Source organism: Vulpes lagopus, chromosome 8, assembly GCF_018345385.1.
Source record: "Vulpes lagopus strain Blue_001 chromosome 8, ASM1834538v1, whole genome shotgun sequence".
In the NCBI taxonomy this organism is placed as follows: Eukaryota; Metazoa; Chordata; class Mammalia; order Carnivora; family Canidae; genus Vulpes; species Vulpes lagopus.
This window is the reverse complement of record NC_054831.1, coordinates 124,862,294-124,932,971: the sequence shown is the minus strand read 5'-3', so window position 1 is coordinate 124,932,971 and position 70,678 is coordinate 124,862,294. Positions and strand designations below refer to the sequence as shown.

The 70,678-nt window shown below is 46.6% G+C and overlaps 2 protein-coding genes and 1 long non-coding RNA gene across 3 annotated transcripts; all 3 read left to right on the top strand.

Moving 5' to 3' along the window:
• The first annotated feature begins 33,413 nt into the window (after nt 1–33,413).
• LOC121497483 (elongation factor 1-alpha 1-like) lies at nt 33,414–42,622 on the top strand. The gene is made up of 7 exons (XM_041767156.1): nt 33,414–33,557; nt 35,943–36,122; nt 36,218–36,514; nt 39,368–39,518; nt 39,605–39,861; nt 40,794–41,028; nt 42,501–42,622. The coding sequence occupies exons 1-7, from the start codon at nt 33,414–33,416 to the stop codon at nt 42,620–42,622; spliced, it is 1,386 nt and encodes a 461-aa protein (XP_041623090.1).
• A 2,293-nt stretch (nt 42,623–44,915) lies between these two features.
• Nucleotides 44,916–49,527, top strand: RPL11 (ribosomal protein L11). The gene is made up of 6 exons (XM_041768140.1): nt 44,916–45,098; nt 45,842–45,992; nt 47,129–47,235; nt 47,723–47,854; nt 48,910–49,020; nt 49,453–49,527. Exons 1-6 carry the CDS (start codon nt 45,093–45,095, stop codon nt 49,480–49,482), a joined length of 537 nt encoding a protein of 178 aa, XP_041624074.1. The 5' UTR covers nt 44,916–45,092; the 3' UTR covers nt 49,483–49,527.
• Nucleotides 49,528–54,933: 5,406 nt separating this feature from the next.
• Nucleotides 54,934–55,917, top strand: LOC121496479. Its single transcript, XR_005989249.1, has 2 exons — nt 54,934–55,410; nt 55,843–55,917. It is a non-coding gene; the product is annotated as an uncharacterized LOC121496479 (long non-coding RNA).
• The last annotated feature ends 14,761 nt before the right edge of the window (nt 55,918–70,678 follow it).

Here is a 70,678-nt window from a genome sequence, read left to right as displayed (position 1 = left end):
GCCAAAGGCAGCTGCTCAACCACTGAGCCCCGCAGGTGTCCCTGAGCCTGACCTTTAATCTCCCCCTAAGCTTTAGACTGCACAGCAAGCCCGTGGCACAGCCCAGGTGGCCAGCTCCAGGACACGCATGTGCCATAAAAACACTATTAATGATAGGCGGGACAAAACGTGGCTACCAAATGCCACCCAGGGTGCCAGCAAACAAGAGGCGAGGTTTCCACTGTGCTTGCTGTGTGCCTCATCTAATTTAACCCTCCACCAACCCGATGAGGCAGGCAACATTATCAACAGGCCCATTTTACAGACCAGGAAATCGAGGCTCGGAGAAGACCCGGGGCTTGCCTGAGGGCACAGCATTAAGCAGCAGCAGAACAAGACTCGCACCAGGCAGCCTGACTTCAAGGACTCTTCGTTGAGCCACTATAAGAACTGTTACCGCCCTGGTCACTGGGGATCGGCGCCTCCAGCCGCAGGTCCTCTTATCCCTTATCTGACAGCAACTAGGGGTGTGGACGAGACACCCCAGTTTTGGAGTTGTTGTTTCCTGGCTGTGAACCCCTGAGGCAGACTTGTGACATCTCTAGCCTCAGTTCTCTCTTCTGTAAGATAGGATTGGATCCTTTATAGGGTGTTAGAGTCTGGACGGATTATTACTTTACATGTCTTGTAATGCACTATCAGTGAACCATGTATTATCGCTGGATGTTTCTAGACATTATGGCTGCCCTGGATCATACCTCCCAGGGTTGTTCAGAGGACCAGAGGTGAAGACAGATGAAATGCCTGGTCCATACTAAATGATCAGCACCGGCAGAGATCGCCGGCATGGAGGCAGAGGAGAGGAGATTTTGGAATAAAGAAAGAGCACAGGACCAGGTGTCAGGCAACGTGCATTCTTGATGGATCTCTACCACCAGCTGGTTGTGTGGCCTTGGACAAGTCACTTCCCTCTTTCTGGGCTCAGTTTCTCTGTTTGCAAGTTACATGCAGTGTCCCCCTAGTGCATGAATGACATTGTCTCTAAGGGCTTTAAGAGATTGGATTTCTGTGTAAGAGCACAGGACTCCCTTCTGGGGCCCCCTGAGGGCTGCTCCTGTGGAGGCTCCCCACTTCCCTGGGGGTGGGGGGGGTTCTTCATGGCTATCCTTGAGACAGAGAGGACAGCTGGCAATGAACTCTCACATCTCATCTGCTCCAACAGAACCACGGTGTTGTGGCTCAGCGTGGGGGCCCTGCAGCCAGATGGCCTTGATCTAATAATCTGCTTCCTCATCTGTGAAACCAGGATGAAGATAACAGCCTTTCTTGTCCCCATTTTACAGATAAGGAGAGTTAGGTTCCAGGAGGCACCAGACTTGCTGGAGGTCACGGGTCCCATCTTTGGAATCCTGGAGTCCTCACCCCATCCCAAATGGCCGGATCACACTTTCCCTCTGCCTGCCATCCTCTCTTCTCTCCTTCACCTGCTAAACTCCGCCAGGGGGAGATCAGGCCCCTGGGCCAGCCCCGGTGTCCCCACTGACAAGCATGGTGACTCTGAGCAAGCCACCTACCCTCTCTGGGCCCCCATTCCCTCATCCATGTAAGGGGGACAAGAGTCCCTACCTCATATGCGTGGCACACCCAGCACCTGACCCACTGTGGGCACACATGAAAGGTCAGCTGTTTTTGTCTTCACCCAGCTCAAATTCTGACTTCTTAGGGGGCTGCCTGGGTGCCCCCAGAGGACCGAGTTTCTCTGGGCTCCACAGCCCAGTCAGTCCCTATGGCACTTATCACTTTAGGTCATCACTATCAGCCATCGCATCTCTATCCTGCACTACCTCAGGGTCTTGTGTTCTAGCCTTCTTGACGTTTGCCATGTCTGGCACAGGGATTGTTATACAGCAGGTGCTCAATTAAGGACTGTTGAATGAGTGAATGATACCCCAGTGGTGCTGAATTTATTGGCTGTATTTTCCGTCCTATCAGGACAGCAGGAATCAGTGTGCTATTACTTCTACTATTTCTTCCACCAGCACTACACATCGCTCGCATTTATTGAGCACTTACTACATGCCAGGCCCTGAGATAAGCATTTTCCAGAGCCATCTGACTCATACCTCGCAGTCACCCTCTGGGGTAGGTGTTCTGTTGGAATCATCATTTCACAGCTAAGGAAACAGGTTCTGCTGGAGGAGGAGGGAGCACCTATATTGGCTGAACTAGGGCCCACAGCCCTTCCACCCTGGTGAGGGTGGGTGGGTGGAGCCCAGAACAGTAGGAGCCTGTCACCCCTTCCAGAATTTGCCTCTGCCTGTTCCCTCTTTTTTTTTTTAATTTGTTTTTTATTTTTATTTTATGATAGTCACACAGAGAGAGAGAGACACAGGCAGAGGGAGAAGCAGGCTCCATGCACCGGAAGCCCCACGTGGGATTCGATCCCGGGTCTCTAGGATCGCGCCCTGGGCCAAAGGCAGGCGCCAAACCACTGCGCCACCCAGGGATCCCTGCCTGTTCCCTCCTTGCAGGACTTCTCTCCTCCCTGGAGCTCTCTCACACTCCTTGGTCCCCTTCTCAAGTTCTGTCCAACTCTTAGATGTTGGTGTCCTCAGAGTTCTGCCCTCAAGCCTTGGACTGAACCTTGGTACAGCTAGTAGGGTCCGTTGGCCTTTCCTTCGGAAGTGTGAGCTGACAAAATGTGAACATGTGGGCATCTTTCCTGGGACTGGAGGAGTCCTGCCTGCCATGGGAGAGAAGGAGGCCCGTTCATTTTTTTTTTTTAAGATTTTATTTATTTATTCATGAGAGACACTGGTAGAGATCCCAGAGAAAGAGAGAGACAGAGACAGAGGGAGAAGCAGGCTCCATGTAGGAAGTCCAATGTGGGACTTGATCCCGGGTCTCCAGGATCACACCCCAGGCTGACGGCGGCGCTAAACCGCTAAACTACTAGGGCTGCCCAGGAGGCCCTTTCTTTCTTTAAGAAAAGACAGGCAGAAACCAGCAGAATTGACTGAGGGGCTGGTGGGGAGACAACACAGACATTATTAGGAACCCTGGATCCAGCAGTGCCTGAAGCTGACACACTCAGAAAACTCCAAGGTAAAGGAGCCATTACATTCTCAATGTGTCCATTAGCTTTTAAATCCCACCCCCTCTCCCCCCCTGACCTTCACCTGGTTTGAATTATTTGGATCACTTAAAACCAAAGTTTCCTAATCCGATATTCTCTTCTCTCTCTGTCTGTCTCTGTCTCTAGTTTCCCGTGAATGATGCTGGATCTCATCTACTCCCCCATCTGGGGGGCGGGGGGCTGGCACAGAAGGCTCTTGAACAAATGGATGTCTGACAGGTACCCAGAAGGTGACCTTCCCCAACTCCTTTCCTGGGTTCCAGACAGCAAATCCAGTTGTCCCTTACCTTCTCTCCCTCAAACTGTTCTGCCATAAATACTGCTGTTCTGTTGTAGAAAGTTCCCTCCTGTCTGTCCCCTTCTCCTGCCCCTTGCCATTATCTTGGTTCACGCCACCTTCAACTCACTGCAACAACTTCAATCTGTCTTCTCTTTCCTCTTCCTCTCATCCACTCTCCATACCTATTACCATAGCGATCTCTCTAGAACCCACACCTGACCGCATGGCTCTCCTGCTCCGAACCCTGCAAGGCTCCCAGTTAACTTCAGGACAAAGTCAAGCTCCCTATGGTGGCACTGGAAGCCCGGCCTAATTATCTTCATCCCGCACCCCTCTCTTCTTCCCACCCTGCATTTCAGACATATTTCATGCCCTTCCCCTGAACCCACTACATACTTTCTTTTCCCAGACTTTTCTCCCTGAATGGTCTCTGCTTGGAACGTGCCACCCCTTCTCCCCACGTGAACCACAACCATTCCTCAGAGTCTTCTCAAGACTGACTCCTCTGAGAAGTCCTCCTCCCTGTGTCCCCTACCCCACTCCCCCCACCCTCAGAGCTCCCAGGACACCTTTGCCTCTTGGCTAACTGGACCATGGACCGCCTGAGGGTAGGATCTCCCTCTGCACCCTTGTGCCCATGAGGCAGGATGGGGTGTGCTCTGCCAGAGAAGGTGAATTTCCAAGTGGCCCTTCTCATGGGGATCCTTGGAAACTTACTGGTTAAATCTAGTTTGCTTCTTGATTAATCCTCCACCCTTCAGGACAAAGAGGCCCCTGGGGAAAAAAATATCATAATTTCAGTTCTTTGCATATGGACAGCACTTTAGAGCTTACAAAGTGTTTCTGGGTTTCTCATTCGATCTTTCCATCTCTACGGATTGTCAGGGAAGGTGTTCTCAACCCCATTTCACAAGTGGAACTTGCTTCAGTTAAAGATGGAACCAGTCTTGGGGGAGCCCCTGACTCTCAGACTATCAGACTTTTTTTTTTTTCTTAAGATTTTATTTATTTATTCTTGAGAGAGAGAGAGAGAGACAGAGACAGAGACAGAGAGAGGCAGAGACACAGGCAGAGGGAGAAGCAGGCTCCATGCAGGGAGCCCGACCTGGGACTGGATCCCAGGACTCCAGGATCACGCCCTGGGCTGAAGGCGGCGCTAAACCGCTGAGCCACCCGGGCTGCCCCCATCAGACTTTTCTGATCCAAGCCCTCCCCAACCTCCCCATTTCCCAGATGGGGGCCGGGAAGCACAGAAGGCCAGCAGCATCCCTGGATAAGAGGAGAGAAGGCGGCTTCGGGATGGGATGGGGCCAAGAGCAACGTTAATGACCCCAAGGACAGCTACCGCCCTGATGGTGCACGAGCATTCTAGGGCACTTCGCTACCACTACCGGCTCACCAGGAAGGGTCAATCATTCTCACTTTTCAAATGAGGAAACTGAGGCACAGAGCCTGTGAGAGACTCTCGCCTCTCTTAGGGTCTTCCCGATGCCTGGGTACTGATTGGTCCCGCGCCTACTTTCCCATCTCTTTCCAGGTCTCCGCGGTCCAGCGCCGGGAGGGCACCCGGCCTTCCCCCTCCCCCGACTCCCCCAGCAAGGGGAGCGGGGGACGCAGCGCGGGGCGGCGGGGCCGCAGTGCCGGTGCGCGCCACCTCCCCGCCACCTCCCCGGTCCCCCGCGGAGCGCGACAGGTGCGCGTCGGGGCCGCGGCGGCTGTGCCCGCGTGGGCGCGGGCGAGGGACCCGGGCGGGCGGCGCCCCACGCCCCTCCTCCCTCCCTCCCTCCCGCCCTTTCTCCCGTGGCTGGTGGCAGGTGAGTGGGTGTCGAGGAACCGCCAGGCAGCGGAGAAAACAGGACGCCGCAGAAATCAGATTACTCACCTGCAGCTGCGACTACCCAGCGCTAATAAAAGCTGAGCTTCCTGTTGTTTCTTTATTACCACCCTCTGCCTCCCCCAGCCCGGGCCCAGCTCCCAGCTGCAGCCAGGGCCCTAACTGATGGCCAGAAACCAGCGCCGTCAGGGGCCGGGACCACTCTGCTGCCCGAAATTCCACCACGTGTGCAGCGTGCCCCCAAAGTGGCCCTCCATCACCTGCAGGAGAATCACCTGGGGTGCTGGTTAACCAAGCAGGTCCCCAGACACTGCTTTGCACCTGCTGAATCAGAATCTCTACAATTAGGGCCCAGGAGCCTGCGAATTCATAGCGATCTCTGGTGATTTGTATGCAGGCTAAAGTTTGAGAACCACAGAGTCCAAATGTTGTGGGTTCACCTGTCCTGTTTTGTTTTGTTTTGTTTTCTGGACTGACACCTGCAAGTTAGGGATGGATCCATCTCCGATATTTATCCAAGTAAGTCCCTGACCTCAGGGCCTCTGTTTGCTCATCTGTTAAGTAGGTATGAAAATACAGACTTCTTGGACTGAAACAGTCTCAAATGAGATCATATGCTTAGCAGGAGTTCAGATGGTTGTTCTGGAAGTTTACAGTCCCACCAGGAATAAAAACTGAGCTAGTATGCGAGGACCTAGGGGGTCCGGGCAGGGTGAACGGGAGCTATAGAGGAGGAGACCTTGGAAGGGCCATAATTCACTAGAGAGTGCATTGGGAAAGGAAAGCCCTTCACCGTGGAGATTCTCCAAAGTTCAGTCCTACCATGCTGGGAAAATGTTCCTGCCCAGGGCACTGACCAACCCCGATGGCTAGATTTGGTGGCTTTTTTGGTGCCTCTCTGTGACCTCTGACTTTGGGGTGGGCCACACCCTTCTCCAAGCTCTCACCTCCCTCAGCTTCAGGAAGATCCCACGTTCCTATTGTCCTCCCACCTCACCATCAGCTCTTTTGCAGTCTCCCCAGCTCCTCTTCCTGCCCCTGGGATCATGGGCACCTTGCACTACCAGAAGGGTTCTCCCTCTGTACCTTTCCTGGACAACTTCACCCACTCCCAGTTCCCTTCTCCAAGCTGAGCTCTGCCTGAACTCCTAAGATGTAAATGCAGCACCTCCTAGCATCTCTGCTTAGTGACCCCCACGCACCCCAAAGCAACTCAACCAACTCTGAATTCATGATCTTGCTCTCCCCTCTAACCTGCTTCTCCTTCTGGGTTCCCTCAGGGTATCACACCTGGATATTGTCCCAGATGATTTCTCTCCTTTGCCCCCACATGTGGTCTTCCAGTCCAATCAGTTTTACCTTCCCAATTGTTCTAGAATCTGTCCTATCCACTCCTCCTGACCCTGTGTCCAGACCTGCTAGTCCAGGATTCCATCATCTCTCACCTAAATTATTTTAACAGCCTCTTAAACAGGCTTCCTGGCTCTGTCTTGCCCCTCACTTTAGCCAGATGGAATTTTCTGGGACACAAATCCTGCCTCTGCCTTGTTTTAAACCTTCAGTGACCCCTCAGAGCCACTAGTATTCAATCTAAATTTCCTCCTCCCATTCAATGCTCACCTAGGCAGAGCGACACGCTCCTCTCCACTGGATCTCCTCAGCACTTCATACAAACAGCGACATTTACTGAGCTCTTTGCTAAGTGTTCAGTACCATGGTGAACCAGTTATCTCTTTTTTTTTATATTTTATTTGTTTATTCATGAGAGACACAGAGAGGGAGAGAGGCAGAGACACAGAGAAGCAGGCTCCATGCAAGGAGTCCGATGTGGGACTCGATCCCGGGACTCCAGGATCACGCCCTGAGCCAAAGGCAAGCGCTCAACCACTGAGCCACCCAGGCATCCCAAACCAGTTATCTTTAAAGCTTTGTCTCAGCCTCATAGCATTTCCAGGAGTGTTATTCCCAATTTACAGATGAGAAAACCGAGGAAGAGAGAGGTTGGCTATCTTGCCCCAGGTCACACAACTAGTCAGTAGCAGGGCTGGGACTCATACCCAGGTCTCTCTGGCTCCAAAGAGCTGCTCTTCACTGCTCTGTTTTGAGCCACCTCCTCCCAATTGGATCATGTTCTTTCCTTTTCTATCTTCCCTTGTGTCTAAGAGGGAGCCTGGCATATGGCGGATGATTGTTGAATGAATGAACAACTCTCCACACTCCCATTTGGTCCTTATAACAACCCTGGGAACTACAGACGTTCTCAATTTTTTTTTTTACGTTCTCAATTTTTGTTTATACAATTTTTGATGAATACCTGATTTATGAATACCAGCATCTGGGGACCCACTGCTCCAATTTATGAACTAGAACTTCATCAGCACCATTGAGACCCCCTGTGTGCCTCCCGTTCTGTTCCCTGCCTCCCTCCAGGGCACAACACAGTACAGAATTTTGTGGTCACCGTCCACTTACTTTGAAAAAAAAAAGGGGGGGGGGTTGCCATATAGGGATGGATCCTATATAACATATTGTTCAGTTTTCTTTTTTACCTTTATATAAATGGTACAATGGGGGATCCCTGGGTGGCTCAGCGGTTTAGCGCCTGCCTTCGGCCCAGGACGTGATCCTGGGGTCCTGGGATCGAGTCCTGCATCGGGCTCCCTGCATGGAGCCTGCTTCTTCCTCTGCCTGTGTCTCTGCCTCTCTCTGTCTCTCATGAATAAATAAATAAAATCTTTAGGAAAAAAATGGTACAGTGCACAGACATTTCTCTTTGGCTTGATTTTTTCACGTGTTGCTATGTTTCTAAATATGTGACTGATTTTGGCTGGTATTCATTCATTTTCTCTGCTGTCTAGTACCCTACTGTCTACATAGACCTCAGCTACTTCATCCACTCTCTAGTCAATGGGCATGTCGGATGTTTCTTGCTGCCACGATGTTTCTTATACGTGTCTCTTGGTGCAAAACCACGTGAGTTTCTCTAAGCTACATGTCTAAGATTTAATTTGTGGGTCATCAAGTATGCACATGGTTAGCTCTCCACCTGCTGCCCTGCTTTCCTAAGTGCTGGAACCAACAAACAATTTTCACTTTGTTTACTGCAGCAAAGGAGAGTTCCAGTTGCTCTATGTCCTCACCAATATTTAGTATTATCAGACTCCTTCATTGTTCCTAATAGTCAGTCTTCATTTCCATTTCCCTAATCAGATGAAGCATTTTTTTATTTGTTTATTTTGCATTCTGGCTTCTTTTCCAGTAAATTGATTGTTCAAGCCTTTTGCCCACTTTTCTACTAGGTTGTTAGGTTTTTCTTATTACTTTGAGGTGTTCTCAGGGAGGTTTTGTATTTGTTTCTTTAAAAAGAAAAGATTTTATTTATTCATTTGAGTATGGGGAAGGGCAGTGGGAGAGGGAGAAGCAGGCTCCCAGCTGAGCAGGGAGCCCCACACGGGGCTTGATCTTAAGACTCTGGGATCATGGACTGAGCCCAAGGCAAATGCTTATTCAACTGAGCCACCCAGGTGCCCATCTTTTCTTTTTTTAGAGTAACCTCTATGCCCAATGGAGAGCTCAAGCTTACAACCCTGAGATCAAGAATTGCATGCTATACCAACTAAGCCAGCCAGGCACCCATGTTTTTGTTTCTTAATAGAGTTAGGATCTGTGACTGAAGTTCGCAAGGGACAGAGCTGGGTCCCAAACCCACATCTCCCTGATTCCAGGGGATTTTGTACCAATCCCTTTGCCTCTAATTCATTCATTCATTCCTGAAATGTCTACTGATGAACTTCTCAGTTCATACTGGAGAGGGATCGGGCTGGGCTCCCCGCATGGAGCCTGCTTCTCCCTCTGCCTGTATCTCTGCCTCTCTCTCTCTGTGTCTCATGAATAAATAAATAAAATCTTTTAAAAAAGAAAAAGAAAAAAAGAAAGGGGATGCCTGGGTGGCTCAGCGGTTGAGCATCTGCCTTTGGCTCATGGTATGACTCTGGAGTCCCAGGATCGAGTCCCACATCAGGCTTCCTGCATGGAGCCTGCTTCTCCCTCTGCCTATGTCTCTGCCTCTCTGTGTGTGTCTCTCGTGAATAAATAAATAACATCTTTTAAAAATAATAATAATATTGGAGAGGGAGCAGAGAGTTGTGGTTAAGAGCATAGACTCTGGAGCCCTCCTGCCTGGATTTTAATCTTTTCCTTGCCACTCACTAGCTGTGACCTTGGTTAAATTTCTTTTTATTATTTTTTTTATTTTTAAAGATTTTATTTATTTATTCATGAGAGACAGAGAGAGAGAGAGGCACAGGCAGAGGGAAAAGCAGGCTCCATGCAGGGAGCCCGATGTGGGACTTGATCCCGGGACTCCAGGACCACACCCTGGGCCAAAGGCAGGCACCAAACTGCTGAGCCATCCAGGGATCCCTTGGTTAAATTTCTAGCCAGTATGTTCCTTAGAACAGATCCAGCACAGCCCGAATAAATAACTAGCACATGCCAAGCACTATGCCAGCAGGGTACTTCTTCTGGGGACATGGAGATGAAAAGACAGGCAAGGATACCGCCTTCGTGGAACTCACTGCTTTGCAAAAGGAAAGTGACACAAAATAAATAATGTGATGTGTCTTGTGATAAGGGCAAGGAAGAAAACCACAAGGTGACAAGAGTGACCAGGCACTGACTCAGCTGGGGGGGCATTCAGGTAAAGCCCCCTGTAGGAGGTGACACTTAGGAGGAGTCAGAGAAGATGAGAAAGAGGTCATGCAGGGAAAGCCCCCTGTAGGAGGCGACACTTAGGAGGAGGCATGGAGGGTAAGAAAGAGTCACTCAGGCAAGGAGCAGAGAGGAGAGTAGTCCAGCAAGCGGAAGGGCACATGCAAATGCCCTGAGGCAGGAAACACTTGGCATCCTCAAGAGACTGCAAGGAGAGCAGCATGGCCAGACCCAAGTAAGCAGGGAGCTGAGGGGCAGGAGGGAAAGGTGGGGAGGCCACCTGAGGCGGGGAAGAGTCTGGATTTTACTCTAAGTTTAGTAGGAGGTTTTGAACAGTAAAGTGTTGTGATACAGATTTATATTTTTAAAAAATCACTCCAACTGCTGCATGAAGATCAACTATCTATGAATTCATCTAAAGACTTCTTATAGCCACTAGTATTTTTAGCCAGTACCCTCTCTGTGCAAAACAAAACTTCCTCTTATTGATCTTAAATTTACTGCTCTCAGGTTTCAAGGGGAGCCCCCTTCTGCCTTGTATTATAGGGTTACCAGCTCCTGGCACGTCTCTGCCCAAGATTTTTTATAGAGGAGGGGTGAGAGGATGGTCCCCTGGGTTGCACCTTACCTGTGCTGTGATGTTTGCCCACCTGTACAACAAGAGCGGCCGCCTCAGAAAGGCTGTAAGGAGGAAGTGAGAGGCAGCCCAGCAGCAGCTGCGAAGATGAAGATGATGATGGGGGCGAGGAGGATTCTGCTGCGTGATCTTGGGCGAGTCACTGAACCTCTCTACCTTGAGCTGGGAAATAAAACAACAACGTTGTAAAATGAACTTGAAAATAAGAGTGTTGCACCAGATGATCTGTGGAGACCTGCCAGCTTTGAGGTCGGAGAATTCTGTGATTTAGATTCTCTCTTTCTCCACTCAGCCTTGGTTACGGTCTTCCCTGCAATTTTGTTGTTCCCTACTGACGTGTGATGAGAGATGGAGTAGTATGGGAGTCAGAAAAGGGCCTGGAGCCACGGAAGGTCCAGATATGACGTTTATGGTGGAGTCTCATCACCACGTGTTTAACTTACATTTCAACACACACATAGAAGGAAAGAAGAGAGAGCACCATATGCACAAATCACTGCTGGGGAGTTACACTCTCCTCTCTCTTTCCCTGTAAGCACTCACACCTTGATGGGACATGACCTCAAAGGGATCTGCCCCCCAAGGGTCCCAGGTCCCCCACACCCAGCAAAATGTGTGCTCTCACCATGCCCAGTGTGATCCTGGAGTTCAAAGGTGTTTTGTATTTAGGTGTGGCTCTAAATACAAGCCAACCTTATCATCTGGTGGTCAGCAGAAGCCACAGCTATCTTTTGACAGCACCGGAGAAAGAACCTACACCATCCACTGTCCGCTGATGGATGACCCTGCTTCCGGTTTCACTGGGAAAACAGAAGCAATTAGAAGGAAACTTCCCCAGGCTCCCACCTCACCCCTCTGTTCACCTGCTAGTGTCTGTGCTGGTTCTCTGCTTCTCCCTGTTGCGAGATGCCCTTGTGTGTACTTCTAAGTCCACACCCTCCATGTGGGCACTGTACTGCATCCTCTCCTGCCTCCGGGGCACATTCAGCAATTCCTCCTGGGTCTCCTGCAGCAACAGGTTTCCTCCTCTTCTACTGGCTCTTTCCCATCAGCACACAATCATGCTGTCATTCTCCCAGTCTTAACACGCTTGCTCGCGTGCACACAGGCTCTTTTGCCTCCCTCTACAGTAAAAGTTCTCCAAGAGTTTTCCGATTGACAGTCTTTTTCTTTTTTTAAGATTTTATTTATTTGAGAGAGAGAGAGAGAGCCTGAGTTGAGGGGGAGGGCAAAGTGAGAACAAGAACCATACTCCCTGTTGAGCAGGAATCCCCATGCAGGGCTCCATCCCAGGACCCTGAGATCATGACCTGAGCTGAAAGCAGACACTTGACTGAGCCACCCAGGTGACCCCCTGATTAACAGTCTCAATTGCTTTTTTCTCTTTCTTCTTCCAGTGTATTCTAGTCCAGCTTTCATCCCCTCTGATCCACCGAAAGCACTATCGTCAAGGTCATTGATGACCTCACACTGCCTAATGCAATGGTCCATGCCTGGTCCTCATCATCAGCATCTGACCAGGTGACTGAGCCCTCCTACTTGAACACATCTTCCCCAAATCTTCCTGGATCTTATTCTTTTGGTTCCCCCCACACCTCATGAGGCCCCTTCACAGTCTCCTCCTCCCTCATCTTCCCAACGCCCACATGCTGGAGTTCCCTGGACGTGGGCCCTTGGACCTCTCCACTTCCCCAGCTCACTCCGGCATGCTCCCCTCTGGTCCCGAGGCTTGGTATACATCCTACATGCTGATGACTGTAGGTGTGTTGCTCCAGCCCAGACCTTTCTACTCAACTCTAGAATCATATATACCTGCTCAGCTCTTCAACAAGAAACCCAAACTCAATATAGCCATATTATGGAAACGACAATGGTTTTCCCATCTCAGCAAATGGCAACTCCATCCTTCCCATTCCTTGGGGAGGATCATCTCTGACTCCTCTCTCTCTCTTTTTTTTTTTTTTATTTAATTTTTTTTAAATTAACCATTCTTTTTTTTAAGATTTCATTTATTTATTCATGAGACACACACACACACAGAGAGAGAGAGAGAGAGAGAGAGAGAGAGAGAGAATAGCAGAGAGGCAGAGGGAGAAGCAGGCTCCAAGCAAGGAACCCGATGTGGGACTCGATCCTGGGTCTCCAGGATCACACCCCAGGCTGCAGGCGGCGCTAAACTGCTGCACCACTGGGGCTGCCCCTGACTCCTCTCTCTTATGCTCACACCTGACCCAGCACAAATACCTCCAGCCCCATCTTCAAAAGATGTCCAGAATCTGACCCTCACCACCTCCATGCTACTCCTCACATTGAAGCACCATCTTTTCTTGCCTGGATCTGTGTAAAAGCCTCCTGCTGGGGCTCCCTTCCTCTGTCCTTTTGCTCCTCACTCCACGTTCTAGTTAGTCTTCATACAGTAGCCAGCAGGATATTTTAAAAGCATGAGTCAAATCACTACCACCCTCTTTTCAAATGGCTCCCTTGTCAATTGAAGAGCATCTTAGCACCTTTCCATGACCTAGAAGGTCCTAACTGAGCTTGTGTATGCGCCCCCTTATCTTGTCTCCATTTGCTTTCCCCTCTCTCACTTCAGCTACTCTGGCATCCCTGCTGATCTTGGAGCAGCCAAGCACAATCACACCTCAGGGCATTTGCACTTGCTGTCCGCCTGCTTAAAGGAGACTGACTCTTCTACATCCATCTGTAGGTGCACTTCTGTTCATCACTAAGGAGGCTTTCCCTGGCCACCCCACATAAAAAAGCATCCCACCTGCCCTCCCTCAGCACTGCCACTCTCTAGCCCCTCTCCTGCTTTACTTTCCTTCATGGCACTCATCAAACAGACATTCTGAGCATTTTGTTTATTTGTTTAGTGTGTGTCTCCCTATTAGAATGTCAGCTCCACAAAAGCAGGGACTTTGTTTCATCCAGAACAGTTCCTTGTTCCTACTAGGTGCTGAGTAAATATACACTAAATGCATGTAAGTGTTGGGATACCTGGATGGTTCAGTGTTGAGTGTCTGCCTTTGGCTCAGATTGTGGTCCTGTGGTCCTGGAATCGAGTCTTGCATCAGGCTCCCCATGGGCAGGCTACTTCTCTCTCTGCCTCTGTATGTGTGTGTGTGTATCATGAATAAATAAGCAAAATCTTTTTAAAAATGCATGTAAATGTTTGAAAACTGAGAAGTTATTTATTGGTATCCATGGTGGCATCTTCCCTAAAGGATTTTCAAGCATTTGCATATTCAACAAACATTTTATGGAGTGTTTTATTTATGTGGTGGCTTTAAAACCTCCCTGCTCTGGTAAGATGAATTTCCACTGTTTTCTCTGTGCCATGGCCCTGCCCAGGCCCACTTGTGAGATGGAGCAATCACACATTCAACATTTATTTGTTGAGCAGCTATTTCAGGCCAACTATCGGGGTGGGGTCTAAAATTCAAAAAGGAGCAATCAAAATAAGATCGTCTCTGGAGAGAGACAGAGATGAAAATAAATGACTTAAATACAGAATTGCCCTAAGAGTAAAAGTATTGGTGAGGATGTGGTAACTGGGAGAGTCTCGTGCATTATCACCGGAAGGGGTAAATTGGCACAACTTTTGTGAACTGCTTGTCCTTTTGCTCCTGAATCTCCAGTCTAGGAATTTACCCTCAGGGGATTACCACCCAAAGGCACAAAGACACAGGGATCTTCATTGGCCCTTTTGTTTTTTCATTGTAGTGAAAAATTAGAAACACCAATCAATCCCCAGCCATATGAGGTTGGTTAGGAAAAGTATGATAAATCCATACAGCTGATACTACAGGGCCATTAAACATGATTCTGCAAAGATATTTAGTGAAACTTGAAAAGATATTTGTGGGGGAAAAAAAAGATATTTGTAATATATCACTATTGCAAGTAAAAAACTTTAAGAACCAGATTGCAGAACAGCATGTAAAGTGTGATGTCATTCTTATATAGACATAGACATATTTGTATCTGTTTAGATCCAGAAAGTTGTTCAGAAATAGGGCCCCCACATGTTTAAAATGCTGAATCGAGGTGATGGGTGTTTGGATGTTTACTATGCTACTCTTTCAACTTTTCTGTATGTTTCAAAAAAAAAAAAATCTTACAACATCAAGTTGAAAGAAAATGTGGTTATTTTTGAGTAGAGTAATTTGGGGAGGGTTTTTTTTTTCTTCTTTGTACTTTTTGTATTTAATTTAATTTTCTATAATGAGCCTCTACCACTTTTTTAAAAAAAAAGATTGTATTTATTTATTCATAAGAGACAAAGAGAGAAAGGCAGAGACACAGACAGAGGGAGAAACAAGCTCCTAACATGGAGCCGGATGCGGGACTCTATCCCCAGACCTGGGATCAGGCCCTGAGCCGAAGGCAGTGGCTCAACCACTGAGCCACCCAGGAGTCCCCCCCCACCACTTTTTTAAAAAAGTGGCTCCATGCCTAGCATGGAGCTCAGTGTGGGGCTTGAACTCATGACCCTGAGATCAAGACCTGAGCCGAGATCAAGAGTCAGATGCTTAACTGACTGAGCCACCCAGGTGCCCCAACTACCACTTTTACAAAAATAATGAAGTGGTTTCAAAAAAAAATGGAGCTCTTGCCACACAAAATATTTAAATCAGTTTTGTTTTGTCTCGTTTTGTTTTAGTAATCTCTACCCGCAGCATGGGGCTTGAACTTACAACCCTGATGTCAGGAGTTGCACACTCTTCAAACTGAGCTAACCAGGCACCCCTCAATTTTTTTTTCTTTAAAGAATTGTTGGGCAGCCCTGGTGGCCCAAAGGTTTAGCGCCACCTTTGGCCCAGGGCGTGATCCTGGAGACCCTGGATTGAGTCCCACGTCGGGCTCCCTGCATGGAGCCTGCTTCTCTCTTTGTGTCTCTGCCTCTCTCTCTCTCTCTGTCTCTCATGAATAGGTAAATAAAATCTTTAAAAAAAAAAAAAAAAAAAAAAGAATTGTTGCCCTGATTTTTAAAAAGGGCAGGGGGAGACAATGCATATATCTGCAGAAAATTGGGTAAATTAATTGTAGTAGTCATACATATACTGTGCTACTGTTTATTTTTTATTATTTTTTTAAGATTTTATCTATTTATTCATGAGAGATACACAGAGACAGAGAGAGGCAGAGACACAGGCAGAGAGAGAAGCAGGCTTCATGCAGGGAGCCCGATGCGGGACTCGATCCCAGGACTCCAGGATCAGGCCCTGGGCCGAAGGCAGGCGTTAAACCGATGAGCCACCCAGGGATCCCTGTGCTGTTTAAAAAGTTATTTGTAGTATGTTGATAATTTTTTTTTTTAAAGGCCATAAAACAGTTTGAGCTGTGTTAACCCATTTTTGGAAAAAGAAAAACAAAACAAAACAATATATAATGGCCGCCCTGGAAAAAACTGGAAATATCCATGCCAAAATGTCAGCAGCAGTGGTTTTCTCTGGGAAATGGCATTGCAGGTGTTTTCCCTTTTCCTTTTGCTTATTTGTATGTCATAAATCAGTTTTGTCCAATAGAATGCCTGCAGTGACGGAAATGTTCTGTATCTGTACTGTCCAGCACGGCAGCCCCTAACCACGTGTGGCTACTGAGCACTTTCAAAATGGCCAGTGAGACTGAGGAATGGAATTTTACATTTTACTTCATTTTATTTAATATAAACTTGAGTGGCCGCGTGTACAAAGTGGCTACTCACTGCATTGGGCAGCGCGGTCCTGAATTGTTTACAGAGAACACACACTGGCTTTGCAAAGAAGGAGGGGGAAGAGCTTTTCTTTTTTTTCTTGTTTGTTTATTTGTTCTGCTACTTGCAAAAGCTCTTTGGAGATCTCAGTGAGAGGCAGTGAGTGTCAGGGCTTTGCAAACTGTGAAGTGCGGTGCTCAGGAGGTGCTGCCGCCTGTGACTCCTCTTCCTCTTATTCAGGCCCTTTTTCTGCCATTCCCTCTTTGGGCTCTGAGATCGAGCCCTGACTAGCGACAGCATCTCTGCTGGGGGCCTCTGGAGGCAGGGAGGGTGTCCTGGGGCCTGGCCCCTGCTGCTAAGGAAACATCCATTCTCTCATTCATTCATTCAGCAGTTATCACGAGCCCTCCCACCTCCTGGCCATGTACTACATGAGGGCAGGGGCACTGGGTCACCACCGTGTGTGTCTGCCCACGTGGAGACCAGCAGGGACAGGCTGGGGAGTTATAGAGTGGAAAGTCACAGGGGTAGGACCTGGAGGCTGAGTTTGAGCCCCAGCTCGGCCTCCTCTGGGCACACCACTTAATTTCCCTAAACCTCCACTTTCTCATCTGTAAATACCAGAAAAGAGTGACACTGCCCCGGGGAAGCACAGGGTTGACCAGGGCTGGGAAAGCCCATGACAAAGGCCTGCAGAGATATTCAAGGTCAGAGGACGTGCTCCCCTAGGGGAATAATTGGGTAGTGACAGCTGACAGCCAGGCCGATGCCGACCATAGATACTATTAGTCATATTTCATCACAATGTATCATGGATTCTTTAAGCATAATTAAGATATTAATTGTAGGAAGAGCAGCAGAAGATGTAATCATCCACCTATGGGATGTTTGCTGGTGACCTGTGATGTCCCAGGCCAAGGGTGAATAGGGGTCCTGTATGGAAATACAGACCTGGATTAGGGTCCTCCCCTTGGGATCCTGACAAGGGAGCAGAGGGGACACATAAGGAAACAGGCAAACTCCATGCAGCAGTCCCATTGGTATACGCCGGGTCCCTAGGGCCAGATGGAATAAGCCTCTGCTCTCAGGAAGCTTCCAAAGGAAGCGGGGAGGCAGATGTTCATCAAATAGCTGCTCAAGTATATAATTACAAACTGTGATAAGGGTTAAGAGGAGGAAGTAGAGGACTGTGAAGACATGTCATGGGATTTAATGGTAGTGGGAGGGTCAGAGATGATGTCTCTGAGGACAGCAGGATCTGAGGGGCTTAATAAGGGGTGATGGGGGAGGGGGGGAAAAGTGCTCCTGGGGCCAGTGTGGCTGGAACCCAGGCAGCAGAAGGGATGGGGTCTGCTAGGTGGCTGGGGCAGGGGCACAGCCCACTGGGTCTGCCGGGCCCTGCTGGGGAGCCAATGAAACGGTAGCAGGGAAGGGGCGGGGAGGACAGTTGTTCATTCTGGGATGAGGGCTGCAGGGGCAAGGTGGAAGCAGGGTGGGCACAATGTGGCTGATGTAAGGGGTGGCAGAGGGGTGCAGAGGTGGGGAGAGACTTGGGAGCTGTTTGGAGACTTGGCATTGGCTCCGCCCTGGGGGGGGGGTGGCAAGAGGGGTCCTAGAGTGAGAAGTTCTGTGAAGGAGGAAGGTCTGATTAAAGCTGACTTGAGGGCCTTTGGGGCAAGCCTCCCAGGTGGAGCCCATCTCCCCGGGGCTGTGGAGAGGGTTGCAGCGCTCCCGGTGGAGGCAAAGGGGAAAGACAGTCTCCGAGGTCAGGTCCACTAAGTCCCCTGGGCTTTGAGGAGCCCGAAGAGAAAGAAAACAGGTTTGTCGAGTCCTGGCCGTGTGCCAGGCCCTATTCCAAGTGCTCTACCTTCATGGCCTGGTTTAGTCCCCACAACAATCCTAGGACATCGATGCTGTTACAACTCCCATTTTACAGAGGAGGAAACTGAGACTCAAAGAGGCATTGATGCTGGGATGTGAAGTCCAGCCAGGCTGACCCCAGTCTTGCCTTTTCACCAGGGTGTCATACTGCTCTCGTGGTTTGTGGTGACTAGAGCCTGGAAGAGTTGGAGAGATGGGGGAGGGATGAGACTGAGGCTGAGACACGGAAGGGCTGCACGTGTCCAGTTAGGGGGTCTGGACTTGGCTGTGACAGATGGGTAGCACGTCCTTAGGGTGGGAGGCGATTAGGTCAGACTTTTGGAAAAGTCACTCTGAGACCTGATAATGGGAGCGGATGGGGGGGGTGGAATTCCAGGGAGAGAGAGACTGAGGCAGGGCCCGCGGGCACCCAGGGAAGAGGCCACTGCCCCAATGGGGACTGGTCTGTGCTGGAGCAACAGGGCTCCAGGCAGCAGGGGTGGATTCCAGACAGTTCCAAGATAGGAACTGGCCCGCAGGATGTCAGGGGTGAGCCATCAAACTTGGGTAACAGGAGGCTGCTGTTTATTTTATTCATGCATAGACCAAACTCTTATTGGGCACCTACTAAGTGCCAGGTTCCATGAAAAGTGCTGAGAACACAGAGAGAAAAGATGAAACTGGTAGGAAGCCAAGAAGGGAGGTGAGAAGAGAAGGGGAGACAGGGAGACAATGATGAGTTTGGTTGGGGACCTATTGAATCAGAGGAGGGGTGGACAGCTATGTGGCAATGTCCAAGGGACACTGGATCAAGGGTCTGGGACTCAGGAGGGAGGCGCCTTTGAGATCTAGGGTTTAGAAAATCAAGCCTTGAGCACAGCTTGGTAACTTTATTGAACATCCCTGAATTGCACACTTAAAATGAGTAAATTTTTATGATATGAATTATATCTCAATGAGGTTCTAACATGCAATTAGGGAAAAAAAACCCTAACAAGTCTCAAAAAGTCATGAAAAGGGGGAGAGGGTGAACATTCCAGAGGGAAGGCAGAGGGCAGGGGTGAAGACCTGGTGACAGGATGGGAGGAGGTGGGGGGTGGGGGGTTGTGAGGGCCGGCTGATAGCCAGGCTATTGAGCGCTGGCCCCCTGCAGGTGCTTTGGAAGCCTTTGCTTCCTAGATTGAATCGATCCTCCTGACAAACCCAGAAACGAGATGCCATCCTCATTTTACAGTTGGGGAAACTGAGGCTCAGAGAGGTTAAGCAAATTATTCTCAGTCACATTGCCTTTATTAAAGGAGTAGAATCAGTTCGGCCCAGGTCTGTTAGTTTCGAAGTCTGGGCTTTTAATTAACACTCTGAACCAAGTTTTGCCATATGTAGTAAATGTTCAAAAGTCCCCATCCAGGAAGAGGCGGGCAGTGGGGCTGGAACCAGGGAGCCCCCTGCAGGGGGACCTGGGGCCAAGACACCGGCGCTACCATGGCGCCATCTGCTGGCCCAGATGTGGAGCTTTGCCGGCGACGAGCAGGTGCTTGGTCCCCAATCCGCACAATTTTCTTGATCTTCCCCTCCTAACATTGCTTTCTCCCACCAGCCCTGAGAGGCTAAAGGCAGGGATTATGGTCTGGCCTCAATTTACCAATGAGGAGACCAAGGCTTAGAGAGGAGAAGATGACTAGAGGACTAGAGGAGGACCCAGGATTCAAGTCCACGTCCATGAGATCCTCTCGACATCCTGTCTGCCCCCAGTGTGGACTTGAGGCCCACAGTGTTCCCCGAGTGTATCCAGGGGCATCTAGGTCAAGCCTCTCCCTTTCTGCTTCACTGGTGGGAAAAACAGATTCAGGGAGTGACCTACCAAGGGGTGTCTTTGTGCGGGCTTGGGGGAGAGGTTGACTTGCAGGGGTTACTTTAGGATCTGCAGGGGGGTAAGCTGGTTCTCAGGCTGGGCGGAAGCCCCATCCCCTCTCTACCGGGGAACCTAAGCCAGGCAGCGTCACTCTTTGGAGAAATGACTGCCCCTTCTCCTTCTCTAACCCCTCTGGTTTTCTGAGTCTCAGGTTCAGGGAGGAGGGAAGGGAGAGAGAGAGGAAAAAAAAAAAAAAAGAGGAGGCCCAGATTCAAGGGAAGACAATGAGCTGAGAGAAGCAGCAGCAGGACCCTTGCTGAACGGAGAGGGTGGGGCCAGAGTGAGGCCCAGATGGATGATGAGGACAGCCAGGATCCGCCGCCTGCTGAGCTGCCACTACTGAGGAACAGGCACTGAGGCTGGTACTTTAGGGGGATATGCTCTGTGACCCTCTCAATGACCCCACAGACAAGGATTATTACCCTCATTTACAGTTGAGGAGCAACATTGGGGAGTTTGAATACTGTGCTCAAGGTCACACACAAGTGGACATGAAGCTGGCATCTAAACCCAGGAAGCAAGCCTCCCAGGAGAAAGGGAATGACAGAAAGCAGAGAGAAAGGGGCAACAGGTTGTTGGAACAGAGGTCAGGCTGGGTGTGGGGATGGAGCAAAGGGGTCCTGCTGCTGGGGGGTCTTGTCATCGAGTGAATGAATACATATGTGTCACAGGGAGGGAGCATGTCTGAAGGTCTCTTGTCATGTCTTGGTAACAGCCACACTGTGAGTTGTTGGACTGTGGCTGAGCAAGCCGGGGTTGGTGAGGGGCCTGTTTCTTGTCCCCCACATTTCTGGGCTGACTCCTAGTCATCCTTCCCGACACAGCTGAGAAGTGCCCTCCCTCGGGAAGCTGATCCTGGAGAGGCTGGGTAAGGCCTCTCCGTCCTCCAGCTGCTCTGGCTCAGCCAGGAACCAGGTGAGTCTGGTTCTCTGACCCCTTCTCTGGGTTCTCCTGGCAGGTGGGCACTGAGGCCAGGCCCAGGGGACAGGAAGGAAGGAAGGAGGGCAAGGCTGGCAAAGACAGACAATGTGTCCCCCACCTTTCCTAACCACCATCTCGGGTAGCTGGACTCCTTTTTTCCCATGCCCTCCTTCTCTAGGAACCAAGGGGACTAAGTGAACCATCCCAGGACAGCCAGGCCAGGCCACCCCACAGGGCACCTGGACAGGTACTGCCGCTGGACCCCCCCTCCAACACTGTCACCCTCAGCATCCCTGGGAACAGGGGCAACAGAAATAGGAAACTCCCCTGCAGCCCCTCCACCCTCACTTTAAGGCCTCATCCAGAAGCTGGGCTTGGAAATAGTGACGTGGGGGAAGAGGGTGTGGGAGGGCGTTAGACGGACCCTGCATGTGAGCCTCAGCCTCCTCACAGGGAAAGGGGGTAATAATAGTACCGATTCCAGAGTTTGCCGTGAAGATTACATAAAGTTCTGGAGCATAGTTAGGTGTCCAGTACTTGCTAGATGCCACCACTACTGATATCAAATAGTGAAGAGTCATCCTTCCTAATCCATCCCTCACTAATGTTAATACCTCACCTGTACTGAGCACTTACTACCTGCCGATTCCATTCTTAACGCTTTACCTGTACCAAGTCATTTCATCCTGACTATGTTGTTGTGCTTGTTTTATAACAAAGATAGGGGGTCCCAGGCACGGCAGGGTGCGGAGCTGTGATTTGAGCCAGGCAGTCTGGCTCCAGAGTGGGTGTCCCTAGCCCCTTTGCCATATACTTGTATGTTGGGCTGTTAACAGTTTTCATGTGACTCCGTCATTGTGAATGATCATCGTTTTTTACCTCGTTGCTGTTTGTTTGGTTCAGCATTTTCTAATCACTCACTGGTGCCGGGCCCTGTCCTGGGATAGAAAAGGAGGTAACGGAGAGCTCCCTGTCTGGTTGGGGATAGACACTTTAAGAAAACCCACACTAGCAAGGGATAGGTTCCACAGCAGTGCTCCTACAAGGCATAGAGGAGGGAAAGACAAACCTTAGAACAGAGGACCAAAAGCAGAATAATTGGCTGAAAGAGAATGAATGTACGCTGAGCAGGGTCTTGAAGGATGAATAGGAGTTTAATAGGCAAAGAGGGAGAAAGAACATTCCAGAGAGAAGGAACAGCAGGGGCAAAGGGGGCATGAAACACTACAGTGGGTTCAGGGAAACAATCATTTGATAAAACTGGAGAATAAAGAGGAGGAGGTGGTATGGGTGTTTCTAGGAATCAGAATTTTTTCACTGTATAGCAGTGTTTTTTGTTTTTGTTTCTCTGGTGACTTTTTTTTTGCACATTTCTGTATTTCTCAAAGTCTTGTCTTATTTCTTTAATCATAAAAATGTATATAAATATGATTTTTTACTTTAAAAATTATGTTTTTATTGAAGTATAGTCGATGTACAATGTGACATTGGTTTCAAGTGTACAACACAGTGGTTCCACAAGTCTATACCTTAGGCTGTGCTCACCACCAATGTAGCTACCATCTGTCACCATACAACATTATTACGATACCATCCTTCACATCCCCTGTGTTGTACCTTTCATCCCCGTGACTTATTCATTCTACAGGCCAATGTTTTAAAAGCTGGCTGTGTGGACTTCGGTAAGTTCCTTAACTTCTCTGAGCCTCTACTTTCTTTTCTGTAAATTGGAGTATAATATAAACTACTTCAAAGGACTCTCGTGAGGGTTGGGCAGCCCCGGTGGCATAGCGGTTTGGCACCGCCTGCAGCCTGGGGTGTGATCCTGGAGACCCGGGATCGAGTCCCACGTCGGGCTCCCTGCATGGAGCCTGCTTCTCCCTCTGCCTGTGTCTCTGTCTCTCTCTCCCTCTCTCTCTCTCTCTGTGTCTATGAATAAATAAATAAAATCTTAAAAAAAAAAAGGACTCTAGTGAGGGTTAAATGAAATAATATCTGTTAAGTGCCTGAAACCGAGTATTTACTAAATGCTAGCTGTGGTTACTGTTATTGTGAACAATTATTATGAATATGGTTACTTTAAAAAATATGCAGTTACTTAGAAGAAAAAAAAGAAAAGGAACAAGCGAATTCCCTCTTTTCAGATGGGCTCCCAGAAGTGGACAAGGAATTTAATAGACCAGACAACACGTGCTGAATTAATGAGGTTGAATTATTTTTTTAAAGACTTTATTTATTTATTCATAGAGACACAGAGAGAGAGAGAGAGAGAGGGAGAGAGAGAGGCAGAGAGAGAAGCAGGCACCATGCAAAGAGCCTGACATGGGACTCGATCCTGGGTCTCCAGGATCACGCCCTGGGCTGCAGGCAGCGCTAAACCGCTGCGCCACCGGGGCTGCGTGAGGTTGAATTATTTACGCAGAATCTCCCTCCCTCAAACCTACAGGCAAAGTTCACAGGTTTATATTAACCCCCAGGAGCATCCAGACGCAGGAAACATGGGAAGAAATCCAGTGTCTCCAATAATCCTGGGGTTTTGTTTCAAAGTGTTTCAAAGCACTTACTATAATCTACGGTTATATATCTGTGAGACTTTTTAACTTTTTCTTAAAATATAACACACACTTAATCCTAAGTGTCCAGCTCAGTTCATTGTGACAAAGTGAACGTGCATGCATATCCTGATCAAGAAGCGAACGTGACCAGTCCCCATAAGCCCCCTTTTATGCCCCCCCACTGACCTCCAGAGGTAGCTGCAATTTGAGAATTCTTTAATTATCAACATAGAGGGATCCCTGGGTGGCGCAGCGGTTTGGCGCCTGCCTTTGGCCCGGGGCGCGATCCTGGAGACCCGGGATCGAATCCCACATCAGGCTCCCGGTGCATGGAGCCTGCTTCTCCCTCTGCCTATGTCTCTGCCTCTCTCTCTCTGTATGACTATCATAAATAAATAATTAAAAAAAATTAAAAAAAAAATCAACATAGATAGCATCTGTATCCCTCTCTGTATTATTTTCCTTGGGCTGCTGTAACAAATTGCTACAAGTGTGGTGATTTAACAGAAATGGGACATCTGGGTGGCTCCCTGGTTGAGTGTCCACCTTCGGCTCAGGGTGTGATCCCGGGGTTCTGGGATCGAGTCCGCATCAGGCTTCCTGCAGGGAGCCTGCTTCTCCCTCTGCCTGTGTCTCTGCATCTCTCATGAATAAATAAATAAAATCTTTAAAAAAAAAAAACCAGAAATTTATATTCTCACAGTTCTGGAAGCCAGAAGTCTGAAATCAAAATGCTGGCCAGGTTGGTTCCTTCTGAGGGCTCAGGGGAAGAATCCATTCCATGACTTTCTCCTAGCTTCTGGTGACTACTGGCAAACTCGGTGTTCTTGGAGTGTGACAGCCCTCCAGTCTCTGCTTCTGTCTCCACAAGACTTTTGCCTCAGTGTCCCTCTGTATCCTGTCTCTCATCAGGACGTTGTCATTGGATTTAGGGTCCACCGTCATCCAGTATGATTTCATCTCCATCCTTAATTACACCTGCAAAGACTCAAATAAGGTCATGTTCTGAGTGGATATGAATTTGGGGGGATACTATTCAACCCATCACATCCTACAAGCCTGTAAGCCCTAGAGGGGCAAGTGGTGTCACTCATCTTTGGATCACGAGAACTGAGCCCTGGGCCTCAGCATACATGAGCTGCTCACAGAACTTTGGCTGAATAGATAAATAGTTGTCTGGCTGGCTCGCAGTCGGGGTCAATGAATGACTGATGAGTGAATGAAATTCAGGCATGGGTTGAGGGTGAATGCAGAGGATAGAATGGTAACAGGTGCTGTCCCTTGAGCACCTGCCTTCTGTGTGTGGTTCCATTTAATCCCACGTTATGGATAAGTGGGGGGACTGAGTGCCCCGATTTACTTGGGGCGATTCAGTTTGTGCCCATCATCCCAGAATAATGAGTATGTATTTTGTGCCCATTCTCCCCTTTTGTCCTCAGAAGTGTCAATAACGTGTGTGGTCACTCCACAGATAAGGCAGCTGAGGCCTTAAAATATATTCACCACCTGATTTGCACCCACCTGAGGTTCTAAAGCCCCTGTCCTCAACGGCTAGTGTGATGGTTGTAAATTAGGAGGCAGGGATAAATAAGCAGGTGCCATCCAACTGTCTCAAGAGAGAGGGTAGAGGGTGGGCATCCTCCTGGGTCTGCCAGAGACCAGCTCCCTCCCCGCTCTGGTCCAGCGATCTGTGGAGGATGAGAGGTGGCTCATAGGAAAGGAGAGTCTGGAGGATCCCAGTTTGGAGGATAACAGAGGTGGAGGATGAAAAGAGGGGCCCCCTCCTGGCCAGGCAACCCCTTAGGAGAAAGGTCTCAAGGGAGAAAGCTCCCCCCCGCCCCAGGGGACATAGTCCCCTTTCCCCGCTGCCCAAGAAAAAGACACCTGTAGGAAAGACTGGAAAGTTTTTGAACATGGGTGTGACAAGGAGCTTACTCTGAACTCTGCATCTTCCTCCTCAAACCTCTTCCTTCTCCAGAGTCCCCATCTTGGTCCATGAACTCCCAACCACACAGACTAGCTACATAATTCACAGGGCCCAGTGGAAAATGAAAATGCAGGGCTGCCTTCTTAAAAAGTTATCAAAAGCTTCAGGACAGTGACAGCAGAGCATTAAATAGGCACAGGCCCCTTCTGCATGTGGGATGGTGCAGAGCCCCTGAAGCTGGCTCTGAAACCACCCATTTACCGACACTGGAAACCTGACTGCCATCTTTTGCCTCTCTCTCCCCCACCCCATATACTGAATCCTCTGGGTTCAAATTCATTAAATGGTGGCCCCTTCTCCACCCCAAATGCCATGCCTCTAATCTAGGCAGCATTTCTCACCCCTAGACAATTGCAGCCATTCAAACAGTTTCCAGGCTTGCCTGTTTTGGCCCATCCTCCCCTAAGCAGCCAGAGAGAGAGCGCTCCCTACAGGCCAGTCGACCCTAGCACCTCCCAGCTATCTTCCAGTGGCACCTGCAGTGGATGGAATCCTGTTTCCCCACATTCAGGTGGTAAAGCCCTAAGACCCAATGTGACTGCATTTGGAAATAGGTTCAAGAGGTAATTGAGATTAAATGAAGTCACAGGGTGGAGCCTTGTTCTGATTGGACTGGCATCCTTATAAGAAGAGATCACAGGGCAGCCCAGGTGGCTCAGTGGTTTAGCACCGCCTTCAGCCCAGGACCTAATCCTGGAGACCTGGGATGGAGTCCCACATCAGGCTCCCTGCATGGAGCCTGCTTCTCCTTCTGCCTGTGTCTCTGCCTCTCTCTCTCTCTCTCTCTCTCTTTCTCCTCTCATGAATGAATAAATAAATAAAATCTTTTTTAAAAAAAGAAGAGACCACAATGAGCTTGCCCCCACCCTCTGCCCAGCACAAGCACAGAGGAAACAATGTCTTGTGAGGACCCAGGAAAACAGGTGGCTGTCTGCAAGCCAGGAAGAGACCATCGCCAGAAACTGAATCTGTTGCCACCTTGATCTTGGACTCCCGGCCTCCAGAACTATAAGGAAATTAATTTCTGTTCTTTAAGCTATGGAGCCTGTGGTATTTTGTTATAGCAGCCCAAGACAACTAATACAGTTCCCCACTGCCTAAGCTCTGTTCATGGTCTTTGTGGCCCTGTGTGGTTGGGACCTACCTCTCCAGCTATTGCCAGAACATCTTTCCACAAGCTCTCTCTCTCGTGGCTCTTCCACATGCTCTTCTTCTGCATGGGACTGTCCTCTCCACCTCCTCAGCTGGCCAATTCCTGTTGGACTTTTAGTCTCCAGGTTGGAAATGAAGCATCCTTGACACACTGAACCCACGCACAGTCAAGGTAGGGCCCCTGTTCCCTGTCCCCTCAGCCCCTCCATGCTCGCTCCCTTGTCAGTTCCACTTGTCACTCATATCACTGAATATTTTGGGCTTCTCTTGCCTGTTATCCAGGAGCTCCTTGAGGACAGGGACCTTCTTCCCCAGCATCTGCTGCTCCCATGGCTTCTTATCCCTGGCAGCCCTTCCAAGAAGCTTGAGGCCAAAGAACATGGCCAAAGGAGTAGGGCTAAGTGTAAGGAGAGAGTTTGGTTAACTTTGCATTCATCCTCTTCCTAGGGAGAATTTCAACTGAGTCTTTTTGGAATGAGTCATTCATTTACTCAGTCAGCAAACACCCATTGCTCTCCCAGTTAGGGTGGGGCCCTAGGCCAGGTGCTGGATGCTTCAGAGAAGGTGCCTGCATCCCCACCAAGAGACACACAGACACCAAGCATCACACTGTACTGAAGAGGGTTTCCCTGGCAAGTCGTGGGAAAGAGAGGACTCAGATAGACAAACCTAGATTTGCATCCAGGCTTTGCTCATTATTTGGTGACCCTGGGCAATCCACATGCCCTACTTTTCTAGTCTTGAAAATGACCCTGACATCCATCTGTTTGAATTATCAGTTCTCAAACTTTTTGAAAACCCTGTACATTTGTAAGTATTATCGAAGACCCTACAGATCTTTTGTTTATGTGGGTTCTTTCTTTTTTTTGGGGGGGGGGGAGTATTTCTTTCAGTATTTGCCATATTGGAAATTAAAACTAAGAAATGCTTAAACCCTGAGAACACACATACATTCCATTTCCCATCAGAGTAATGATGCCCCAGGACCTGTGCTCAACCAGAAGACTGAGAAATAAAACTCCAGCCCCAGCTCCAACTTCATGAGGAAGCAGAAACAACCTTTAAAAAAAAAAAAGGTTTGGGGGGCACCTGGGTCCCTCAGTCCTTTGAGCATCCAACTCTTAATTTCAGCTCAGGTTATCATCTCAGGGTCCTGAGATGGAGCCCTGAGTCAGGCTCTGAGCTCAGCATGGAGTCTTCTTGTCCCTCTCCCTCTGTTATTCCTCCTACTTGTGCTCGCTCTGTCTCATTCATAAATAAATAAATAAATGAATGAACGAATGAATGAATGAATGTTTTAGGGGCACCTGGCTGACTCATTTGGTAGACCCTGCAGTGCTTTTTAAAAGAATTTTATTTTCCTTAAATTCAATTAATCAGCATATAGTGTATTATTAGTTCCAGAGGTAGAGTTCAATGATTCATCAGTTGTACATAACAATACAACACAGGCCTTCCTCGATGCCCATCACCCAGTTACCCCATTCCACCACCCTACCTCCTCCAGCAACCCTTGAGCCTGCAATTCTTAACCTCGGGGTCATGACTCAAGCCCCACAGTGGCCACAGAGATTACTTAAAAAAAAATTTTTTTTTTTTAGTTTTTAAAACCAGAATTACAGATACACGATATGGTGGTACAAATGGTAAACTGTGGTAATATTTCTCCCTCAGTTGATAAATAGCAGCTGTCCTAAACCCTGTGAGTGTCCCCAGCATCCTGGCAGCCTCAGCCCATCCCAGAGACACTCCCACTGTTATAAACAATTCTAGAAAGAATGCCCCCATAATTGTACCTCCTTTTTTTAAAAGATTTTATTTATTTATTCATGAGAGACACAGAGAGAGAGGCAGAGACACAGGCCGGGAGGGGGGGGCGGAAAGTAGGCTCCCTGCAAGGAGCCCGCTGCAGGACTCAATCCCAGATCCCCGGATCATGCCCCCCCCCAAAGGCAGACGCTCAACCGCTGAGCCACCCAGGTGTCCCTGTACCTTCTTTTGATAAATATCTACAATTGAATTGAGTAAAAAGAATGCATATTTTAAGGCTCTAGATTCAGATTTCCAAAATGCCCTATAGAAAGTATATATAGACTGACACTCCCATCAACAAAGTATGAAAGTGCCCATTTTGCCCATTTTCCCACATCTTCTCCAACAATATTGTTTAGGATTTTTTTTTCTTGAAAACCTGAAAGGTAAACAATGGTATGTTGCTTCAATTTGCTTTTCTTTCATTCCTCCAAATGTTGAATATTCTTTCTTGGTTTGTTGGCTATTTGCCTATTTGTGTGTTTGTAGGGCCTCTTTTTACTGATTTGTAACAGATCCTCGTATATGCAGGTGATGGAACTGCAAAGTAAACTCTGGATTCCAGAACGGATATGGGGACTGCTTTTCCCTCTCCTACCCCCTCTAACATTTTCCATGGAATTAAGAGAGGAATCATTTTTACTCAGTCTGGGAACCTTTGTAGTAAGAGAAATCTTAAGAAGATGGAAAACAAGAGATACTGAGATTACAAGTGCTTTTTATTTTAGAGGACTTTCCTCACCAATCTACCCTTCCCCACTTTGAACTGTAGAAAGGTTGCTGTGTTCTTTGTAGCCAGAAAAACTGAGTCATACTTCATGTGATCTTTCTGACTTGCTTTACTTTCTGAGCCAAGTGGGTCCCCACCCAGGAAACCTACTCACTCACACCCTGTGCTTATGCAGATAAGCCCTTATTGTCATCTCTCTGAGCCCTGATGCAGTGTCTGCCATTCACCAGCTGTGTGTCCTTGCATGAGCCCCCTAACCTCTCTGGCCCTCCATTCCCTCTGAAATGAGGAAAGCATTACCTCTCAAGGGTTTTTGTGAAGATTAGATAAAGTAATGTATATAAGGCGCCGGACACAATATAGGTGCTCAAGAAACATCGTCAGACTAACAACTGAAGATTGTTTTCCTTTCAGTTTGTTCTTGGTGTGTGTGTGGGAGGGTGTTCTTGTTTAGCTTTCTCTTTCTTTCAGCTGAAAACTCACTCAACTTTTCAGAACGATAATGAGCCAAACCCCTTTGCCTTAACCGACATGGGTTAGGAGTCTTTGGTGACAAGCAATAGAAATTAACTGGAGCTTGGGGTGCCAGGGTGGCTCAGTTTTAAGTGTCTGCCTTCGGCTTAGATCATATTCCCAGAGTCCTGGGGATCAAGCCCCAAGTCGTGGGCTCGCTGCTCAGTGGAGAGTCTGCTTATCCCTCTCCCTCTGCTTGCTGTTCCTCCTGCTTGTGTGTGCGCTCTGTCTCTCAAATAAATAAATAAAAATCCTTAAGAAAAAAAAAAAAGAAATTAACTGGAGGCTAATAGAAAAGAAGGAATTGGGAAGAATTTATTACACTTAGGGGTGTCTCAAAGATTCCAAGAGCTTGACATGGGGATTCTACTGTTTTTCCCTGAAGGTCTGCTGTTTCCCTCTCCCTATCTTCCTCTAGACTAGTTTCTCCACCACAGTAGCTACCACTAACTGCTTCTCCCAATTATAGTCTCTACCATGTGGAGAGATTAAATGACCCTAAATCCCCAAACCAGGATCTAGTTAGAGAGATTTTGATTGGCCCAGATTTGGCCACATCCAATCAGATGCTGTCCCTTAAGAAATACACAGTAAGTAACTGCCAGGGGGCCCATGAGCTCACCAAAGCTCCTCCTTTATAATAGAGCCAGCTGAAACCTTTGAATTCTTAGAGGGATTAAAGGAGAGGTGATCAGAAATTGAATCCAGAGCTCCCAGAACTGGCCCCAGAAGGTCAGATCTTAAAAGACTTTCATGTATTACCTCTTTTAACCTCTGCCCATATTTTATAGAAAAAGAATAAGGTCTAGAGGTATGTGTTTGTCTGATGCAGTCCAGCCAATCCATGACAGATCTAGAAGCAGAGTTCCTGGCACCATGGCTCAATCTCAAGGTTTCAGAAGACAAGACTTGATTTCTCCAATAGCAGTGCTGTCTGATAGAACTTTCTGTGATGATAGAAATGTTTCATGTCCATGCTGTTCAAAATGGTGGCTCTTGAGCACTTGACATGTGGCCATTGTAGTTAAGGAACTGAATTTTAAATTTTAATTAATCCAAATTTAAGTCACCACATGTGGGTAGTGACTACCATGTTGGACAGGACAGTCCTACAGTTTGAAGACTGATCTCTTGGGAAAGGAGTTGTCAAATCCCCACTAGCTGAAGAATCAAAAGATAAAAAGAAAATTGATTCAAGAAGATATGTAGAGAAAACTAATACTTTGTGAAAGTACTTACTGATTATGGAAATATAAAACAATATTGCTTTAAGCTCTCTTTTTGCCTATCAAATTGGTGAAAATAACAAATGTAAATTATACCATTTAATTTCCCAGCAACCTTGTGAAATAATAATTTTGAGTGTTCTCAGAATGCCTGGGCCATTTGTGTCTCCACCAGTTATGACCTGTGTGTTCTTAGATTAAACAACTTTGCTTTCATTTCCGTATAAATTATTAGTATTACTACCTACCTCAGAGGGTGTTTTCTTGGGGCAAATGGAAAATTGCCTATAAAGGGCTCAGCACAGTACCTGGCACCTGATGGGGGCTATTATGTGAGCTGGGATTATTATCTCCATTTTACATGAGGCCCAGAGAGGGCAACCAACTTGCTCCAAATTGCCCACCTGTTAAGGGTTGAGGCCAGGATTCACACTCAGGTGTCTCTGGCTCCAAAGCCTTCTTCTAAGCTGTCTCTTTCCATGGCTCAGGATCTCCTGGTACCTCCCCCCTCCCTCCAGTCCCTACTCACCCCCTCCATAGACCCCCACCTCTAGAACCCTGAGGACTCTTTGGGGTCTCTAGACTCTGGATTGTCCCTCAGACCCTGGCTCCTAGTGCACCTCCGTGCATTGGGAACCTCCTAGACTATACACTGGTGGGGATCTGCTAATGGACCTGCTGGTGTCCCTGCAGTCCTGCTGCTGCCTGTGGGGAGGAAGCTCACCTCTGTCTTGCAAGAAGAGAGGAAGAGCTAGGCTGGTGAAAATGAAGAGAAGGTAGAGGAGGAAGGGGGAGGAAGCCACGAAGTGGCAAAGCTGAGACTTGCCTGGTCTTTGGAACCCAAAACCAGTTTCCTTTCCAATGATCCACAGATACTCAGAAGCAGGAACTGAGAGTCCAGGGAGGAATGGTAAACACAAGGATCCCAAGGGCCTCACTTTACCTCTTATGAACTTGTGGGACTTATAGCTAAGAAACTGTTAACACACCAAGATGCCAAATAATTAGTGAAAAACAAAACTTAGATGAAGGGGAAATTAACTACATGATTCAACTCACAAATCATTTCTCTACCACCACCTGTATCCGAAGAGGAGGGGCCAGAGTTGGTCAGTGTGACCGGCACAGCGCTGTAACCACAGCCCTCCAGCCCTCCAGCTCCCAACTAACTGCCCCGGTTCTAGCAACAGGTTAACCTGTGGTTTGTACTTAGAGCGCCCCCATGTGTTCCCACTTTGTCATAAGTTCTTTAAAAGACCAATTATCAGCATCATCAAGATTTATGAGTGAGGAGGCTTATCCTTGAATCACCTCAACATCAAGAAATAGCTGGACTCCCAGGACTACTGAGTCCCAGGACTACAGCATAGCCAGGGCTGTAATCCGAGTAGGTAAGCCTTCTCAGAAGCCTGTTCTCTCAGCCACCTTTCCCTGCATCTAACTGGTCTCCAGGCACAGAACCTGGTCCTTACAAACTGTTGTGTAGATGGTTTCGGAACTCTTGGAGGCTCCCGGAACTGTATTAGCCTCAGACTACAGTCCAGTAGCTTGGTCCTCAATTCTTGGGCCAGCCCTTCTGTGTGGGAGACTGTCCCTCCTCGCCCCTCACCCCCCTCATATTCTTCCCAGGTCCTACCCTAAACATTCCTTCAGCAAGCCAGTGCTGGAGGCTGGGACCCCAGAAACATGCAAGGTTGGACTCCTATCCCTGCCTGCCTTCCTTCGGGCATGAATTTGCAGCGCTGGAGTCTGGCTGAGACTCTGGGGCCACACTTGAGTTCTGCTACTTTCTTCCCAGTGGCCCAGCCCCTGAGCACAGCTCCTTCATCTCTCAGGTAGAGTTAGCGGCTGCATAAAGGTGACAGTTCATATGGAGGTCAGGGCCTGAAGGCTTAGGAGTCATTCTGCACTCACTTCCCAAACTCAGGGTTTGCCACAGGCCGTATGCAAGCAGCTGGAGATGGGGATAAATCCATGCAGTTTGTGAGGCTGAGAAAGGACCAGGAAGCACTTGTGTAAAAAGCTCAAAGGAGCCTCCTTTTGGTGGGCAACAGCCTCATCCTCCTCCCAACCTGGAGAGGGAGAGACCACCCCCTGTCAGAAGGGTGCTGTGTATTTCCCATGTATCCCAGGGCCAGTGGGCCAGTAGGAACAAGGGATTTGAAGGATGGGCTGGAGATGTTTGTAAAAGGGGGTGGGTGGGGCCCACTGCCCAGTTGGTCTGCTCTAGGCGGGAGGGGCTTCTCCTGGCTTTGGAGGTAGGCACTTCCTCCTTAGGCTGGGGAAAAGACCAGAGCATCCTCAGGTGTGAGGTGTTGGAGAGGCCCCCTCTCTGCCCTCCTGGCCAACTGTTTTCCTCTTGCCTCACCCTCTGGTGGTTGAGCTGGCCCAGTCCCAAGGAAGATGAATTAGGGACAGGAGGTGGTCAATTCATGCTCTGAGCATACCTGTCTTTTCCCTGAGCAGCTCCTAGCATGGGCAAGGAGAAGATCCACATCAACATTGTGGTTATTGGCCATGTGGATTCCGGCAAGTCCACAACAACAGGGCATCTCATCTACAAATGTGGAGGCATTGACAAGAGGACCATCGACCGGTTTGAGAAGGAGGCCTCAGAGGTGAGACAGCTCTATCTGAGCCCCACCCCCAGCCCTCCTTCCTAGCCTTGGTTTCCCTGGGAGGGATGCCTCATTGTGGGGGAGGAGACTGCTCATCTCTGCTGAGCACCTGCTGGGCTGGTAGGTGTTTTCCCTCTCACTCATGTCAGGCAGGTGGTGTGGCTGCCATTTTCCAGGTGAGACAGATGAGGTTAGCGGTGTTAAACAGCTTGCCTGAGGATGGTGCCAAGGTTTAAATCCCAGGGTGATGCAGATGCCACGCTGTATCTCAGGAGCTAAAGCTGGCATTTAAAAGAGGGGAAAGGATTTTTCATGCATCTACCATGGATCTTAGGGTAGCCCCCATGGATACATAGTAGGTACAAGCAACTCCTGGTCACACACTCTCCTATCACACCATAAGTTCAGTAATAGCATGGGTGCTGTAGGAGCCTAGGTCATGGACAATGAACATGTCCTGAGAGGCCTTGAAGGATTCCAAGAAGGGACTTCCTTTGAGCCTTAAGGAAGTGGGACAGGTGCCCATGAGCCACAAGGAAACTGGAACAGCATCTGAGATGCAGAGTTGTTGCCTGGTAGGACAGGGGACAGTGGCCTCGAGTGCCCTGCTAAACAGCCCGACCACTTTCTCTGCAGCAGCTAAAGGATTTCAGGCATGGGAGTGATGGGAATCAGGCAAGATTTTTTTTTTTTTAAGATTTATTCACTCATGAGAGACACAGAGAGAGGCAGAGATATGGTCAGAGGGAAAAGCAGGCTCCATGCAGGGAGCCTGATGTGGGACTCGATCCCAGGATCTCAGGATCACACCCTGAGCCAAAGGCAAACACCCAACCACTGAGCCCCCCAGGGGTCCCAGGCAAGATCTTTTTAGGAAGGCACATTGATTGCAGCATGGAGAGAACAGGCCAAAGGGCCCAACTCTAGGAGCTAGGAAGCCAGCTGGGAGGTTGTTGCTGTTGACCATGGGAGCAAGGATGGTGGCCTGGGCTCAGGCAGCAGCAGTGGGCATGGAGAGTAATGAATGGAATCCAGGGACGTGGATGTGGGGAACCCTTTGCATTCTTTTTTTTTTCCCTTTGCATTCTTAAAGGCACCCCAAAGAGTTAGTTTATGTAAATTAAATCTATATATTTATGATATTTGAAATGAAAACTGAGGTTTAAAAATGCCTAAATCACTTAAAAATAATAGTAATACACTCCATGTATTAACATAAGTATCACTTTGTGTATGAAAAATAATTATTTTCTAAAACAAAACCTTGGGAGGATGATGTTGTTTTATTTTTTTGTTGATAGGTTTAATGTCTGGTTTAATAGAAGACAGTTGGATTCTCATCTGCCTCTGTAATCAACCCGTTGTGATTTCACTGGTCATGTAGCCTCAGGAAAAGACCACTGCACAATGACGAGACAGAAAGAGAAGAGGCAAATAATATCTTTGCATTATAAAAATAGTTTTGATAAAAAAAATAGTTTTGATCATGCAAACTCTAAAATGTATCAGGGTCCCTGGACCATTCTTTGATAGCTGCTTATCTAGTGAATATTCTAAATTATAATGGACTTCATAAAATAGAAGTTCCTACAGTAGCAAAAGTTAGGACACCTAGTTTATATCTTAATAAACTAATTAGTGTTCTCGAGGAAGCCGCCTGGTCTCCAGTCTTTCCTTTTCTCTACTCTGCCCTCTAATTAGAGCTGAAACGAATAGATGTTCAGGACCCCTGAGCTGGCAAGTGGTAGAGTATACCCCAGACCAGCATGTTAACTTGAATATGCTACTCATTTTTGGTAGCCTCGTTTTTACCAGTGCTGAAAGCAGCCCATCCTCCCCAGGCTAGCAATCAGTCATAGATACCATTTAGCAGAGGGTAGTGGTTAAGAGCTTGAACTTGAGTCTGATGCTTTGGGGTTCAAATCCTGACTCTGATCTTTATTCATCAGATGATCTTGGGTTGGTCAGTTAATTCTCTGTTACTTTGTCTGCAAGATGAGACAAAATTTTTGCTAAGTTGTTGTGAGATTGAATGAGATAACCCATGGTAAGTACTTAAAACAGCACTAGGTATGTGGTCAGCATTATTTATGCATTTGCTATTACTGATTTGAGGGCTTGCTGACCCTGTACCAGGTCCATATGTCCACCTAGACACTTTGTCACTTGGCCCTGGGTCACTCTGACTCTAAAACCAGCTCTGAAAGAAAAACTTAATTATATAAGTAATAAATACTATTGTTTGAAAAATTCAAAGGCCTTACCATTCACTGCCCTGTTACCACTCCTCTGACTCTCCATTCATTTGGGAACTTCCTTCCTGGTTGATGGGCAGCTTTGGATATTAGAGGTGACACTGCGGTTTTCCTCCTACTCCTGGCCCAGGTGGGCAAAGGCTCCTTCAAATATGCCTGGGCTCTGGACAAGCTGAAAGCAGAGCGGGAACGTGGCATCACCATTGACATCTCCCTGTGGAAGTTTGAGACCAAGAAATACTACATCACCATCATTGATGCCCCAGGTCACCGTGACTTCATCAAGAACATGATCACAGGCACCTCACAGGTACACCCAGAGTTGTCTTGGCTCTTTGGGGGTTGGCAGTGGGTGTCCCAAGCCAAATCTGAGTTAGGCCTTCTTCCCTCTGTCACCTGGGCCAGGCAGACTGCGCTGTGCTGATTGTGGCAAGTGGTGTAGGTGAGTTTGAGTCTGGCATCTCCAAGAATGGGCAGACCCGTGAGCACGTGCTGCTGGCATATACACTGGGCGTGAAGCAGCTCATCGTGGCAGTCAATAAGATGGACATCACGGAGCCTCCTTACAGTAGTGCACGCTTTGAGGAGATCAGCAAGGAGGTGAAGGCCTATATCAAGAAGATCGGTTACAACTCTGAGGCTGTCGCCTTTGTGCCCATCTCAGGCTGGCATGGGGACAACATGATAGAACCAAGCACCAAGGTGAGAGCTGACCAGGACAGGGCTAATTAAATGCAACATTCCCACTCAAATCTTTGAGTTTCTTCAAGAATACAATATCCAGGATTTACAGCTTGCTTATGGGCCAATCACTTTGAAGGGTCTTCATCCCCATGGGTACATGATTTGATCCCCATTTTTCAGATGAACAGACGTTACTCAAGACTACACAACTAGTAAGCATAGGGCTGCATTGTGCAATGTCATAGCTAGTTACATGTAGCTATTAACTTTAATAATTTAAATCAAATAATTTCAGTTCCTTAGTTGTGGTGGTTGCTGGGCACTCGAAATGTAGCTAATACATGTGCCTGTCACATTGGATAGTGAAGTTACTGAATATTTCCATCATTGCAGAAAGTTCTACTGAGCAGTGCAGCAGAGTCTGGAATTCTCGTCCATGCTCACAGTATCTAAGCTACCTCTCTAGGCAGGTTAGGAAGTGTGGGGGCAATATAAATGTGTCTAAGATATACTCACTGTGCTCATGGATCCCAGAATCTAACAGGGTTTAAAATTCTTAAATGAGTGTCTCCCTACAAAGAAATTCTAACTCTGGCATCAGACCTGGTGAAGCCCCAGTTTTTTCCCTTGCCCACAGTAAAGGGGTAAGAGAGGAAATAATACTCTGGGTGTTAGGACTCACTTTAAGGGACTGTAAGAATTAAATGAGAGACTCCACGTGGGAATCTGTTCATGTATACAGTTGGTGCTCAAATGTTAATTGCTATCCCTTACTACTCTACTGCCTAAAGCCCACCTTTTTCCACAACTGACTTGAAGATTCTTAGCCCTTTCTTCCATGTATATAGCATAATCTTTTCCTGATTATAAAAGTAATGTCTAATATTTTTGCAATAAGCCTTTGATACAGATATGAAGCATAAACTTCATAGCTTATAGATAACCTAGTTTCCACGCAGTTCTTTCTAGATGTTCACAGCTGGACTCACACTGTATGTAATTTTCTATGAAACTTTGAAATTTTCTTTGCCATTTAAATATGTTGAATACTTAGTGTTTTATATTGTAGATCAGAGTTACAATAGATTGTGTAGCCATATCCACTATTAAGTGAAATGGCATTGAGAAATTGCTATGTACCAGACACCAGACTGAACGCTTTACATGCACAGAACCCCATGAAGAAGGCATTTTATTCCCGTATAAAATAAGAAAACTGGGCAGCCCTGGTGGCTTAGCGGTTTAGTGCCGCCTTTGGTCCAGGGCCTGATCCTAGAGACCTGGGATCGAGTCCCGCATTGGGTTCCCTGCATGGAGCCTGCTTCTGCTTCTGCCTATGTCTCTCTCTCTCTTTCTCTGTCTCTGTGTCTCTCAGATCAATAAACAAATTTTAGAATAAATAAAATAAGAAAACTTATAGTGTAGTTAATAACCCAAGGTCACCAGCTTCTAAGAATAGTGTTTCTAGTTTTATTAAAAACTGCTGTAAGCATCTTGATAAACAAATCCTTCATGCGTCCTCCATCATTTAGTTAGAGTAAGTTCCTGGTGAAACAAAGGGTAGGCATTATCCTGGAGTCTTCTGATACAAATTGCCCAACTGTCCCTGGGAAAGATAGAACTACCACTGGCAGTGTGTTCATTTGTATGGTACTTCAGTATTTCCATGAGGGGCCCTGTCCTTGGTGCTGAGGGCGTGGTAGCGAATGAGATGCAACTCTGCTCATGGCACTGGGGTCTTCTGGGAGCAGTAGTAATACAGTGGATGATGACAAGTGCTAAGAAAAACATAAGGATAAGGGGGCACAGTATGAGAGAGTTACTCTATATTGGGTGGTGAAGGAGGGGGCCTTCTAAAATGACAGTAGAATAAAAACCTGAAGTTTGATGCCCATTTCCCAAGAATTTCCCAGAGTTCAGCTAGTGAAATAAGGAGATTTCATTCTTCTGTCCCTGTGGGTATTCATTAGGCATCTAGTATGTTCTAGATGCAAAAGAACAAAGCATGCAGTCAGTGGACTAGATAGTAGATTTAGGGTTTAGCCTCTGCTTTCAAGAAATACCTGTAATATCAGAGACCTCAGTTTCCCCACTTTTAAGATAGGGAAGATGCTGACCTTGTATGCTTATTCAGGCCTCTGAGTTGGCATAGAGCCAAGTTAGTTGCTAAGTTCATCAAACTAATAGAATAACTTATCCTCATGGATGAGGCTGGTGTTTGAGTGGGAAGTTGGTCCAAAGAAAGGAGCCAACTGGATTTCCAGTTAACTGATATATCTCTGAAGGCAAATATGATGTCTCTGATGAGCTTTGGCCAAGGTTTTTATAGAAGTATCTACTTAAAAGACATGTATATAATGAACTATTATCCTTAAGATGGTCCTTCTAGAAGGACTTATGCTCAATAATGCTGCCCTTGCCTAAGATGTTGGGGAACATCTAGTCTTTACAAGGTATAAATGTTAGGGTATTTGAATATTGTTTTCATTCTCATTCCTGATGCTTACTTAACTGTGCTGCATGTTTTCTCTGCTTCTCCTGTGTAATCAACAGATAGAATGAGGCCTAAGGGCTAATCAGATTCAAGAAATCTCTGCTTCCTAAGAATATTGGCTCAAATGAGGGGCAACACCTTGCCATCACTTAGTGGGTGTGTAGCACATGTCAAACATTGTGCTTGGTGGGTTGTGTGTGGTCTTTTGTGTCTTTACTTAGCCTGCAAAGTAGGTGGTGATATTTGTTTCATAGATGAGGAAGCTGAGGCTCAGAATACATTAAAAAATCACTTGAGGTCCCATGTTAAATACACGTTGGCATCTGGGACAGGCTCCCTTGAGCCTAAGCAAGCTGCGTGTTTGGTGGCTTTTCCAGATGTCCTGGTTTAAAGGCTGGAAGATCACCAGGAAGGAAGGAAACATAGTAGGTATGACACTGCTAGAAGCACTGGACTCCATCATGCCCCCTGCCCGTCCTATGGACAAGCCCCTGAGGCTGCCTCTGCAGGATGTGTATAAGATTGGGGGTGAGTACATGCTGTGTGGGGGTCCTTGGTGTTGGGGGCTCACTGAAGTCTGGCTGCTGACAGGTCTGGTTGCTCTGTCCCCCCAGGCATTGGCACCGTGCCCGTGGGCCGGGTGGAAACAGGCTACCTCAAGCCAGGCATGGTGGTGAACTTTGCCCCCTGCAACATCACCACAGAGGTCAAGTCTGTAGAGATGCACCACGAGGCCCTGGCTGAGGCCTTGCCTGGAGACAATGTGGGCTTTAATGTGAAGAATGTGTCAGTGAAGGACATCAGGCGAGGCTACGTGGCAGGAGACAGCAAGAATGATCCGCCCTTAGAAGTGGCGAGCTTCATCTCCCAGGTGAGGAGGCCCATTTAAGGGGTGTTTCCTGAGACAGTCATCCTGTCCTACAAGCAGAGTGGCTCAGTGGATCATTCAGGAAATGAGTACTGAGCATATGATCCATGCTGGGCCCTTGAGCAGCAGTGTGGGTAGAGTCAGACTGCCCTAGAATCCTGAATGCAGCTTATTTGCTATTTTGCCCTTTAACAAAACAATGCAGTTCAATGATCTTGTTATTCCACAGTATGGTCTTGATGCCTTAAAGCAGTAGTTTTCAAGCCAGGTGGATTAGATCACCTGGGAAGTGTTTCAAAAATGCAGATTCCTAAACAAGAACAACAAAAACAAAAATGCAGATCCCTAACATTCTTCCTAATGGTTCTGGGGAGTGATTCAGTAGACTTGGGTGGGACCTGGGAATCCTTGTGTTAGAGCTCTTGGGTGTTTCCTCAGCCCAGAGTTAGAATGTGAAAGCTGTTCTGAAGGCAACGTCTGGCACATTCTTACTTCTGCATGTGGAGGCTGGCACTACCTCACAGTGAGCCTTGGAGAGTTACATGAGGTGATGATATGTAAAACAGCTGACCCGGGACCAACAGGTCACCTAACAAGTTAGTTAGCTATTACAATGCATTTTTCTAAATGGTGGGGGGAAAGCAGAACATAAATTACACGTATGTGTGTAGGTTTTATATCACTCATCCCTAGCTCTACCGCTTCCCTGGTACTTCATCATGGGTAAATTACTCAGGCTCTCTGCTATGAAAATTAAATTGGAATGCATGAGATATACTTAGGACAGAATTTGGTATACTATATAAATGTTCAGATGCTCACTATAATTTGAAGTGTGTCCAAGATGCCTGACTCGTCAGCTGATTAGGGCTACTTCCTTTGGAGGATGCTTGGCTAAAGCTCTCCCTCTGCTCCCATCCCACTCTGGGTTCCAGGTGATCATTCTCAACCACCCTGGCAGCATTGCAGTTGGCTACTCACCAGTTCTGGACTGCCACACGGCCCACATTGCCTGCAAGTTTGCAGAACTCAGGGAGAAGATTGACCGGCGCTCAGGCAAGAAGCTGGAAGACCATCCCAAAGCCCTCAAGTCTGGGGACTCCGCCATCGTTCAGATGATTCCACGAAAGCCCATGTGTGTGGAAAGTTTCTCAGAGTATCCGCCCCTTGGTAAGTCCTGATAGCACCTGGCTACTGGAGCTGCCCCTTCCTCCTCCTGGCTCCAGGGAGTAAGTTAGCCAATGTGTCACACCCAAGCCAGGTTGTAGAGCCTGTAAGAAGGGGCAGCCTCGGTGGTGCAGTGGTTTAGCGCCGCCTGCAGCCTGGGGTGTGATCCTGGAGACCCAAGATCGAGTCCTGCGTCGGGCTCCCTGCATGGAGCCTGCTTCTCCCTCTGCCTGTGTCTCTGCCTCTCTCTCTATATATGAATAATTAAAAAAAAAAAAAACCTGCCAGAAGGACTAGAGTTCCAGATTAGAGGAGCCCAAAAAAGGGAAAGTGCTTGCGTAGTGTCACAAGCAAGGCAGGGGCCACTTCAGAGACTTGTACTCCAAGTATGGTCTGTGGACCAGGAGCACAGGCATCCTCTGGGAGGTGGTTAGAAATGAAGAACCTCAGACTCCATCTTCAGACCTGCTGAAGTCAAATGTGCAGTTTAACAATACCCCCAAGTAATTGGGATGCACATCAACTTGAGAAACCCTGATCTAGAAGAGGTGAACAGAGCAGAGATTAGTAGGGATTTTCTTTTTCCTTCTTATTCTCCAGCGCAGTGGGTTTCAAACCTGGTAGATAATCAGAACCACTGATGGACCCTATTAAATCCAGAGGCTCAGACCCTGATAGATTCACCAGGTCAAGGCTGCAGCCTAGGAGTTTAGATCCTCCAAGTAGATTATACATGGTTAGGTCTGAACAATTAATCTAGAATATTCAAAATTCATATATAGGGAGTAGGCAATATATAAAAGTGCTAGATGATAGATATTTATAAACCAAGAAGTCCCTGCCATCAGGGTCTCCCAGTTAATGGGGAAGGGGGTGAATTTCAAAATTTTAGAGGTGGGCCATAGAGGCTGCCACAGGAATCTTGCAAAGTGGGTTTGGTTCTTTCTACATCTGACAAAAATACTATGAGGTTGAAACCAGATGCCAAAGCCTTGCCCTCCACAACTTGAAGTCTCTAACTTCGAGCACTCAAGTACCCCCCAGGAGAAGCAATTGCTAGATTCACAGTTGAGTGTAAATGAGATACATCCTACAAGTTGTTGTGATGGGCACAGAGAAGATGCTAGTTGCTTGAAGGCTGGAAGCATTAGTATGGGTGGGTGCACCCAAAGCAAAGTTTTCTCTGTGACCTTTACTTATGGAAGTAGGACAGTCCAGTGGCTAAGAACATAAGTGCTGGGGTGAGATATTCTGGGTTTTCAACCATCACAGCAAAGTGACCTTCTGCTTCTTTGCCCCAGTTTTCCCAACTGCAAAACAGCTATCATGAGCTCTACTTTGAGTTGTTGAGATAATTGCATGCACTTATATGTATAATTCAGAGTATCACTTACTTGACCTCCCATGCCAGTGTCCTATAATAGCTCCTGCCCTGCTAGTGTTCTCCACCTGTTTCTTCATGTCCTGTGTCCTAGGCCGCTTTGCTGTTCGTGACATGAGGCAGACAGTGGCTGTTGGGGTCATCAAGGCTGTGGAGAAAAAAGCAGCGACTGGTGGCAAAATCACCAAGTCTGCCACAAAGGCAGCCAAGAAGTGAGTAGTGACGACTACTTTAGACCTTTCCAGGAGAGGGCAGCCCAGAAGAAGCCACGGCTGGAAAAGAAGAGCTCAAGGAGACTTAGACTAACTCTTCTCTTGACTAAAATGTCTTAAACCTACCCCTGCTAATGCTAACTTTTCTGCTAACTTTCCTTTTTGCTGATGAGTTTGAGGCATGGGAATAAAGCACACCAAGTCTTTGCCTCTGCCTCTACTGACCTCGATGCTGTAAGCAAGGAGGAAGCAGGTGGGTTGCTCAGTCTAATTCCACACCTCAGCTTCCTTCTGGTGCTTGGCTGGTGCAAGAACCAGAGAGCTAGAGTCACGAGGAGGAAAAAGTGTAAAGGAGGAAGTCTAGGGCAGCTTTTAGCCCTGGCCAAGCTCTTCAGTTCCTACAACAGAACTCTGGTGCTAAACTGCCTGACTTGAATAGCGTCTATAAAAGCTACTGAACTTCTCTGTGTGCTCATTTGTAAAATGGAAAAACAATATAGTATCTGCCTCCAAAGGGATGCTGAACTTTGAGTGAGCTGGTACTTGCTGGGCATGGTAATTAGCCACTCTCATTAACATGGTGTGCGAGCTGGAGGCAAGGAGGTACTATTTCTGGGAAGTTCTGTTTGAAAAAAGTTGAGGGGAAGGGAATGAGACTGTTTTTATATTTTCTAGATACATAGTTCCCTCGGGTTGTTTTTTTTTTTTTTTTTTTTAACTTCAGTTTGACAATTTGAGTTACAAAGTTGCAAGAGGCAACTTTCACCCAGATTCCCCAAATCTTACCACATTTTTCCCCCTTATTTGAGAGTAAGTTACAGACATGATGGCCCTTTACAGCGAATACTACAGGTGTATTTCTCAAACCCAAAAATATTCTCTGATACAACCAAGGTCAAGTCATCAGAAAGAGGACATTAAACTAACATGGATACACTTCTGAAATCTGCAGACCCGATTCAGATTTTTGTCAATTATTCCAAAAACATGCTTTATAGCCAAAGAAAATCCAAGGTCATATGTTGCATTCAGCAGTCTGAGCTTTTTATTCCAAGCTTTCGAGCAGCCCCTCCCTTGGCTCTGTTCCTCCCAGAAGTTTGGTTGAGGCCTCCGCTCTGGGCTAGTTGGTGGGTGCCTGATGGAGGAAATCAAAAGTGTGGTTGGGGGGTGTTGGGGGGTGTCTCTTTACTCTTCTCTATCAGCCCAGCTTCCCAGAAATCCCATGTGTGCCTATTGGATGAAACACGGAGAACCTGGGGGCTTAACATCCCCTGTAGCAATGGGAGAAGGGAATAATGGTAGAAGTGAGAGGCTTGTCTCCTTTTCCACCTAAGTCCTTTGGCTATTTATTCCTGTTAAAGAAACTGGTGGATTCAATGCCAGGTTCTTCCTGCGGTGCTGCTGCTGAGAATTAGTGTAAACCGGGAAGCCAGCAGAGCCTTTGTCTGTCAGACTAACCTGCAAGCCATCTTTGGGCGTGCAGGACGACTGTCGATTATACACCATGTCCAACATTTTTTTTTGGGGGGGGGAGGGGGTTGCTTGGATATAGTGGGTTTATATTAAGAGAAATCCCTTATTGGGCAGCTGGGTGGTTCAGAGGCTCAGCGTCTGCGTTCAGCTCAGGTTGTGATCCAGGGGATCCTGGGATGGAGCCTGCTTCTCCCTCTGCCTGTCTCTTGCTTCTCTCTTGTCTCTCATGAATAGATAATTAAAAAAATAAAAGAGTAACCCCTTATGCGTGCTCTACACAATTACTTCATTTAACTTTCACAACAATCTCCTATGGTCTAGGTACCCATTTTAAAGCTGAGGAAAACTGAGGCTCAAAGAGGGTCTAATTAGTAACCTGGCCGGGGTCGCGTATTGGGTTAGCTAGAGCACGACTGTCTAGACACGTCTCCACAGCTCAGGGCTCTTCAGCCACCTCTGTTCTAACTATAAATTCCACTGTTCACATTGTCACCGAATAAATTTTTTAAGTTTTTTTTTTTTTTTTTTTTAGATTTTATTTTATTCATGATAGAGAGGCAGAGGGAGAAGCAGGCTCCGTGCAGGGGGCCGGTTGCGGGACTCGACCCCGGGTCTCCAGGGTCACGCCCGGGGCGGAAGGCGGCGCTGAGCCGCTGAGCCCCCCGGGGATCCCCTACTTGGCGGTTTGCACGACTGATTTCACGTGGCTCTGGAAGTCGGTTCACGCCAGGAGCCACGAGGTCCGGAGACCGTGGGAGGGAAGGGCGCCCGTGGAGACCGGAAGCTCAAGGAAAAGCCCGTTCAGGGAGCTTTAAAAAACTATTTTTGGAAAACCCGCGTCCCGGGGGCCGGGCGGCGCCCACCCGCCGAGCCCCGCGCCGCGCCCCGCGCCGCCCGCCCTCCGCCCGCCGCGGCCCGCGGGGCAGCCTGGGGAGAGAGCCCGCCTCCTGACCCATAAGGCCCTGGGCCGGAAGCTTCGCCCTCTCTTCCTGTTCTCCACCATGGCGGTGAGTAGCTGAGGCCCTGCTTTGCTCCTCTTCATCCGCCTCCATCCGCCTTCATCCGAGGCGGGAGCTGCCTCGTCCGCGGCCGGAGAAGGGAGCCCGTAAGGCTCGCCGTGGCGGAACTGGCAGAGCCATGCGGGCCGAGGCCGCGGAGCCGAACCCTGCCCCCTCCCCTCCCGCTCCTCAGCCGGCTGGGGGCGGCCGCCGGGAGGGCTCGGAAGCGCGGCGCGTCAGCTGCGGGGAGGGCGAGCGGAGCGAACGGAGGGGCTGGCGCACGGCGTCTGGACCTGTTCCCCGTCCCGGGGACTTGAGGCTTGCCGGGTGCTTAGGGAGCCGCAGCCCGTCCCTCCGCTCGAGGAGGGCGCCTGCCCTCTGCCCCCCGGGCTGCTTCCGAAAGGAATGGGGGACGTCGCCCAACCACGCGCTTCCTGTTTCCTCAGCGGCGTTTAAACCCTGTTTTCTTGCCCGTCGGCTTTGTAGCGGGGACGCGCGCTCCGACACCTTACGGGGGTGAGCCCCTTGGGGTTCGAACTCCCGCTACCTGCCCCAAGTGTCTGTTCGTCCATTCCTGGCGTGGAGGGGGAGCCCAGCTCCGAGCTGGTGCACAGACACCGCGATGCTTTGCAAGCCCGTAAGGCTGTCGTTAGGAACCGGGATGAGCAGAACTAGGTAGGCGGTGTCTGCAGATGTGGGCCTCGGAGCTGTGGCGGGGTGGCGTGTTGACTGCTGCGCTTCCCTCGTTGCAGCAGGATCAAGGTGAAAAGGAGAACCCCATGCGGGAGCTTCGCATCCGCAAACTCTGCCTCAACATCTGTGTGGGGGAGAGTGGAGACAGACTGACCCGCGCGGCCAAGGTGCTGGAGCAGCTCACGGGCCAGACCCCAGTGTTCTCCAAAGGTCAGTGGTGGCCGTCAGGGGAGAGAACATCCCTGCACGTTCTCTCCTAATTTACGTGGTATACAGCCTCTTCAGTGCCCGTTTTGAAAGTGACAGTTGATGCCCCTTAAAAAGCATCACCATCCTGAGCTACCCAAGAAGTATTTTCCTTTGTTTTATTTAATTTTATTTATTCATGAGAGACACAGAGAGAGAGGCAGAGGGAAAAACAGGCTCCATGCAGGGACCTGGTGTGGGACTCCATCCTGGGTCTCCAGGATCACCGCCTGGGCGGAAGGCAGACGCCAAACCGCTGAGCCACCCAGGGATCCCAAAGTATTTTCCTTTCAAGACGGGTTTGGTGTTGGAATACCAGGTCTTTAAGTTAGCAGAGATTCAGCCAGGGCCAGTCTAAGTAGAGATTTTTCCGGGTAAAGTTAGAAACATTAGGAATGCAGTAGGTGATATTTGGTTTGATTGACACACTGAGAATTTATAGGCTACATGGAGAAGGGCTCTGTGCCTAGGCCAACTGGGTTCAAATCCTGGCCCCATCATTTGCGGGTCTGGCCTCAGCCTTTCTGGGTCTCAGCTTCCTTATTTGCCTAAATGAGATGATAATAAGATTGTGAAAAATAAAATAGATTGTATGAAGTGCCTGCTACATACCAAGCCCAGCGTGGACACTACCATCGTTAAGTTTCTTTGCTTTAGGATAATGCAGTATGGCACGTTGTTGGGTTTAGATCCTGCCTTTTGTTACCAACTGTGATTTGGGGCAAGTTAACCTCCCAGAACCTCATCTGTAACATGAGGATAACATTAAAGAATTATCAATAATGTTTTGTTTTCTTTAGAACACAGTGACCATATTCCTTTCTAGTGGCCTCTTTGGGTGGCTGTGAACTTGGCCCGTCCTGAGACTTAGATGTGACTTTGAGCTCTTAATTGCTTAAGTATGATTGAATGACTTGGAAGTTGAAAAATCTGTTTTCTGTGCTATGGATGAAACCAGATGTAGGTGACACTGGTAGGAATGCCACTTAGGATGTGGGTGGATATTTAATGTGTCTTAGAATTGTGGAGATGATGTTCTAGGGAGGAGGTGAGTGCAGTGGGAGTGTGATACCTGACTCCTTGTTTTCCCCTACCTGCAGCTAGGTACACGGTTAGATCCTTTGGTATCAGGAGAAATGAAAAGATTGCTGTCCACTGCACAGTCCGTGGGGCCAAAGCAGAAGAAATCCTGGAGAAAGGTCTAAAGGTGAGGCTGATCCCCTCATGGGATAATAAAGAGCACCAGCTAATGTGTTAACAACTAGATAATTACAGTGGCAGTGGTTATACTTCGTACACTGTCTTTGGTCCCTTGATATATTTTTTTAATTTGAAAATATTTTGAACCTCTAAAGGGTGTTTCCTGCACTCAACAGGGTTTTATTTATTTATTTTTTTTTTTTTTTTTCAACATGGTTTTAAACTTTATTATTCTTGAATGATTTCTCTGGGTTTTTCAATGCCTTTTAAATATTGGGAAAGCTCTATGAACTGTTTTTTTGTTTGTTTTTGTTTTTTTTAGCTCTAGAAACTCCTATCTTGGGGTGTGATTTGGTGTCGTGGGGAAATGAGATTTTGGTTCATGATCAAATTATATTGAATTTATCTCGGGGTGCTGAGTGATGAGGACTAAACTAGTAATTTGGGGGGATTTGAATTGACGAGGGATATGATTGCTGCATTTGTCTCCTTAGGTGCGAGAGTATGAGTTAAGAAAAAATAACTTCTCCGATACTGGAAACTTTGGTTTTGGGATCCAGGAGCACATCGATCTGGGGATCAAATATGACCCAAGCATTGGTATCTACGGCCTGGACTTCTATGTGGTATGAATATTTAGTCTTTTCTACTCCTGGTCTGTGAGAAGAGTGGAATCTGCTACTCCTTTATTTTGTGTGTGCTATCTTGATGTTCAAATGTTGGATTGAAACTTTGAGTGTTGTCTACCTTTGTGTTCTCCCCCTTGGGAAGATGTACCTCATGTGTGGCAGGTGTTGGGATACAGCACTGGACTAGATAGACGAGATCTTGCTATTGCAAAGGTTTAAGAATTTAGCATTCAGCAAGCACTAGTATGGCTTATAGGTGGGTGAAGGGACTGTTCATCCACTGAATTGAAAATTTGAGAGCTTTGGTGCAGTATTTGTTGTGTGGGTTGACTGTACTGAGGCCACTTTTTTCTAGCTCCTTCCCTTAGACCCTGGGGATGGGGTGGCTTCCATCCAGAGGACATAGATGCGAGTTTGGTGATGTGGCTGTTTGCTCAGTCAGGATAGGGATTTCAGTGTAAAAATGACCATTGTTGTGTTACTGCAACGTATTTGTCAACCATAAAACTACATAACAAACCCCAGAAATCCTGACTAGTATGGAACCTGAGTCATGGCAGCACCCTCATTAGATTTGAGTATCCAAACACTGAGGAGAGGTAGGTGCTCACAGGGAGTTTGGGAACAGCAAGCATTTAAGGAGCACTTTGAACTGCAGCAAAAGAGAAGAACAACTATTTGTTCTTCTCAGAATAAGTTTTACAATGCACGTATTATAGTAAGATTTGTTTTTTGTTTTTTTTTTTTTTGTTTTAATGTCATCTTTAAAAATGGCTTTGAAGACTGGGGAGCAGTGATGGAGAATCCTTAGCTACCTTTGGAAGTTGGGCAGGGAAGGGGGGAGGTACTGCAAGTTCCAGCCTCCAAAGCAGACCTGTGTTGTCCAGGATGCTGCTAACTGGTTTATCAGACCCTGAGATCATGGGTGTCTTGCTCCGGAATTCATTGGGCCACCAAGGTGACTCTTGAAGATCAGCCTCCAGTGTGTGAGTCTTGTCCGTCTACTCTTGACTATGAGCTGGCTAGGTGACTGTTGGTTATTCCTGGGACAGGTGCTGGGTAGGCCAGGTTTCAGCATCGCAGACAAGAAGCGCAGGACAGGCTGCATTGGGGCCAAACACAGAATCAGCAAAGAGGAAGCCATGCGCTGGTTCCAGCAGAAGGTAAAGCTGATTTATCTCAGGTGAACTGGTGGAATGTGGTGTCGGTGAATGGAGTTGGGATTTGGGGGTGCAAAATCCAGCACCATTTGGTGGGTAGTTTCTTTAAAGATGGAGTATTTGGGCACCTTGGCAAAATGGGCCTCCAGGGTTGGTGGCTTGAACAGCCAGTATCAGGCTTTCTCCCCACCCCCATACATGCAGGTAACTGGAAGGGGAGGAATATGGCTTTAACAGCCCCCTTTTCTCAAGGTATAGTGCAGTTCAGCATGGTGTAGCAGTTGTTAAAACTGGACAGTTTCCTGTTTAGTACAGAAGGGATGTGGGGTTCAGAGCTGAATTCACGTATCAGATGTGAATTCTCAAATGTTAGCCATTGCTGCCATCTTTGCTGTTGCCTCCTGTTGTGAAAAAATAAAATCTCTTCTCTTTCAGTATGATGGGATCATCCTTCCTGGCAAATAAATTCCCGTTTCTATCCAAAAGGCCAATAAAAACTTTTCAGTGAAATGTATGTTACTGTTGTGTGTTCTGTGAAAGGAGCCTGGCCATATTCAAGTCTCTGGACCTCAAGCCACTTAAAGCTTCGATGGGAATAGCTGGTAACAACCCTGTCGTCCCTTGGATGCCAGTGTTTCCTGGCAGATTGAAGCCCGAGCTTTGCAGCATTGCCTGTGCTCCCCACACCCTTGTTAGGCTGTGGTGGTGGAGTAGTCGCATGGAAACTGATTTTTAGAGGGGAGGGTATGATTGGGGCTGGGATTTGAATATAGAGCCTTGGTTAAAGGTGAGCAGCAGTGCTTCCATGTTTTCAGTAATTCTTTTCACTAGAGATTATACTAGCACTTGTGTCTGAAGGGAATCACAGGCTTCAATGTGTGATGCTTGGGATTAAATTTGGTTTAACTGTTCAGACTTTTCTTTTAAAGTGAGAACGTAGAGTTGTTTAGGCAATATGAGCCTAGAAGAGAAGGGTCCTTGAGGCAGATTGCCTGGATTTGATTCCCTGTCTTGCCTTTTATCCACTGTTACCTGAAGCAAGTTAATCTTTGCCTCAGTTTTCTCATCTGTATCATGGAGGCAAGAGATAGCCCTCAGAAAGTTAAACAGTTTAATACTTGTAGAATACTTAGACTTCTATCAGGCACATAGTGCTCAAAAATGGTTAATTTTGTGTTTTGGTATCTGCTCTTCCTTTGGTGTGAATAGAACTTTCTTGCCTCTTGTCACTGAACCAATGACATTCAGAAGCCACCGTTTCTCTGGCCATTAGACACATAATTTGGCCAGTGGTTCATAGTTTTCAATTTAGGGTTTATATTTTGAGCATATGTTAATTCAGTTTAGTAATTCACTCACCTGTGACTAATGAGTTCAGTTCTCAGGCCACCTTTCTACTGCTATTAATGGTTCTTTAATTTGTTAGCTGCCTTTGTAGTTATTTTAAAACCCAGAAATCTCTTTGGTGTGCCTTCATTGTTATGGAAATATGACATTTTTATCTTTGTGATAATAAAATCCTATCCAATGAGATCAGATACAGTTGGTTAAAGGGGAGAATCATGAAATGCGTTGCCATATTTTTGTTTCACTTAAAATATCAGTGTGCATTCACTTTCCAGTCTGATTGTGGGGCCAGGGCTATCCCCTTATAGGCAGTGAAATTTGTGTAGGAGTGATTGTTGCGGTTCAGCTTCATGGGGGCAGAGAATTAGACTTGTCTTATAACTTCTGTAATTATAGTAGTAACAACCACAACTGGAATACACGCCAGAACAAACTGGTGGTCAATGTATGTAACTAGTGCTGGTGGGTCCTAGCTGCTGTGGGGAGTCAGGGTATTGTACAGAGGAGATAGCATAATGCTTACTTCGTGTAAAGCATTTCAGAAAGGTTCTTTAATACTACCACTATGCTTGTGCACTTTACTGTTAGCCATTTGCTGTTATCTGTATGTTTTTATGTTTGTGTTCCTATTTAATTTTAACAATATGAACCTGCCTACCCTTCATTTGGTCCTGCCATGTCATGTATTCAGTTGGGTTGACTCGCCATTTTAAAATTAAACTGCCTGGGCTCTTGGCCCTGGTAGAAGAAGGACCCTTGGGAGTTTGGTGATCTTCTGGATTTTGCTTCTACCTCTCAGTGATATTCTGGGTGAGTCCTGAAACACACTGGGTTCTGGAGCAGGTGGGGAGACTTTCCTAACCAGTTTAGAGTGGTGAGGGCCAGGAAAGTTTGCTCCTGTCCTGGTTAGAAGGACAGGCGGTGTCTACTATGTTTTTGAGTTGACATCCATTCACTTGCTACCAAGTGGATACAGTGACCTGGGGTGGGTTGTGAAAACTCTTGGGCCTCACCTCAGATCTATTGAATTAGAATCTGGCTTTTAACAAGATCCGTAGGTGGTTTGTATGCACACGTTATAACCTAGAAACTACCCACATACTAATACCACAACAGGGAGGGAAGACCTAATACTCAGGAGATTTCTTTAATAAATTTGTTTTTATGAAGTTCTTGCTGTGTGGTTGTTTTTCTCATTACTTCACGTGCTATCCATGAAAACTTAGATCATTGTTGAGTCACTCTCTGCCCTCATGTCCCATTGTGTGGTTGTCTTCAGAATTAGGTAGTGTTCCAGTGGGCACTGGGCATTGATCTGTATTCCAGTACCGGGCCCAGAAATACTGGATGCTGCTTCACCGAGTGAATGTTCTAGTTCCACAACTATCCATTACGACAGAATTCTCAGTCAGGGGCAGTAATCTATCTCTGTTCTGGGGTATTGGAAAATTTGTGAGAGGCCCTTCAATTATCACTGTAACTAGGCCTGCTATTTGTATTAGTATCTGTAGGTCAGAGATGTCATACATTCTATCATTCTGGGTAATGACCCAAGTATGCAAGTTGCCATGTGGATAGGTACGGGGTGGTCACTGAGACTTGAGCAGATAACATGATGGGGCCAGCCAGCTGTGCAAAGGCTTGGAGGTGCCAGTCTCTGGTTAACAAGCAGCAAGGAGGGACACCTGGGTGGCTCAGCAGTTGAGCGTTTACCTTTAGCTCAGGGCTTGATCCCAGAGTTTCTGGGATCGAGTCCCACATCCAGCTCCTTGCATGAAGACTGACTGCTTCTACCTCTGCCTATGTCTCTGCCTCTCTCTGTGTCTCTTATGAATAAATAAGTATTTTTTTAAAAGGTGGGGGGGGGGGTAACTAGAGAAGGGTGAAGTGTGGAGTAGATCAGATCAGGCTAGTGAGAGGCTATATCCCAAACTATCATTGAAAGTTATAGCTGCTGCAGTAAGACATTTTTAAGGGAAATTGGGGCAAAAATGGGAAGACCGCTTAGGTTATACCAGAGTGCTTAGCATTTTCATCCAGCTAGGATGGGCAATGGGGAGATTAAAATCCAGGTAAGGGTAGTCTAGGGTTCTTTTTATTTATTTATTTATTTATTTTTAATTTTTTTTTATTTATTTATGATAGTCACAGAGAGAGAGAGAGAGACAGAGACACAGGCAGAGGGAGAAGCAGGCTCCATGCACCGGGAGCCCGATGTGGGACCTGATCCCTGGTCTCCAGGATCGCGCCCTGGGCCAAAGGCAGGCGCCAAACCGCTGCGCCACCCAGGGATCCCGTCTAGGGTTCTTTTTAAAGATGGGATCAAATTTTTTCAGAACAGGTGTGTGTACATGGATATGTTAGAGTCGAGCTGGTTGGTAGAAAATACCAATCCACAGGACTGTATGTCAGATAACAAATACATGACCAGGACTAAGGACAGAAGGTGCTGTTTTTTGGAAACTGGTTAGTAAACAGCTGACGTTCCTTTCTAGGCTTTTTTTTTTTTTTAAACAATTGAGAAGGTATTTTAATTTGTGCCTTTTTCCTCTTAAGTGTATTCTTGTCATTGTGGCTTTGTAATATGCCATCTTTTAGTTTTATAGGATATATTGCCTTATTATGCAGCCAGTTCTGTAGGACTGCCTCATGCCCCAGTACAGACTGTGTTAGTATCTGTGAGGTCCTTGCATACTATCTTCAAGTTCTCTGATAGTATGGTGTAATTGAAAGAACACTCAGCTGGAGAAATGTCATCTGTGTTTTGTTTTCTGCTCTTCTTCCCCTGCTAGCTTTGTGACCAAAGATAAGTAACCAGGCAAATTGCATGCCCTCTGTCCCTCTAGAACAGACTGACCTGCTAGATTTTGTATTTGACTTTATCTTCTGATTTTGTGCCTTATTTATGCATGGTTTAACCACCTGCTAGTGCCAGTCTGTTAAACTCCCTTGTGTAGGTTGAGGTGCTCCGGCCAGCTGGTGGGTAAAGACCACAAGTAGGCTGCCAGTGGCTGAGTCCTAAAGGGTTAAGGTCCAGGACTTCTAAGTGAGTGTGGAGGTCAGGGCCCAGGAACCACCCACAAATAGTTTATGCTGCCTGTCACTAGGGACCTAACTGGTGCCCGAGGGTACAGAACCACTTGCAGAGCAGCTTGTTATGGAAACCACAGTGTGTGGTTGTCAGGGGGGAGTCCAGCTTAAGGCACCTGGGGGTACCACGAGGAGGACAGTTCACTCTGCTCAAGGTGCAGGAAGGCTTAGGAAACAAGTGCAGTGGTTTGTGTTTTCACAAATCTGAACAAATTGTTGTGATTTTATCAGTTGAGGACCTTATATAACTTGATTTTAAGATGTTATGTAATTATACTTATCACTGTTAATTTAGTTTGCTTTTGGATGAATATGTTTGTAGTTACCTGGGGTCTGAAAGTAGCTTGGAAGGCAGAGGCATTCAACAACTTAAGCAGAAATGCTGTTTAAACTCCCCTCTGTTACCCTGCTGAATGTATTACTTTGATAGCAAGACTTAACTCTTTTGATACCATGGTGACTACCTCTGAAAGTGTTTTCCTATAGTGTATTTCTTTTTTTAATTTTTTTTTAAGATTTATTTTTATTTATTTATGAGAGACACAGAGAGAGAGAGGCAGAGACACAGGCAGAGGGAGAAGCAGGCTCCATGCCGGGAGCCCGACGCGGGACTCGATTCCGGGACTCCAGGATCGTGCCCTGGGCCAAAGGCAGGCGCGAAACTGCTGAGCCACCCAGGGATCCCCGGAAAACCAATCTTTAAAAGCAAAAATAGAAATACACTATAGGGGGGGATCCCTGGGTGGCTCAGCGGTTTCGCGCCTGCCTTTGGCCCAGGGCGCGATTCTGGAGTCCCGGAATCGAGTCCCGCGTCGGGCTCCCGGCATGGAGCCTGCTTCTCCCTCTGCCTGTGTCTCTGCCCACCCCCCCTATCATAAATAAATAAATCTTTCAAAAATAAAGATTGGTTTTCCTTAAATATTACATGATATATGATTGTGGGTATGAGCACAGAATTTGTAATTTAAGCATCTCAAATTTATCTTGCAAGGTTCCTGATGAATAGCATAGGCTGCTTTCCCATGAAGAGTCCCACTAGCTTCCAACCGGCCCCTCTTCCAACTCTACTGATAGCAAATAGTTTTATACAATGGTGGTTGCACTCAGAGTGGTCATCCAGGCAAACCCCAGGGGAGGTATTTTCTTGATGTTGGTCAGATTCTTTTTCTGACAAGTGCCTACCTTTAGTTTTCATGACACTGGGGGGTGCTACATGAGAGGACACAATGCCAGAGGGAAAATGATTGTCCAAAGTCACATAGTTGATGGAGCAGTGTTCAAAGGCCAGTTTGCACTGCAACCTATTTGTACAGTTAATACTACATAACAACCCATCCTGTCTGTTTGACTATAATATTTATTCATAGACAGAGGCATAACACAGTAGGGAGAAGCGGTTCTGCAAGGGATGGGACCATCAAGCATCTCCAGGACCAACCCTGCAAGCAGGCCAAGCGATGACACCAGGCATTTGTTCTTCTCAGAATAAGTTTTACAATGCACGTATTATAGTAAGATTTGTTTTTTGTTTTTTTTTTTTTTGTTTTAATGTCATCTTTAAAAATGGCTTTGAAGACTGGGGAGCAGTGATGGAGAATCCTTAGCTACCTTTGGAAGTTGGGCAGGGAAGGGGGGAGGTACTGCAAGTTCCAGCCTCCAAAGCAGACCTGTGTTGTCCAGGATGCTGCTAACTGGTTTATCAGACCCTGAGATCATGGGTGTCTTGCTCCGGAATTCATTGGGCCACCAAGGTGACTCTTGAAGATCAGCCTCCAGTGTGTGAGTCTTGTCCGTCTACTCTTGACTATGAGCTGGCTAGGTGACTGTTGGTTATTCCTGGGACAGGTGCTGGGTAGGCCAGGTTTCAGCATCGCAGACAAGAAGCGCAGGACAGGCTGCATTGGGGCCAAACACAGAATCAGCAAAGAGGAAGCCATGCGCTGGTTCCAGCAGAAGGTAAAGCTGATTTATCTCAGGTGAACTGGTGGAATGTGGTGTCGGTGAATGGAGTTGGGATTTGGGGGTGCAAAATCCAGCACCATTTGGTGGGTAGTTTCTTTAAAGATGGAGTATTTGGGCACCTTGGCAAAATGGGCCTCCAGGGTTGGTGGCTTGAACAGCCAGTATCAGGCTTTCTCCCCACCCCCATACATGCAGGTAACTGGAAGGGGAGGAATATGGCTTTAACAGCCCCCTTTTCTCAAGGTATAGTGCAGTTCAGCATGGTGTAGCAGTTGTTAAAACTGGACAGTTTCCTGTTTAGTACAGAAGGGATGTGGGGTTCAGAGCTGAATTCACGTATCAGATGTGAATTCTCAAATGTTAGCCATTGCTGCCATCTTTGCTGTTGCCTCCTGTTGTGAAAAAATAAAATCTCTTCTCTTTCAGTATGATGGGATCATCCTTCCTGGCAAATAAATTCCCGTTTCTATCCAAAAGGCCAATAAAAACTTTTCAGTGAAATGTATGTTACTGTTGTGTGTTCTGTGAAAGGAGCCTGGCCATATTCAAGTCTCTGGACCTCAAGCCACTTAAAGCTTCGATGGGAATAGCTGGTAACAACCCTGTCGTCCCTTGGATGCCAGTGTTTCCTGGCAGATTGAAGCCCGAGCTTTGCAGCATTGCCTGTGCTCCCCACACCCTTGTTAGGCTGTGGTGGTGGAGTAGTCGCATGGAAACTGATTTTTAGAGGGGAGGGTATGATTGGGGCTGGGATTTGAATATAGAGCCTTGGTTAAAGGTGAGCAGCAGTGCTTCCATGTTTTCAGTAATTCTTTTCACTAGAGATTATACTAGCACTTGTGTCTGAAGGGAATCACAGGCTTCAATGTGTGATGCTTGGGATTAAATTTGGTTTAACTGTTCAGACTTTTCTTTTAAAGTGAGAACGTAGAGTTGTTTAGGCAATATGAGCCTAGAAGAGAAGGGTCCTTGAGGCAGATTGCCTGGATTTGATTCCCTGTCTTGCCTTTTATCCACTGTTACCTGAAGCAAGTTAATCTTTGCCTCAGTTTTCTCATCTGTATCATGGAGGCAAGAGATAGCCCTCAGAAAGTTAAACAGTTTAATACTTGTAGAATACTTAGACTTCTATCAGGCACATAGTGCTCAAAAATGGTTAATTTTGTGTTTTGGTATCTGCTCTTCCTTTGGTGTGAATAGAACTTTCTTGCCTCTTGTCACTGAACCAATGACATTCAGAAGCCACCGTTTCTCTGGCCATTAGACACATAATTTGGCCAGTGGTTCATAGTTTTCAATTTAGGGTTTATATTTTGAGCATATGTTAATTCAGTTTAGTAATTCACTCACCTGTGACTAATGAGTTCAGTTCTCAGGCCACCTTTCTACTGCTATTAATGGTTCTTTAATTTGTTAGCTGCCTTTGTAGTTATTTTAAAACCCAGAAATCTCTTTGGTGTGCCTTCATTGTTATGGAAATATGACATTTTTATCTTTGTGATAATAAAATCCTATCCAATGAGATCAGATACAGTTGGTTAAAGGGGAGAATCATGAAATGCGTTGCCATATTTTTGTTTCACTTAAAATATCAGTGTGCATTCACTTTCCAGTCTGATTGTGGGGCCAGGGCTATCCCCTTATAGGCAGTGAAATTTGTGTAGGAGTGATTGTTGCGGTTCAGCTTCATGGGGGCAGAGAATTAGACTTGTCTTATAACTTCTGTAATTATAGTAGTAACAACCACAACTGGAATACACGCCAGAACAAACTGGTGGTCAATGTATGTAACTAGTGCTGGTGGGTCCTAGCTGCTGTGGGGAGTCAGGGTATTGTACAGAGGAGATAGCATAATGCTTACTTCGTGTAAAGCATTTCAGAAAGGTTCTTTAATACTACCACTATGCTTGTGCACTTTACTGTTAGCCATTTGCTGTTATCTGTATGTTTTTATGTTTGTGTTCCTATTTAATTTTAACAATATGAACCTGCCTACCCTTCATTTGGTCCTGCCATGTCATGTATTCAGTTGGGTTGACTCGCCATTTTAAAATTAAACTGCCTGGGCTCTTGGCCCTGGTAGAAGAAGGACCCTTGGGAGTTTGGTGATCTTCTGGATTTTGCTTCTACCTCTCAGTGATATTCTGGGTGAGTCCTGAAACACACTGGGTTCTGGAGCAGGTGGGGAGACTTTCCTAACCAGTTTAGAGTGGTGAGGGCCAGGAAAGTTTGCTCCTGTCCTGGTTAGAAGGACAGGCGGTGTCTACTATGTTTTTGAGTTGACATCCATTCACTTGCTACCAAGTGGATACAGTGACCTGGGGTGGGTTGTGAAAACTCTTGGGCCTCACCTCAGATCTATTGAATTAGAATCTGGCTTTTAACAAGATCCGTAGGTGGTTTGTATGCACACGTTATAACCTAGAAACTACCCACATACTAATACCACAACAGGGAGGGAAGACCTAATACTCAGGAGATTTCTTTAATAAATTTGTTTTTATGAAGTTCTTGCTGTGTGGTTGTTTTTCTCATTACTTCACGTGCTATCCATGAAAACTTAGATCATTGTTGAGTCACTCTCTGCCCTCATGTCCCATTGTGTGGTTGTCTTCAGAATTAGGTAGTGTTCCAGTGGGCACTGGGCATTGATCTGTATTCCAGTACCGGGCCCAGAAATACTGGATGCTGCTTCACCGAGTGAATGTTCTAGTTCCACAACTATCCATTACGACAGAATTCTCAGTCAGGGGCAGTAATCTATCTCTGTTCTGGGGTATTGGAAAATTTGTGAGAGGCCCTTCAATTATCACTGTAACTAGGCCTGCTATTTGTATTAGTATCTGTAGGTCAGAGATGTCATACATTCTATCATTCTGGGTAATGACCCAAGTATGCAAGTTGCCATGTGGATAGGTACGGTGTGGTCACTGAGACTTGAGCAGATAACATGATGGGGCCAGCCAGCTGTGCAAAGGCTTGGAGGTGCCAGTCTCTGGTTAACAAGCAGCAAGGAGGGACACCTGGGTGGCTCAGCAGTTGAGCGTTTACCTTTAGCTCAGGGCTTGATCCCAGAGTTTCTGGGATCGAGTCCCACATCCAGCTCCTTGCATGAAGACTGACTGCTTCTACCTCTGCCTATGTCTCTGCCTCTCTCTGTGTCTCTTATGAATAAATAAGTATTTTTTTAAAAGGTGGGGGGGGGGTAACTAGAGAAGGGTGAAGTGTGGAGTAGATCAGATCAGGCTAGTGAGAGGCTATATCCCAAACTATCATTGAAAGTTATAGCTGCTGCAGTAAGACATTTTTAAGGGAAATTGGGGCAAAAATGGGAAGACCGCTTAGGTTATACCAGAGTGCTTAGCATTTTCATCCAGCTAGGATGGGCAATGGGGAGATTAAAATCCAGGTAAGGGTAGTCTAGGGTTCTTTTTATTTATTTATTTATTTATTTTTAATTTTTTTTTAATTTATTTATGATAGTCACAGAGAGAGAGAGAGAGACAGAGACACAGGCAGAGGGAGAAGCAGGCTCCATGCACCGGGAGCCCGATGTGGGACCTGATCCCTGGTCTCCAGGATCGCGCCCTGGGCCAAAGGCAGGCGCCAAACCGCTGCGCCACCCAGGGATCCCGTCTAGGGTTCTTTTTAAAGATGGGATCAAATTTTTTCAGAACAGGTGTGTGTACATGGATATGTTAGAGTCGAGCTGGTTGGTAGAAAATACCAATCCACAGGACTGTATGTCAGATAACAAATACATGACCAGGACTAAGGACAGAAGGTGCTGTTTTTTGGAAACTGGTTAGTAAACAGCTGACGTTCCTTTCTAGGCTTTTTTTTTTTTTTTAAACAATTGAGAAGGTATTTTAATTTGTGCCTTTTTCCTCTTAAGTGTATTCTTGTCATTGTGGCTTTGTAATATGCCATCTTTTAGTTTTATAGGATATATTGCCTTATTATGCAGCCAGTTCTGTAGGACTGCCTCATGCCCCAGTACAGACTGTGTTAGTATCTGTGAGGTCCTTGCATACTATCTTCAAGTTCTCTGATAGTATGGTGTAATTGAAAGAACACTCAGCTGGAGAAATGTCATCTGTGTTTTGTTTTCTGCTCTTCTTCCCCTGCTAGCTTTGTGACCAAAGATAAGTAACCAGGCAAATTGCATGCCCTCTGTCCCTCTAGAACAGACTGACCTGCTAGATTTTGTATTTGACTTTATCTTCTGATTTTGTGCCTTATTTATGCATGGTTTAACCACCTGCTAGTGCCAGTCTGTTAAACTCCCTTGTGTAGGTTGAGGTGCTCCGGCCAGCTGGTGGGTAAAGACCACAAGTAGGCTGCCAGTGGCTGAGTCCTAAAGGGTTAAGGTCCAGGACTTCTAAGTGAGTGTGGAGGTCAGGGCCCAGGAACCACCCACAAATAGTTTATGCTGCCTGTCACTAGGGACCTAACTGGTGCCCGAGGGTACAGAACCACTTGCAGAGCAGCTTGTTATGGAAACCACAGTGTGTGGTTGTCAGGGGGGAGTCCAGCTTAAGGCACCTGGGGGTACCACGAGGAGGACAGTTCACTCTGCTCAAGGTGCAGGAAGGCTTAGGAAACAAGTGCAGTGGTTTGTGTTTTCACAAATCTGAACAAATTGTTGTGATTTTATCAGTTGAGGACCTTATATAACTTGATTTTAAGATGTTATGTAATTATACTTATCACTGTTAATTTAGTTTGCTTTTGGATGAATATGTTTGTAGTTACCTGGGGTCTGAAAGTAGCTTGGAAGGCAGAGGCATTCAACAACTTAAGCAGAAATGCTGTTTAAACTCCCCTCTGTTACCCTGCTGAATGTATTACTTTGATAGCAAGACTTAACTCTTTTGATACCATGGTGACTACCTCTGAAAGTGTTTTCCTATAGTGTATTTCTTTTTTTAATTTTTTTTTAAGATTTATTTTTATTTATTTATGAGAGACACAGAGAGAGAGAGGCAGAGACACAGGCAGAGGGAGAAGCAGGCTCCATGCCGGGAGCCCGACGCGGGACTCGATTCCGGGACTCCAGGATCGTGCCCTGGGCCAAAGGCAGGCGCGAAACTGCTGAGCCACCCAGGGATCCCCGGAAAACCAATCTTTAAAAGCAAAAATAGAAATACACTATAGGGGGGGATCCCTGGGTGGCTCAGCGGTTTCGCGCCTGCCTTTGGCCCAGGGCGCGATTCTGGAGTCCCGGAATCGAGTCCCGCGTCGGGCTCCCGGCATGGAGCCTGCTTCTCCCTCTGCCTGTGTCTCTGCCCACCCCCCCTATCATAAATAAATAAATCTTTCAAAAATAAAGATTGGTTTTCCTTAAATATTACATGATATATGATTGTGGGTATGAGCACAGAATTTGTAATTTAAGCATCTCAAATTTATCTTGCAAGGTTCCTGATGAATAGCATAGGCTGCTTTCCCATGAAGAGTCCCACTAGCTTCCAACCGGCCCCTCTTCCAACTCTACTGATAGCAAATAGTTTTATACAATGGTGGTTGCACTCAGAGTGGTCATCCAGGCAAACCCCAGGGGAGGGGTATGCTTTCTTGGATGTTGGTCAGGATTCTTTTCTGACAAGTGCCAATTAACTCATTTAGTTTTCATGACACTGTGGGGGTGCTACAATGATGAGGACACAATGGCACAGAGGAGAAAATGAATTGTCCAAAGTCACATAGTAGTGATGGAGCCAGTCTTCAAAGGCAGTCAGATTCTAGCACATCCAGACCTATCTTTTTGTACAGGTTTATAGCTCTTAAGTAATAAGGCTAAGCCACGTATCTGCCCTTTCTTTTTTTTTTTTTTTTTTAAGGTTTTATTTATTCATGAGACAGAGGCAGAGACACAGGTGGAGGGAGAAGCAGGTTCCATGCAGGAAGCCTGATGTGGGACTCGATCCCTCATCTCCAGGACCACACCCTGGGCCAAAGGCAGGAGCCATACCGATGAGCCACCCAGGCATCCCCCATCTGCCCCTTACATCAGGTTTTCCCTAAAATTCAGTTGACCAACCTACATTTACCATTGTAGCTTATGTTCCTCAAGTCCCCATCGATGGTCAGCAGTCACAGGATTAGAGTTAATCTTTGCTTGTTGCAGTTGACCCCATAAGGGACAAACAACGCAAGTAGCCCCTGAATTATAATTAAAGGAAGACAGTTCCTCAAAATGGGAAGTGTGTTTTGTAGCTGATGTATTGTAATCTCTCTGAAGACTGTCTCACTGTTCTGAGTGTCTGACTTCTGAGACTAGCTGGTTGCTCAGATTGGGCACAGATAGTAGCATTGCTGCTTACTACTTGAGTGAGACCTAAGGCAAGTCAGCCGTACTTTCTGGGCATCAGGTCTTGTGTGAAATAGCTCAATATCTGCTTTCGAGGTTATTTTCAAGAGTTAAAGGTAATATATGTATGTCAGTTGGCACATAGTAGGAGCTCTTGTCATATGTAAATATTATGCATTTATTGATAATACATTGTGTTCTCTGGTAGGCTTAACTGTAAGAAGTTTTTTGTTTTTTTGTTTTGTTTTGTTTTTATAACTGTAAGAAGTTTTATTCTGTGGCTTGGGTGTTGCTCTTTCCTGGGACAAAAAGGAAGGTGAGGATGGGAGTTCTTCCCTCTAAAGTTATTGAGTAAGCTCAGATTCAGGGGATTGTTTGTTTGACTCCCCTTTTTTCAAGTCCCTCAAATCTATGAAGAACCAGGCTTTGACCAGGTCAGTTGGTAGAGCTTGTGACTCTTGATCTCAGGGTTGTGGGTTCAAGCTCTACATTGGGTGTAGAAATTATTTTAAAAAGTAAAATTTTTAAAGAAAAAAGGCTTTGGGAATGACAATAACTTGGAGAGGACAAAAACTTCATGTCCTTCCTCCCCCCACTTTCCAGGTAGAAAAAAAAATCCAGGGACCCCTGGATGGTTCAATGGTTGAGCATTTACATCTTCAGCTCAGGGCGTGGTCCTGGGGTCCTGGGATCAAGTCCCACATCGGGCTCCCCTTGAGCCGGCTTCTCCCTCTGCCTATGTCTCTGCCTCTCTTTCTCTCTGTCTCATGACTAAAAAAATAAAATCTTTGAAAAAAAATCCAGTGCCCTGTTATAAATAGCAAAATCCGGTTCCTGCCCAATGTAACAGTAGAGTAATATTAACTATGCTTTTACTGAATCATCCCTTACTGCCACTACAAAAACGAGGAGTTCGGGTATGTTCTCCATGAGGGCATTCCATACCCCACCCTGGTCCCCAATATTGAAAAGCACTGGATGAGTTGGGTCCTGGGGACAGGTTTGAGCTCGCAGAACATAGTAGTCTGCATGTGGTCTAGGGCCATCTGCACCAGTTACCTGTTAAAAATGCAGATTCCTGAACTCCACTCAGAGGCTTGAATTTAGTGGGGCTCAGAAATTCACATTCTTACTACACAGAGGATTACGGTTCATTATTCTCTCAACAGCAGTGGCTTGCAAAGCTTTTTAAACCACAGTTCACATAAAAACTAAATATTTTGTGTTACTGCTCTACATAAATTCACCGTTGAAAAAATGGTTCAAAAAATGATAACCCTTATAGACCATATGTTTGCATTTTAAAATGTAACTTTCTGGGCAGCCCTGGTGGCGCAGCAGTTAAGCACTGCCTGCAACCCAGGGCGTGATCCTGGAGACCCTGGATCGAGTCCCACATCAGGCTCTCTGTATGATGCCTGCTTCTCCCTCTGCCTGTGTCTGCCTCTCTCTCTCTCTGTCTCTATGAATAAATAAATAAAATCTTTTTAAAAAATGTAACTTTCCTATTGCTGGTTCTAACCTGTTAAATCTGCAGTTTGAAAAATGTTGCTCTGCAGTGTAGTCAACCATATCTCAATAACAAAGGCAGAATTTCTTAGAAGAGCCCTCAGAAATCATCTAATCCAGCAGACCCTGAGACCAAATACTTGCCTGATACTGGACTATTCTAGGAAAATCACCTGAGACATTTATTTAAATTATAGATTCCGGGGATGCCTGGGTGGCTCAGTTGAGCATTTGCCTTCAGCTCAGGTCATGGACTTGGGGCCCTGGAATTGAACCCCACATGGGGCTCCCTGCTCAGCAGGGAGTCTGCTTCTTTCCCCCTTCCCCCGCTGGTGCTCATGAGTGTGTGTGCTCTCCCAAGTAAAATCTTAAAAAAAAAAAAAAAAAAAATAGATTCCAGGCCCTGGCCCCAGAAAGCTTAGAGAAGAACATAGGAATTTATTATTAGCAAGCTTCCTAGGTGATTTTTAAAAGTCCTAAAGAGGGGGAATCCCTGGGTGGCTCCACACTTTGGCACCTGCCTTCAGCCCGGGCGTGATCCTGGGATCAAGTCCCGCGTCAGGCTCCCTGTGTGGAACCTGCTTCTCCCTCTGCCTGTGTCTCTGCCTCTCTCTCTCTCTCTCTGTGTGTCTCTCATGAATAAATAAATAAAATATTTAAAAAAAAATAAAAGTCCTAAAGGAACCTGTTGCTACTAAACTTACAGGCTTGACATGTTATATTTCTATGTGCTAAAATAAATCTGTAACTGTCAAAAATGTTTCTTGAAGTTATTTATTCAGTAGCTTTTTTGAGTGACTGCTCTATGCTCAGCATTGTTAAAGATTCTTACGATATATCCATGAACAAAGATCTCTGCCTTCAAGGAGCTTGCATTCTAATGGAGAGAGATGTGCACTAAATAATACATGAGTAAATTGTGAAGTACATCATAAGATGATATGTGCTGTGGAGAAAAGAAGGAGTAGGGTAAGGGGTAGGGAGGGCTAGTCATGGTAGGCCTCACTGAGAAAGTGAGATTTGAGAAGACGAGGGAAGTAAGAGTTGGTCACATGGATCCATGAGGAAGAGCTTTCTAGAGAGGGATGAGCTAGTACAAAAGCCCACAGCCAGCTGGAGGAGCATGCCACAAGGAGACCAATATGGCTAAGTGGAGTGAGAGGGAATGAGGTCAGAGAGTGGCGGGGAGGGGACAGGAGCTGTTTGTGTAAGGCTTTGTAGGCCATTACAAAGACCCTGGCCTTTACCATGATATGGATCACCCTTGACAGAATTTTGAGCAGAGGCATCACATGATCTGGCTTCCATTCTTTATTTTTATTTTTTTTTAAGATTTTATTTATTCATGAGAGGCACAGAGAGAGAGGCAGAGACATAGGTGGAGAGAGAAGCATGCTGCTTCCAGCAGGGAGCCTGATAGGGGTCTCAATCCCAGGACCCCAGGATCACCACCTGAACCAAAGGCAGTCACCCAACCACTGAGCCACCCAGGTGCCTTGGTCTGGCTTCTATTTAAAACCAACTGTGCTATGTTGTAACTGGCATTTGGGGTGGGCATGGATAGAAGCAGGAAAACCTCTTAGCATTATAGCAGTCATGTTGGCTCTGACAGGGTGGCAGCATTGGAGGTGGTGAGAAATTGTCAGGTACTGGATATGTTTTAAAGGTAAACCATTAGGATTTCTTTGAATGAATGGTTGAGGAATATGAGAGTAAAGTCAAGAATAACGAAAATTTCTGGCCTAAGCCTTAGGAATAACGGAGCTGCTGTTTATTCAGATATGGCAGTATGTAAAATGGACCTGACAGCTAGAAGTTCCATTTTGAACATGTTTAAGATGCCTTTTAATATCCACAGGGAGATGCTGAGTAGGCAGCCTAGAGTCTGGAGTTTGGGCTACATATATGTGTTTGGGAATCTTTGGTGAAGAGCTACCCATATTTAAACTCTTGAGACTGGGTGAAATCGTAAGAATGAATGTGATAAAGAGACCTGGGACAGAACCTCTGGGTATTTCAGCATGAGGACAGCTGGGAAGAGAAAAAGAATTGGCAAAGGAGACCAAGGAGGAGGGACTGGGACAGTAGGAGGAAAGACAAGAATTTGGTCTCCTGGGAGGCAAGTGAGCCTGTGTGGTGGAGGAGGGCACAAGTGCTGCTGATGCATCAGGTAAAACAAGGCCTGAGAATTGGCCATTGGGTTTCCCTAGTAACCTGGATTGGAGCAGTGCTGGAGGATGACAGGCATGAAGGCCCAAGGAGAGTGGGCTGAGGGCAACAAGGAGGATGGTGACTGGAGACAGCTCATAGAAACAGCTTTTAAGAAGTTCTACCAAAGGGGACAAAGATGGAAGAAACCGCTGTTTCCGGTGATTGCAAAAATCCACTATAGAGAAAAATTAATGTAGCAGAGGGGAGGCATGTAGCAACATCCTTAAGCAAATGGGAGGGGTTAGATTTGGATGGTGGCGTGGCTGGGATGTGGAAGTAAGCCGAGAGGCTGAATCTCTGGGTGCAGATGTGGGTGGGTGTGGGATGGAGACCTGTGGAAGTTCTCTTCTGAGTTTTGTAGTGAAGTGGGAGATAAGGGATGGGGAAGAGGGGTTAGATATTAAAGAGGAGGTAAAGACTATGGGGGAGACTCCACCAAGTATGGTAGACATTACTGAATTGCAGGAGCCTCACAATGGAGCACCCACAGGTGAAGAAACAGGTTTGAGAGGTAAAGGGCTGTGTTCAAGATCACACAGCTGGTTAATGGCAGAGCCAAGCCTAACCCAAATTGCCTCGTCTTCTGGCCTGGTACATGATAGATCCACATGGAACTAATCTTTTCTAAGATAGGATTTTCTTGGTTCTTCCTAGTAGTATCTCAACCTTCAGGACTGTTCCAATAAAAGAGAGAGCTACCCTGTGAGCAGCTTTTTCTCATCTCTGCTCTTGGCTTCTAGATTCTTCCTCAATTGTCTTCTAGCCCTGCTCCGTATCTTTGTCCTCTGGATCAGTGATGATCAAACTTAAAGAATGCAAAAAAAAAAAAAAAAAAAAAACTTAAAAGAGTGCATAAGGGTCTCCTATAAGATTTATAAAACTAGACTTCTGGGCCTCACCCTAAGAGTCTCTGATTCAATAGATCTGGGGTGATGTCTGAGAATTTGCATTTCTAACAAATTCCCAGGTGATCCTGAAGCTGAAGCTACTGATTGAAGGGGACCATGCTTTGAGAACCAGAGAGCTAGGTGATACACTTCTCCATGGAGTTTAAGTGGAAGGCATCTGTCCTCTATTGTGTCTTCGGAATATGTCTTGTTGACTGTGTTCTAAGAATGTTGAGCTCATTCATGCAGCAAATTTATATTGAAAACCCCTTGTCTATGTGTTGGGATCTGGAGGATACAGCAGTGGAAAACTGTCACTGTCCCCAAGGAACTGGCATTTTCTGAGGGAGATAAATGAATAAATCAAGAATATGCTTCAACTTTTCCTCCAGCTTTACTGAGGTATAATTGACAAATCAAGTTGTATTTAAAATATGCAATGTGATGATCTATGTATGTATTCTGAAATAATTCATACCATCAGGTAAACAGGCATGATGTTAATCAAATTCATTAACAACCATCACCTCACATAGTTCCTTTTTCTTTTCTTTTTTCTTTTTTTCTTTCTTTCTCTCTTTCTTTCTCTCTTTCTTTCTTTCTTTTTTTTTTTTTTTTTTGTGAGAACACTTGAGTGTACTTTTCCACTTTTATTCATTCCAATACCACTTTTAGTGTTTTTATGTTTGCCATATCCAGGTATGACCTGTATTGTTACCTAGTGTTTACTTTAGATGGACTCTTGCTATTTTTTTCTTTTTTTTTTTTTTTTTTTTAGTTGTTGGTTTTCTTAATTTAGAGAGAGAGAGTGCAGGGAGGAGGGGCAGAGGGAGAGAGAGTCTTAAGCAGACTCCATGCTGAGTGCAGAGCCCGACCTGGGACTCGATCTCAAAACCCTGAGACCATGACATGAGCCGAAACCAAGAGTCGGACACTTAACCAACTGAGCTACCCAGGTGCCCCTAGATGGACTCTTGTTTTATATCTCTTTTTATATTTTACTATAAATGGAACATTGGTGTCACTAGCTGGTTAGGTTCTGCAGCTTTCTAAAGGCTTGGGCCTGAGGCTCAAGAGTAAGTAGCAGTAGCTAGAGAAGTGCTAGAGAGCTGTGATGGCTATCTGCTCCTGAGCATTTACACATGCAGGCCAGCTACTAGCAACCCTTTTGATCTTTCATATGACCCCGTTTATGCTATTACTCTATAGTACAGATGAAGAAGCTGAGGCATGGAGAAGCCAATCAGCGGCTATGTGGCACAGCAGGGGTTGAACCTAGGCAGTCTGGCTCCAGAGGCCGTGCTCTTTTTTTTTTTTTTTAAGATTTTATTTATTTATTCCGAAGAGACACCGAGAGAGAGAAAGAGAGAGAGAGGCAGAGAGAGAGAGAGAGAGAGAGAGAGAGGCAGAGACCCAGGCAGAGGGAGAAGCAGGCTCCAGGCAAGGAGCCTGATGTGGGACTTGATCCTGGATCTCCAAGATCACGCCCTGGACCAAAGGCAGGTGCTAAACCACTGAGCCACCCAGGGATTCCCAGAGGCTAAGTATCACCACCACCACACTGCAACTTCCTCCTTGTAGTCAGATATTGAAAGAGAATTGGAATGAGGTCCTCACCTTGTGATTCAATATTAACTAGTATTATGTCTGTGTGCCCTTTTTTTTTTAAGATTTTATTTATTTATTCATGACAGACACAGAGAGAAACAGAGAGAGGCAGAGACATAGGCAGAGGGAGAAGTAGGCTCCATGCAGGGAGCCCAAGGTGGGACTCTATCCCGGGTCTCCAGGATCACGCCCTGGGTTGAAGGCGGCACAAACTGCTGAGCCACCCGGGCTGCCCTCTGTGTACCCTTTGAAATCCTGTATGCCACCGTGGTATCCACCCCACACTTTCAGATACAGCAGATCAGAAGGCATGATGTGTGGTAGGCCAGAGATTTGGTTAGGCTGTGCTGTGATGAACACTGTGTGTGTGTGGGGGGGGCGGGGGGACAGGGAGGAGTGATGACAAAAAAGTCACTTGAAGTAAATCTGTGTCATGAGTGAACCAGGCAAAGAAAAGAATTGAGAATAGTCTTTGCAGGCAAGACAATAGTGATGACTAAGGATGCAAGACGAAGGATGTTATTTGGCATGTCTGGAGCTGAGAGAGGTGCTGGGGGCATGACAGGAAATCTTTGGGAAAAGAGTCAGCTCTAATGAGGAGGCATGGGCTCTGGGGCCACAGAGCTCTGGGATAAAACCCCAGATTATCTGGAATTTATCCCAGATCTTGGCTCTTATAATCTAATCTTGGTGAGTTTCTTAATTTCTCTGAATTCAGTTTCTTCTTTGTCAAGTAAATGGGGATAACCATTCCTATCTGACTTGGTTCCTAGGAGGAATAAAAATAATGGAAGAGTATGTAAGTTATGGCATGAATGGTCTTTATTATATGTTATCTCTGTATTTAGAAGTGCATGATGACAGCAGTGTACAGGGTGCATCAAGACTGGGCAGAAGTGGGGGTACCTGGGTGGCTCAGACAGCTTGTCCCTCTCCCTCTGCCACTCCCCCTGCTTGTGCTCTCTCGCTCACTGTCAAATAAATAAAACCTTTTTTAAAAAATGGGCAGAAGCAGAGTATCTTATCCTTCTCTTGATGGAAGATAATGAAGCGTGAATTGCAGTTGGAGAGGGGATGACAAGTAGGGATAGTTGAGTGATATCTGGTGTTGGCAAATTTTAGTCAAAATGACTGCTGTTTGCAAGTAACTCTGAAAGTCCATAGCAAATTTTAATTTGTAATTTTGCTGAGATACCATATGAGATATTTTTCATGAAAGTCATTTGCTGGTGAGCGTGATGGAGTTGAACAGAAAATGCTGTGGGCTCAGGAAAATGGTTTCTGAGACAGAAACCAATTGGGGATGAAGAGTGGAGGTCACATTTAGCAGAGTTGGATCATGATGTGGCTCAGCCTCTGTGTAGATAGCACTGTGTGCTCTGCAGCAAAGAGGGGAAGCCATTTGTTTTCAACATTTTCATCCAGTGCAAAAATTACACATCTGAGGAGATGGAACAGGTCAAGCAAAAGTTGGAAAGAGTTTCATAGCTTTACGAAGCACTGTGGCCCTGGATTTATATGTTCAGCGGTTATTTGACGGCCCTTTTCCCCAGTATACGCTTTATTTCATATTTTGGAGGCAGTTATTTGGAAGTATAAATTTGGAGAATTCTCAGAAGTCTTTCTATCTCTCCAGAATATCAGGAGTTCTCTATAGAATTGATAGGCTTTGGTCTATAATTCTTTTTAAAAGATTTTATTTATTTATTTGACAGAGAGAGAGAGAGGGGGCACAAAGTAGGCAGAGTGGCAGGCAGGAGAGGGAGAAGCAGGCTCCCCACTGAACAGAAAGGCCAACACTGAGCTCCATCCCAGGACCCCAGGATCATGACCCAAGCTCAAGGCAGACGCTTAACCGACTGAGCCACCCAAGCGTCCCTGGTCTATAATTTTTATGGGTGTATTTTCTCATGTTTTCAAAGATGGTGGCAACAAGTGAAGTCACTGAGTGTAGGTCTGAAAAGCAATGGCAGGCCAGGGAGCTTCGTTTGAGACACATTACTCTAGTACCCTGGTCCAGTCTCAAAGAATTTACCACTGATTAGAGAATATCTGGAGGAGTGAATATAGAGAATATCAGTTGAAGGTTTTATTTTTAAGAAAGAAGCTGACATTTTAGAGTAGGGTCCAAGGAGGGCCTCCAGGTATAAAGTATAAAAGGTGTCTGGACTGTTTGAAATCTTAAATACACCTCATTCATGTAAGCTAGAAGCACATAATTGTACAGACTGGGGGGTCCAGCCTAGATTGACTCCTACTGGGATGTAATAGCTGTTTTTTATTTATTTATTTATTTATTTATTTATTTATTTATTTATTTATTCATTCATTCATTCATTCATTCATTCATTCATTCATTCATGAGAGACACACAGAGAGAGGCAGAGACATAGGCAGAGGGAAAAGCAGGCTCCCTGTGGGGAGCCCAATGTGGGACTCAATCCCGGGACTCCAGGATCACGCCCTGGGCTGAAGGCAGGCACTCAACCGCTGAGCCACCCAGGTGTCCCTGTAATAACTGTTAGAGCTGAGATAAAGGGACCTTAAACTCAGACCTGCCATGTACTGTTGAGCTTGCGCATTAACGTCTCTGAGCTTCGGTTTCCTTGTCTGCAAAATAGAGAAAATACTATTGCACAAGGTCATTGAGAACTAAATAAGATCATTCCTGTACAGTGTCTGCCATATGGTAGGTCCACTACAAGCATCAGCAACTTCTAAACAGTCTTTGTCA

Bases quoted from the DNA above. Each gene is read 5' to 3' on its own strand.
- LOC121497483 (XM_041767156.1), top strand. From the start codon at position 33,414: ATGGGCAAGGAGAAGATCCACATCAACATTGTGGTTATTGGCCATGTG. The intron at 36,123-36,217 runs GTACACCCAGAG...CACCTGGGCCAG, and splicing joins TGATCACAGGCACCTCACAG to GCAGACTGCGCTGTGCTGAT. The intron at 41,029-42,500 runs GTAAGTCCTGAT...CCTGTGTCCTAG, and splicing joins CTCAGAGTATCCGCCCCTTG to GCCGCTTTGCTGTTCGTGAC.
- RPL11 (XM_041768140.1), top strand. The intron at 47,855-48,909 runs GTATGAATATTT...TTCCTGGGACAG, and splicing joins ACGGCCTGGACTTCTATGTG to GTGCTGGGTAGGCCAGGTTT. The intron at 49,021-49,452 runs GTAAAGCTGATT...CTTCTCTTTCAG, and splicing joins TGCGCTGGTTCCAGCAGAAG to TATGATGGGATCATCCTTCC.